Below are 72,089 nucleotides of genomic sequence, written 5' to 3' on the forward strand. Positions count from 1 at the left end.
TAGTTCAGTACTTGGGATTCCAAGGAAACTACTATCTCCCTGGTTATGGACAGAAATATTAATTTTTTACCAGTAGGGGTACACCTGAACTGTTTCAGCTCTAGTGGAAGGGAAGAAAGAAGAGGGTGTGCAGATTCCTAGGAAGACAGCGCTTCATAGGTCAGGGCTGGGCTTCAAGTCTTCATAACAAAGCTGACAGGAGTTTTCAGACCCAGAGTTCTGATTTGGGATCAGCACTTACAATGAGTTGAAGTCTCTCTTGCTACCCCATTTAATTCATATTCACTGCTGTATCTTGGTGCCTTAGAAGTTTACAAGGGAGCTGACATTTCTAGCAAATCACTTACCTAGTTCTGTGAAACTATGCTAATTGAAATAGGTTGATATGTAACTACAGAGATAGGAGTTGCTTTGAAAGTTCTCTAGGGCTTCAGCTTTTCCCCTTCTTATACATTTATTTGAATTATTATAGACAGACTGGCTGTTTGCCTTTTTTCCCAGGGAAGAAGTAATATACTTAAATAGTGAACAATGCAAGACAAGTAGTAGGTGTGCACTGAGGACGAAGATCCATCCTTGTATTTATTTGTCCAGAAGGTTTTACTCTCCCTCCATCCTAGCACCTGTTTTGGGGGGTTGATGGGATCACTCCACTGGCACCAGGTGAACTGAGATGTGTCTGATCTGGGGTCATGGGGAGGAAAAGGGTTCCTACTCCAGTGCGAACTGTGGATACATGTACTGCTTCTCCCATATGTCCATTCAGACTGGCAACACAGACTGTGCTAACACTTATTTTAGCTGCTCATTTAGACAATTAGTATCTCTTTAAAAAAGAAAAAAAGATTTGTTAATGGTTACTTTCTATTCACTCAAACTGTAGCAACTCCTGAGAGTTTTTGCTGCATTTTAACACAAATGTAGTGTCTCTCTTCCACTTCCATCACTGATAAATGAAGCAATGTCCAGCTTAATAACCTGAAAATCTGTGAAAACTAACAACTTTTATCAACTGAATTAAATCAATTGAAGTAATGAGGAGACTGTCGGGAACGTGATGAATTCAATGGAGTTAAAACAATAACCTATTCAAACTAACCTGTTTTATCTTGCACATGTAATTGATGGAATAAAAAAATTACGAACTAAATCTGGAAGAAAATTGTGATTCTCCCCAGTTTTAAAATAAAATTTACCTTTATAAACAGAACTCCATCTGTTTCTCACACACAGCTTCCCAGTTTTACCTCTACTTCTTTTCCTGGAACAGCTAAAGAGATATTCCTTAGAGAATCTAAAGGAGAGGATGTTTGAATTATTCATATGTTTGTTATGCTGAGAGAGAGAAAGAGAGATTGGTATGTATGTATGCACTCTGGAAGTATCATGGTACATGATGTACTGTCTCATCTGCTCATTTCTACCACTTACAGTCTTACCACCAGTAGAGACTGAAGGGTTGTGTTGGTTTTTCTTATTTTGCTCAGTGCTGTACCTGAATTTCTTGCATACTTAAACGTTAAAGTTTTTCTGAGTCTTATAAACAGAGCGCACAGACAGAACTGAGCAGTCAGCAAAACCGTGTACCCCGGGGAGCCAAAAACAACTACAAAGTACAGGTTTGATTACTGGCATAATAGCTGACAAATATGTTCAGAAAGAGTGTCTGAGAACACACATGCACTCACATAACTGAGAGATCTTTGCACTGAGATGAGCCTTAAAAATCTTTTGTTGTTGTTGTTGTTCTTTATTTATTTATTTTGACACCCTGACTTCTCTAACTCAGTAACATTTTAACTTCATTGTTTATTCAGCATAGGAGCCTTCTTATGAATACTATTTGAGAGTTCAAGCTTAAAACAAGCAGAGAAAACACTTATTCTGTTGTGCTCATATAGTCACTGGATGTCCCAGAGATCTAAGATACAAGCTGATGCAACATATGGTTCCTCTGTTTGATTCTGTGCAGGGAGGATGATGTATGTCACCAGTAGTTATTTTTTGGAGTAATTTGCTCATTTCACTGTGCTCCACTGTCAGTGTCCAAAGCAGTCAATTAAGTATGTTCAGTCATGGATACCTCATGCTGCCTTCCTACTGCTTTCTGATCAAAAGTGCATCTGCCCAAATCCTCAAATGGCAGTAATGGACGTCATTATGATATGGTTTTATGATATTTGGTTACTGGTATTCCACATCATAACATCATGTAGTGCACTGGGAGTTAAAGAGTTAATGCTCCAGTCCTGGGTACCTGTCCCAGAAGAGATGAACTGCATACCCCAGAGGACTTTGCATTCAGAGAGAAGACAAAATCCCTGGCAAAGTCATGGGATCTGGCTCTCCTCCCTTTTGATCACCTGGATCTCTCCTCCCTTCTGCTGATCCCAGCTGTGTCTCACCTCAGCATTAAAGTAAGGCCTTCAGTTTTTGGACCCTCCTTCTCATTTAGTTTGGCTTATTAGCTTCAATTCTAATTATATTATATTATATTGTATTATAATGTGTTATCTTGCATTCTGATATCTTACTTAGTAAATTAGTTTCTTTCTCTTCAGATCATTGCTGCTGCTTTAACTGTATGGATTTGCCAATGGCAAAATCTTTCCTGTAATTTCTCATCATTTAAAGTTCTCAGATTAATTATTGCTGCATAGATCAGTTCTTTGGGTACAAATGTGCACCCTAGGAGAAAATCAAAATTAGCTTTGAAACTGCTGGTACATAAACTTTGCAATTGCTCAAAGTTAGCAGAAAATAAAAAGGCTTCCAGTTTGAATTTTAATGTAAATGCATAGTCAGAGGGCTTGGTGTTGCTCATCCTTCTCTGTAAAACAAATTTATTTGACATTTCATCTTTACATTGCTATAACTAAGACCGATGCCACAGTAATAGGGACTGTCGAATATTTTACAAGATTTCATGTTTCTAGAAGTCACTATTGAAGGGTATGCACTGAAAACACTGTGACCTTCATTGACAACAAGAATATTACCTGTAATTCCTTGCAGTCTGGGCCCAGGAAGGGGGTTGAGCATACCAGAAAAGGAGGCAAACTCTGGAGCTCTCAAGGTATTGAGCCACGGGCTGGGGAAGCAATGCATGAAGGAGCAAAATGCCTAAGAGTGCCAGACCCAACTGTAAAGGTCCTATCATCAGTTATGAAAGGAGAAACAAAAACGTGTTCAAATAGTAACAATCTCCACCGTGTTACCTGGGTTGCGGGTTATCTATTGCATGTTCGTCCCTCTCAGAAACTTGTACTTCGCTATGATATGGCACAAGGTTTTATTTGTGTGCCAGCCCACATCAGCCCCTGCTGGGGCCTAACTGCTTATTATAGTATCATTGCTCTGCTTTTTCTCACCTCGGTCTTAAGGATCCCAAGGCACAGGTGTCCTTTTGCTTTGTTTTCTGCTTTACTGTGATCTTATTTGCCTCTCTTGGAGTTCTCTGCATAACATAAAATTAACTCATTACCTCCATGTCATGAGATGCAAAATAACAATTCAGTGCCATACTTAAAAATCACACCATGGAATTAAAAGACAGGCAGTCAGCTGCCAGCACCAAATTGCCCTGGACTGCAGTTTAAATTTAGTTTAAATATCAGAAAAGATGTTGTTAGCTATTTTCAAGACTATTGGTAAGCTACAGCTTGGCCATTTCTCTCAGTGTGAGAATTATTCCGGAACAAGCCAGAAAACAAGCAGTAATTGGAGCCACTGATCCTTCATTGATTACTCTCTCTAAGTGTGGTTGGCAGAGAGGAGGGGAAGGAGAACAAAGTCATTATGTTGTTTTTGTGCAGAACCCAGGCTGTGTTGGTCTGTGATGGATGAATTCCTCACAGCATGATAGGAACCCACTCCCCTCTGCCTGATCTTTCTTCTTCCTGTTGCTTCTTAGGAGTGGGGATGTTAGAAAAATGCTTTGTAAAGACAAGGGGAGGAGCCTGCTGCAACTACAGGGCTGATGTGTGTCTGAGGTTAGACTTCTGTATGATCCAACACAGACTTTGCAGCATTTCATCCCCTTTCAGCATCACTCCATGTGCCATAGCCTAAACAGTGGGGTCCATACCAGTAGACTCCTGTACCATCCTTATTTGTCTGCACACTACAGGATACATCTGATCTACGCATGTGCAAGGGGAAGAGAGGCTTTGGTCTGCTGTGCAGTTCAAGGATATGACAGCCTCACTTCAGGCTGATAAAGGAGATAAATAATCCATGGCAGGTGTGCAGCAGCCTGCCAACACTCCAACAGACTTCAACCTTGTATTCTGTGCGAGTGCCTTCCTTAAGGACTGACCTTCCCTGCCGGTTGGATGAACTGAACACCACAGGCTTTCCTTCTGCTGGCCTGTGATTGTACTGGGAGAAGGTCTGGAGGGAAATACAGAGCTGGGACCACAACAGAGGAGCGTGAATGTAGCAATGAGTACATGGGCTAAGAATTAGTCCCTCTGTGTTTGTGTTCACTAATAACCTGCAGGAAGCAGCCAGAGGAACACTTTTTACCTGATATAAATAAGCAACATTTACTGTCCTTATTAATGATAGTGTTTCCATTGTCTCTCTCTATCAAGAGTACATGGTGTTTACATTCTCTTTCCTGCCATTATGGTAGAAGAATTTTCTTTTTTAAAGCTATTTCCATGCCTCTCCCCCTTCCCCCCTATTTTCTCTTCATAAAAGAAGACAAAACTTGACTGGAACACATCAGCTCTGCTGTCCCACCAAGAGCAGCCAGCCAGCCTTGTTTGTTTTTCCAGTTAGTGATTTTCTGATGCTGACAGACATGGGAGAGAGAAGGAGAGATCAAATTAAACTCTCATTTGCAATATGGGCTGGCATTTGAACTAAGCTAAATTAAAATGTTCTTTCCTTGTTTAGTCTGCTCAAATAATTTAACCAAAAGTTCCCATCTCTCACCACTGGCTTTGCAGCTTGGATCTTTGGGTACACAGAGCAGAGAGACATTACTACTTATGGCAAACACATGTAAGGAAATTGGAAGCTCTTTTGTGTGCGGTTCCCTTCATTCTATTTTACAGCATCTTTGTAGCATTACAGGGTTTCAAATTTTGCCATAGCTATTAAAAGTGCTGCCAGTGTGTCTGCTAACGTGTGCCATTGCTCCGATCCTGCCCCATTTTGCTTTGTATTCATATACTGAACATCCTTTTGGCCCACACAGGGTAACATCAGCAGCACCATTAGTCATGCACAAGTCACACTCTACCCCTCTCCAGAGACAATTTTGCTCGGTCCTGTTATCTTCTTTCTTTCTGTGATTCACAAGCCTCACGGTGCTATTTGGATCAGTCCATCATAAATATTTTGTTAAAATGTCCATTTGTCTTTGTTTCTAGATCTGTCCATTCCAGAGCTGCTTTCATTTCTCTTGGTTCTTGTCCTTGTTATTTCATCATGAATTTATTTCCAAGCCCCTTTCCAAGGTATCTGGGGCCATCAGTAAATGCTGGGTTTGTTTTGCTCTTTTGTTCTGAGGAGCCTCTACAAATTCAATTTTAAACACTGAAAGCCTGAGACTGCTTTTCAGTGAAAAGAGTGATTTATTTATTTTTAACAGAAAGCAGACTATAGAGATTTTCCTTTCATCAAGATCTCATTTTTTTCACTGAAAATGTTATGATGCAAAACATTCAATAAGTCAGCTTGTGCAGACCGTGAGCAGTTATTCTTATGACAGCAGTAATTCACTATTGCTAGCCTCCTTCAGTTCCTTACACTTTAAGCTTACACAATATGAAACCATTGCCAATTATACTAATCTTTTAAAATACACATTCTTAATGTTGATAATGCTGTAATCTTGAAGACTTTTAATTGTTTTCACATTTATCTTCTTCCAGGCTTGATAGGTGATGAATCCCTTCCCACACATTCTTTACTTTTGGGCTTTACTTTGTAAGGCATTTGTTCTTAATGGAATTTGACCTAGTTCTGCATGTATTTTATAAATGCAGTTTTTCTATAGCTAGCTCTCCTTGTCCATTTGCTTCATCCTCATATGAGTCTAGAAAGAAATTGAGAGACCACAGATGCTTGCTTTTCAAGGAAGGGATAGGCATTCTTCCAAGTTATTTTATATTCCAGTATTTGCAAGTTCTTCTGTAGTTTATGTAGTGTTGAAATCATGTTAAGACTACCACTACAAGTTATCAGAACAATTAAAAAACAAAATTCTATGGAAAGTCAAATGAAAACTTAAAAGACGTCATTTTCAAAAGCTTTGCTGTTTGTTCTTGAGAAATTATGAAGCTTTCAGAAGTCTTTGTAAAGAAACAATTTTCGGTTCCCTTACAAGTGATCCTTGGCCAATGACACTTTCTGCTGTGGCATTGTGAGCCTCCTTGTTTGCCTGGTTATCTCCCCCTGCTCTGCAGAATACTGACTGCAGTGTGCACCTGTGTATGTGCCCAACACATAGGCTGTTCTTCTGAACATTTGCCTTAGCAGCAAGGCATTTATTTACTTTTAAATGTAAGCTGGTTACATTTATTTTTCGCTCATTTTTAGCTTTTGTCAGTCTTTGTAGAGAACATATCTAATTTCTGCTTCAACTGCAAAGGACTTCATACTTCATTATGAATATAATGTGCTGCTAATGTCATTCTTTGGCAGATTTGTGTACTGAATCTGTAGTGCCTTTTGAGGAAATTGTCTGTTTAGACACAGCGAATAACGAGTTTCAAGTGAAATTTAATTGAGATTCATTCCAGCTCTGATTTTTTCATCATCTAAATTGCTCGAGGGCTTCATTTTTTCCATTACATGTAGTCAGATAATTATTTACTCCCCTCAAAAACAAAAACAAAAACAAATCAAACCTTTAAAAATGAAAGAAAAGTCTCCATTTCATGTCAAATTGTGTTTATACACATACTGAACAACTTGATAATTAAAACAGATTAGAAGAGATCTTCATCATAGGATGTGACTGTACAGTTTAAGGACTCGTTTTAAGAAATTCTTGCTCTTTGTCTTCAGTTACTTCTGCTTACTGGTCACTTCAAGGGTTAAAACATGCCAAGAACAGGCAGTCCACAGGCAGCCCTACCCTGTTGTTTACTTGGAGTTCATTTTTCTTCTGCTTATGCCTTTAGAAAACTGAAGCTTCAGAAAGTGACTTTTCAATTTTATGCCAAGTAATTTTGCAGTGCATTGGAAGAGAAAAGTCTCTAATGTACTCTTTTCCCCTTACATGCTGGACTGAAAAGTGGGAGGGAGAGGACTGAATCACAAAGTGAAAAATGCTTTCATTGTCCTCCTGAAACAGTTTGGCTGTATTCTGCTCTTTAATCATAATGGACTGTTAACTGTCAACTCAGTCCTTCACAAATTAGCAAAGAGGTGCTACTTTCTAGAGGGAGTGACAGGCACACCTTATGCAGTACAAGTGCAGAGGTTACTGCTCATACTGCACCCTGCGCTCCTTGCTAGTATATTTATATTAAAAAACAGATTTCTAGAAATAGACAACCAGCTTTAGAAAAACTGATGACTGAGCAGTGAAAGCATTAGTTTTCTTATTAAATGCTAGTTACTGGCAACGCTAGACTGACCTATATAAGTCTTAAACAAGAACAAGGTATTTCTAGAATGCCTAGGGAAATTAGACATGGCAAAGTGCTCTCCAGATTTCAGAAATTATATCAATCATTTTCTGCATTCAAGTTCCATAATGTGATTCGATTTAAGGACGAGCTAGGTGGGTGTTATTTATGCTGTTGGTCTCATGCAATGCAGATGGCTTGTTGTCTGAATGAGTCCTTTAGGGCCAAGCAGTAGTATGGTGGTGTATTAGGCTGTGTGGTGCATATGAGAAGTGAATAAACCCCAGAGAAGATATGAAATACTTCGTGGGCAGAAGGAGAGCTCCTTCAATAGTGAGGAATAAGAGTTTTGTCACTCAACAACTGAGAATAGGGATGTATCTGAACTGTAGAGAAATCTGGAGTCAGCCCTTAGTGTGCACTTACCAGTCATGGCATGAATTCTTCTGTAAGTTATGGATGCATCTGTCTGCCAACCTCAAGCACTAGAATAATTTTGTTTGTGTGGTGTGATAATCCAAAATGTTTTTGAACAACTGACAGTGATTTGGGACAGGCAGGAACTTTGAAAACAGGCCTCGAACCACATTAAAAACAAAACAAAACAAAACTAAACTAAACTAAACTAAACTAATGATCAAAGATCCATAGAATCGTAGAATCGCATAACAGCTTGGGTTGGAATGTACATCAAGGATTATCCATAATTCAGAAACCCAGACATCCAGGTGAATAAACCTCCTAATGCTTCAACCACTTAATCACTTGCTTCAAACCTGCCATCCTACCACAAGAAGTAGACTTCCCACATTTGGGCAAGTATGCACACATCTTAAGCTTGGCACTTTTGCACACAGAAGTCCTAATAAAGGACACAGAGCAACCCAGGTAACAAGGAATGACATTTAATTGGCAGTATGCAGCAACAGGCTGATTGGCAAGTGTTATACTGCTGCTGCTCCTCCTGGTCCCAGGGTGCAGAAGGCAAGTTCTGCTTCTATTGATGCCAGTCCAACACCTTTCAAAAGTGGCATATTCATAGCATCAGTAATAACCACAGGCAACAGAGGGGAGATTTGGAAGCAGCAGTATCTTCCTGTTATACTCTCATGTCTCATATAATGAAATGCTTGATGCCTGCCTTTCACTGATAGCTGGCCTGATGATTGCTTTTGTAAGAAATGATTTGCTGACAAAGAAAAAAAAAAAAAAAAAAAACAACAAGCAGCAAAATCTGAATGTATTACTGTGTAATTTCATGTGAAAGGGGATAAAAGCAGACTGTTTTCTTGGATAATAACTAAATATTGATTTTCTAATAGCTGTTTTATCTTCACCCAAATCATCACTTACTGGATGGAGACAGTTCTGTCTCTGACTTAAATGTGATTTGCTATAATGTATGTAAACTGTACAAAATCTGTACATCTACCTGTAAAACTTTTATATCTGAGTTGCTGTACTGTTGCTTATGTGATTCCTGTTCCTTTTAACCATCCTTTTAATCTTTTAATAATCCTTTAATAATCCTTTTAATCTTTTAATCATTAGCTGCGAACACAGACATGCAGAATATGACAGGGAGAGGAGCTAAGGGAATGTGATTGAGCATGTGCTATTCATAAAGTCATTATAATGGTATGTAATATTAATACAATGATAATCCACAGACTAAATAAAGTTTCTGGGTGCCTCAAGAAAGGTGGGATGACTCTCTTGACAAAGGAGTCTGTATCTTTCCTTGTACATGTAGTTAAGCCTTGAAAACATTTGCCAGACATTTGAATGTGTTTGAAAAGCAAGACAGGTTTCCTTGGACAGCTTTCTGAAATTGAAATATATCGATTTTGTCATTTTCATGCATTTATTTAATACAGAGATATTCTGGCTCTGGAGGTCCAATAGGTGTAGTTCTACAGGGAATGGAACAGAGTTCAGTATATGCCTGTTCTGTCACTGTTTCCTCCTTTTACATTACTCACTCATCCCTCGTGACCTTTTGGGGTTAAACAGACCTTTGATCCATCCTTGTTCCATTGTTCTGATACTCTAAGAAAATGAACTTCTTCACACTGTAGGTAATTTTTGGTGTGACCTTTTATACACAAGCTGCAATCTCCAGCATAGGTGAGCCGATTCATAAAGGAAGAGTTTGCCTTGTATGCCAGTTTGAGCCTCAGCTTATGCATATAAATAAGTTATTTTGAGACCATGATCAGTACTGAGAAAATTCCAGCTTCTGAGTCAGATACAAGGCAAACAGGTAAAAAAAATGGGGGGAGTGGGACATCAAGAAATAAAGACTAAAGCGAAGAGTCTGTGTTCATCTTCTCCTAAAAATATAAAGAAATGAATCTCATTTTTAACTCTCTTAGCAATTTCAAATGAGATTACAGATTTCTGCAGGCCAAATTTCAAGGATAATTCACCTTTTTTTTATTATTGTTTTTTAGAACATGTGAAATTGCTTCCTTCCTCTGCCAGAGAGAAAATGGTGAAGGGAAAGTAAGTGCTCCTGTAAGGAGTTACTTTCAAAGTAAAATCCTCGAATGTTCATTATTAATGAAAACCATCAAGAAATGTCTCCCGGATTCTTAATAATGTGAAAATCCTATTGGAAATAGATGTTTCTCATGAGAACAGACAAGAGTTTTTGTTTTTCCTTGGCTATTTTATTACTTCTGTCAGTTGCTGTCTCAGCTCACTCATCTACTGCATTAGGAGTACATCAAAGCTGCTGAGGCTTGGAGACCACAAGAATACGTGTCTCCATTTAATAAGGTTCTAAATTATCATAAAAAAAATGTGCAAATGTTGTGAAATTATATCACAATACAGAAAATAGCTTCCAGAATAGTACTTTTATTTTTACAGTAACTTTTGGGATGGATATCTTCTCATTTTTTTAATAAATCAATCTGGAAGCTGGCTTTTATAGAATGTCCACCCAATAGTGTAATGTCTCAATAAGAATCAAGATGTGTCAGCCTTTGGAGCTGATGGATGCCAAGAAATGCACTCTTTGTGGAAAGGCAACCTGCACCACTAGTCTGAACCTTTCTGGAACAGTGTTATTCATATGCAATGTTTGTAAGCAAGATCAGTCATTGTAGTGCATAAAATTCACTGCCGTGGTCTAACCTAGCAGGGAGCTCAGCACCACATATAAAATATACAGCAGTGCTCAGCAACAACTAAACATCACTGTGTTATCAACATTGTTCTTCTCCTGAAGCCAAAACACAGAATCTTACTAGCCACTTCGGAGGAAAAATCAACAGTGTCCCAGCTGAAGCCAGGACAGCCAACAGTGTAAGGCAGAAGGGACCCCTTTCTGGAAAGGATGCTATTTTCCTCTCCTTTTTGGTATATTTAAATGCCAAGTAAAATTGTCTTCTTTTTGAAGGAATGTTAAAGCACACATACTCGTTGGGCCAACTTCTGCTTTTCTGAGCTGTTAAAATCCCAGAATAATTTCAGTAGGCATAAGTGAGAGCAACACATTGCTCAAAAGATGTGTGACTTCAAGCATTCACTAGACAAGAAAGCTGTAGCTTCTAGCAAGATGGTTCTTACAAAAGGAAGAATGTGATTTCAACAGCAAATATTTTGATCGTGTCTCTATATGGCATAACAAAAGAAACCAAAACAATATATTCTGCTCTTTCCCCGCTAGGACAAATGAGTATCATTAAATTAAAAAGAGAGAAAATTACACCTACAGGTGTTTTCTCATGCTTTTTATTTATTTATTTATTTATTTTCGTCTGGTAAACTTGCACAGATCTTTCACTGCTGTTGAGTCACTGTCTGAGGAAATATGTCAATATCACTTTTCCACTTGAGCCTGTACTATACGGTTGCCACGGGATCTGTTGATTCTTTGTCTGGTTGCTTGTATTCTGCCACTTTCAGCAAAAGAGAACCCCAGTCAAGCTCTTCATGAGCACTGTTGCCATTGTTATTTCTTTCAAAAAAGAAAGAAAAATGAACAAAAAAAAAGTCTTTGCCAAAGTTTCACTATTTCAGCCCAATTTCTATGGGAAAAAGAACAGATGAAGGAGCAGCTGCCAGCCAACAATTGCATTGCTGAAATCCTGGCCAAGGCAGTTGGCCACTACAAGGAGCTTCAGTCTCTATTTAGGCTGTCCACTGGGTTACTAAATGTGAATGTTTCATCTTGTGAGTAGGAGAAACAAAACTCTGTGTCAGGTTTAAAGAATTTGATAAAGTGAATATATTTTTCTGCAGGATCTCTTCAAATTTTGTGATTATCAGGGCAACCTAAGAATAAGAGGTACTCTTTACTGAAAATAAGAGCACAGTGACAAAAAAAAACCTTTCTGCTAAGGTGACTGCATGTCCTTGGACTTTCAGTTCTCATAGCACTCGCAAAGTATGGACGTTGGTGGGTATCACCATTAATGTAGGTATGTCAGTTCTAGCACTTAGCTGAGTGAAAAAGAAACCTAGTAGATATGGCATTAATGGATCTCAGCAAAGACACTTTTTATTATCTGCTTTGATCTTAACTCCAGTCCCTAACTCTTCCACAACTGCTCTGCTTGTAATCGTGGTCTGAGGCGTCTCCATTCCTTCTAAACTTGATGTTTCCACCACAGAGCCCCCAGCTACTCAACAGAGTTTTTCCCCACATGCCCTGGTTTGAATGGCTGCCCAACCTTGCAGAGCCCCTTTCCGCTCTGTTCTCTCTCCTATTTCAGGGTGGATTTCAAATTTGAGGATGCAAGCTGCTTTTACAAATAATCCAAACAAAGCTCCAAAGGCAGAAAAGTAGGACATGTGAAAAAGATCTATCATAGTGCATTTCTTTTTATAGATTCTACCTGAAATTGAGTGTGTGAAGAGAAGAGCTATTTGAGCAGGTGCCACAATGAGATATAAATTGGCTTAGTGTTATGAGGTGCAGTTGAACTACACTGACAGAATTTGTGGGAGCTGGGAACCTGGTCAGCAAGCTTGCAGTGCCTACTTTTGTGTGTGTTTGTGCTCTGCTTTGGAAAGCACTGAACAGGAGAGTTTAGCTATGTTTTGTGCCAGCAAAGGAGCACATATTATAAATCTCTACATGATAAACACTTTCCTTCTTTCCCCATCATTCATGTCTAGTTAGAATCATCTTCTGGTACCTTTGCCAATGCCTGATTTCTTTCCTTCCATTTTCTCATAGCATTTCCCTTAAGCATCTCTCAGAGAAAGAAAAAAGGAAGGAAAAAAAAGACAGTCAGGTCTCTGTCTTCGGTAACTAATGATTTTTTATTAAACCTAACATAGTTAGTGAGGGTAAAACAAAATGTCTTAAGGGCATGTCTTACATTCTGTCCACGTAAAAGAATAAGAATACTTTGATCTGGTATAATTTAAGAGAGGTGAGTAGAGCATGGATTTACAAACCAGTCATGACCTTAAATGGCACGCTGTTCATCTGAATAAAATATCTGCCAAAGTACATTAGGATTGGCGTACTTCAGAGTTGCTAGGTGCCACAGTGCTCAGATCTAGCAGGAATGGCATTAAGTGTTTCCAAGAGTATAAGCAATGGTAGCACATCTGTGCTTTAATAGCCAAATCTCCCTTTTACCTGTCCTTCAGTCACATTATAGAACTATAGTAGGAACACTACCTACAGTCATACTTTTAAAAAGAGCTGCTGTAAAACTCAATCTGTAATGTGTTAACAAAAAATAAACCAGTGAGTTTTTGAAGACTAACAGCCAGTTCACACTGTAGTAGATTTTGTCCTTCTTGTAGGTTGGATATTGAAACAACTGTTTGTGTTGGCTTTCAGCATTCTCTTCACAAATTATGTCCAGAGAAACTGAAATCTGCAGCAGCTTCTGCAGCAGTCTCTGCAAAGATTGTTCTCTAAATGCAGCTGTACATGAGTTTTGGACATTATACAAGTGAACTCATACACTTGTATAATGACATACAAATGTTATCTGTGCAATTACACAAGTCATTTCATGGCATTTTGAATAAACTGTTTCCCTGTTTCGTACCCATTTTGCTGAAGAGGATTGCTTGAAAATGAGAGACAGCACTGTGCTTCTAGGAAAGGAGTGGGGGCAGGGTGTGAGCTGTCTTGCCCACAGACTCAAATCACCAAAGCAGTTTCCAAAAGCTAAAGCCTGACCTTGGTGATAGCCGGGAGGAAAGCACCCAGGAGTGATCAGCAAGGTGTGTCAGGAAATGAGGCAAGTTAAAAGGCTGGCCGCCTGAAGTCTGCCTGCCATGTGTTACAGGATGGTTACAGTGGAGTGTTTCCTCAGAGTTGATACAGAAAAAAATATCTATATTCTGTAAAAAAAACAGTGAATACACCACTACCCACTTTTTCCAAGGATCACTGCTGAAAACCACTTGTCAGGTATTTCCCAGAGTGTTAGCTCTACCATGAGGAAAGAAGAGTGGCAAGCTATACAATCTGCATGCTACCCGTTGACTTTAATAATGTTGGCCTCCAGGAGATGGGCTGTTGGACTGAGATGCGCAGCCTTTCTGCATCCATGTGGCATGGACCAGAATTTCACCAAGGACAATGGAGTGTCTGCAAGCTTTTCATCCCCAGAGCGCTCGAGTTTGTTCCTGAGAGCACATATATATGTGCTTGGGGCTGCAAGGAGTGAGGTAATATAAAAGCCCGGTACTTATCCGCCTTCAGGAATGGCCTTGGAGTAGACCCTGTGAAACATTAGTTGATGCTGCTGGTTCTTCCATACTTTTAAGGAGTTAGGCTATGTTAGCTAAACATGCACGTAAATTGCTTATGCAGATTGTTTCAAAAGAGTGTAAGGAATTCGGAAGCCTGGATTCAGTATTGCTTTTCATTGAAATTTACTGCCTTCTATCTCTCAGGTGGTTTTGGCAGCAGAAACTGGTATTCATCCACCAAAGTCCAGCAGTAAGTGCTTTAGCTTGCAATATGGACACCAAACTCAACATGCTCACTGACACAGAGATCAGAAGTGCAATTCAGTCTGTCTGTGTTGGAAAAAACAAACAAACAAACAAACCAGTCCTGATAATTTGCCTCTTTGATCTGAATTTTCCCTAAGGAACTCAGATAAAAGAAAGGCAAAACTTCAGTAGAGAAACATGAATGAAGTATCTAACCTGAAATTATCAGCATAAGAATACGTCAGTGCTGAGAGACCATGTCATAGGCTTTGCAGAAGTCCAGAAAGATAACATTTGTCACCCTTTCCCCGTCCACTGATGCTGTCACTCCATCATAGAAAGTCACCAGATTGGTCAGGCAAGATCTGCCCATAATCTAGCCCTTGATGAAGCTAACACTGGCTGTCTTGAATCACCTCTTTGTCTCGTATGTGCCCTAAAACAGCTTCCAGAAGCTGCTTTAGCTCCATGATCTTCCCAGGCACAGAGGTGAGGCTCACCAGCCTGTAGTCCCCCAGTCCTCTATCTTTCTCTAATGGGAGTAATGCTTCCCTTTTTCCAGTCACTGGGGAATTCACCAGACAACCATGATTTTTCAAATATGATGGAGAATGGCTCACCAACCACATCACCCTTCTCTCTCCAAACCCTAGGATAGATATCATCCAGCCACACGGACTTGTATATATTCAATTCCTTGAGGAGGTCTCGGACTTGTTCCACTGTTACAGTGGGATGGAATCTGTTCCTCTCACCCACACCTAGTGCTTCTGGGTTCTGGCAGACATGGGAAGCCTAATCACCTGTGAAGGCTGAGGCAAATCACTCATTGAGTACCTCAGCTTTTTCTATGTCTGAGGAAGCCTGCTCTTCACTACCTGTTTTCGTTTAACAAGTCAGTGTTTCATTTGCTTTAAACAGGAAGCCCAGCTGCGATAGAGTTGTAGCTTTATTTGCACTGTTGGCTGTTCCCCGCTGTTTAAATGTCAGCTGTTTTGGATTTGTAAAGACACAGAGCTGGAAAATTTCCTGTGAAAGAATCACTTGTAGGTCCAAAGAGGAAAAATATCTTCCACAATAAACTGATAAACTTGATGAGGAATGGAGAAACAACAGGCTAAGGGTGGGGGTGGGAGGGCAGGGTTGCTATTTCAAGGCCACTATAGTACTGTCATCATCACAATTACGGTATATTTTGCCCACCTGGAATCTGTTTTTAGTAGTAGAGACCATGTGATGAGTTCCTGCGTGTGCCGAAAGTGACCAGTGTTCTGTGTAACAGGACAAATTAGAGGAGCAGCACACCTTGAGCCAAAGTTCAGCATCTCTGAAGATACGCTGCTGTAAGGAGGTCAGAGTCCAGATTGACTTATCCTGCTCTTCTGCCAAGCACGTACGTAGCTTTTTCTGCTGCTTTATTTGCGTCACATTATTGGGTTTTGATTAGTGATTTCAAGTAGCTGTTGAAGTTGTGGCTGTGGGGTTTTTACACAGAAATCAAGATCTAAGCCAAAGTTCTAGTCTCTTGTATAGTACCAAGCCAGTACACAATACACCCAAGTATATAAACTCAGAGAGATTTAGGGTTTCTGGTATCACCTTTATTATAACTCTGAGAAGTGGTAAACATAGCAATAAATATAAAGGATTGTATTTTGATTTATTTATTTTTTTTTTCCCTAATTGGAACAGCTGTATTCTGCTATGGAAAATCAGAGAAGCCAGAAATGAGCTGGATCATACATATTCAACACATGCATATGAGATTATGAAGTGTTCTTAGAGTTTGTCAGGAACAGCTAATAATAAAGACAAAGTAGGATTAGAGGAAGTTACTGCCAGATCTTACAGACTGAACTAGAAGAAGTGAGTATGAGAGATACTAGGCAGTAGTTTATCAATAATACGTGAGCATGCTGTTGGGGTTTCCAGCTAACTTAAGGGTGGGTAAGATAGATATTTCTGATGTCTAAAATCAGCATTCATAGCACAAGCTGAACAAGTGCTAAAAATGAAAGAATGATGAAAAGGACTGATGAACCGGCAAACGTCCTTTTAGGGTGTTTTTCAGGCTTAAGCTTTTGAATAGCAATTATGGAGAATGTTATTTTTCATTTCATTTCATATCCTGGTAATCAGTTATACACAGAGTTAGATAGCAGCCCTTTTGCTTCAACATTAGTAGTAAGAAAGCAAACAAAAATGAGATTACTGAATGTAGTGAGTTCTTCTCCTTTCCTTTCCCTGCAGTTGATTCCAGTTAGCTGAGTTAACCATGGATTTTCTGCTTTAAAGGAGGAGAACCGGCTGTATGCAGTGAGGCTCCCTCAGTTGTATTCTAACACTTTTGCCATTCTCAGTTCTGCTCATTATTGCAATTTATTATTATTATTATTTCTCAGGCTAAAATGGCTCACATAGGATCTCTACAGGAGACTATAAACTGTGTATCCCTATAGCTGAAGTTCTACCAGCCATCCCCCAAGGCAGGAACTGGTTAGTTGCCCAGGTGGGCTTTCCTGACCCCTTGAATATCATAAAAGCTAGTGCATGCTCCTTGACTTCTTGTGTTGCCATGTCTCTCTACTGCTAGTAACTGCTATCTCTAAGCCTACACAGAATAGTAGCTGTGCAAAGCAAATAAAAAGTGACAGCAGTAATGAATCAGGTTGGCCACACAGACAGCAGGAGATAGATATTTGGTGTTTTCATATTTTTGCTTCCAGAGAGATACAGCATCCTAGAAGTAGCTCTGCTATTTGCTCACAACAGCCGCTGCTATTTGCCAAGTTAGGTCAGAGCACAAGTGCAGTACTCAAGAAAATCCTTGTTGCCTACGAGTTTGCTTACTCCTTGGAGAAAGATGGAAAGTGTCCTTCTTCATGCGAGGAAACATATGTACACAGTGGTTATAAAACTTGGCCAGGTACTGTACTTTTGGCCCCATGGTGAGGTCATGTAGACTGGTAGCTTTCCCACAGAGTTTGTGGTATTTAAAGCCTTCAGAGTTTTGTGGATCCTTAGGTGGCACTGAAGGCATGTCAGAGTGTTTAGTGATGGGACAGGGGGAAACTGTCTGCAGAATCCACTGGGAACAGCCTGTTGCACATATCCACAATCTTTGTCTTGCAGTGTGCAGGTTGGTACAGCCCAAGCAGTGCCAGGGAGAGTGCTAACAAAGTGCTGTCAGCTACCAGAAGCATGTTGTTCAGCTTCTCACTCAGTTCTTGTTTTATTTAACAAAGTAATTGAAATGGAAGGGACTCCCAGCCTGTTCCCACAGATAGTGTGGAAGCCTTCAGCCATCTGGCACAGAGGCTGAGCCCACACAGACACTGCTGCAAACAGTGCACTTGGCCATATGATTTCAAGCACACTTTACTTGTCTGTACCCTCATTTTCCCTATCTCCAGAGGTGGCTGAATAGACATCAGTAAATTGATAAAGCCAAATTCAAGTTTCAATTAAAGGAATCTCTAGTCTCCAGCTTTTGCTATGAGGCGTCTTAATAATCTTAAGTATGAACTCCTGTTTTTCATTCTGTGTGATTATCTCTTGTAAGTAATTATGTAGTTTTCCTTAAATGTGTGGCTTGTAAAACTTGATATTTACAGACCTGTTTTAAAGCCTCATTTCAAAATAATCACCCTCCAATTGAACTGCTTTAGGCCTCAGGAATGCATGCAGCCTGTATGGCTCTGAAGGAGCAGAGATCCCCCTTTCTTGGGGACAGTCAAGGTCAGACTGGATGGGGCTCAGCATTCTGATCTTCAAGCCCTTCCAGCTTGAACAAATCTATCATTATATGTATGCACTCAGGTAACACTCCTCTATTTTTCTTGCTCTGTCAGTCTGTCACAGGTTCAAAGGAACCCCCATTAAGTGCAAGGAAATAATTAGGTCCACTTCTTGAGATAAAGAACTATAGACTGTAATGTGCAATTTTTAATTATAATATATATATATATATATATAGTATTGTAGGATATTCACGCAAAAACAAAACACTGAGATTTCTGCCAAACAAGTTAAGCAAAGGATATATAGAAACCTAGCAAGATGTTTTAGCAACTGTGGGAGTAGACTGAATCAACTATCCGTGTCCCATGAGATACATCTGACAATGGAATACCAGGTTTAAATGGAGGCGGCTTCTCCAGGGTATGAAGTTTATTCTATCCCCTCCCATTGGCAGTTCCTAGTGCAGTAAATGCTCCACGCTGCAGTAGCTGAGAAGGGATTATGGTGCTGCATACTCCTATTCCTGCTTGGCTGCTTCCTGATCTGCCTTAAAGTATTTGTATTTTGGCATCACCCTTGGTCAGGCGGTGCATTTTTCAGGATAAGAACATGATCACTTCTTACATGTAAAATATTCTTCCCGGTGGACCTTGCTGCCAGTTTCTGCTATGAGTAGGACTTCTGATGAGGGCATGAGGAAGGCCAGTGCTGCTGAAGGAGCTTTCACACTCTGATCATGTATCATGAAGCAGCCACTGCTTTCAGAGCCACAGGCACATCAGTGCTAGAGTCTGTGGGAGGTACTGGGGCTAGCCCTATGCCCTAAGCTAGTCAGCCCTGGGTCAGCTCTGCCATGGCTGCAGTGTCATCAGCCCACACAAACTGATCCCTGCTTCATCAGCTTGGTTACCTCAAGGAAATTCAAAAGTCTCAGTGCTGCTAATTGAGATGTGGGAGTGTAATAACAGCTCTAATGTTAGAGGACAGCAGTAAAAAGGAAATTGCTCTAACATTTTAGACCCCTTTTCTGGCCCCTTTAAGGGTCAGAAATAATTTGTCCCCAAGTATGTTTAAGTAAAGATTCTGCCATTGGAAAAGTCATGTAGTGCAGGTTTAGTAGAGTATTCTTTGAGAGCTGTGAAGCACACAAGTAAGTCTGTTTCATATAAATTCCAGTTGTGCAAACTCCTGGTCCAAGAGGCAAACCACAGACTGTTTCTCTTATGCAGTATCATCAATGTATATATATTAAGTCATTAGTTCATTTTTTCAACCTAAATTATGCCTACATCACCAGACATGTAATTCCGCAATCTTTAATTTTTATGACATGAAGCTCTCTTCCTTTCAGAAGAGCTCAACGAAGACTGGGAGAGCAAAGCACAAGCAATAATTTCCAGATATATCCCATCTGAAATGAGCCTTATAAGGGATATGTACACATTATTCATCCCATGTACTGGCATATTAACAGCACAGAGCTGTTGACCAGTTCTGCATCTAGGTAAAATAATGTGCAGGTACAGATTTTCTTGCCTGAGAACATGACACAAACTTAAAGGCTCAGATTATTGCAGGAATTTCCCCCTTGCAGTTCCTCAGTTTTCCTGGGCAACGCTTTGCTCTGTGCATGCAATTGATTGGTGTTTTCATTTGCCCTGGTCTCTTTGCAACATGTATCTCTTACTGCCCAGACAAAGGGGAGGAGGAAAGTCTATAAATTGGTGATGATCCTACTGACCCTGCTTGTGTCTCTTTTCTGCTCCTTAAGGCAACCGTTCGTTCTCAGACTTTTTAAGTTCAGATTCAGATTTCCTCACTGCTTTTGCATAATTTCCTTTTAAAATAATATCTATTTTAATATCCTCAAAACATGAAGATGAGTTATGAAAATCGCTACTGATTACACAAATAAGCATTTTTGATCCACTGTTAAAAACATCGCTCTTCTACACCCCTAACCTTGAATGGATTTACATACATTTCTGAGTTCCTTAGGGCAAAGAACCTTAAATATGCCACAAAGCAACTCCCCTATTGGGGAGTGGTATTCATAATAATAGTACCAGGTAATAACACATGGGTTCAAAGACAGAATTTATCCCTTAAAGTCAATCTCAATTTATATAAGAAAAGTCCTCGAGGGAATTTAGAAACTATGAAGCAAGGAAATTGATCATATTAATCTGTAAATTCCATGGGTTTTTTTGAGAACTGACAGATAAAATGCAGATAATAGTTTTTATTTGGTTATTCTTGTTAGGTTACTAATGTTTTGGCAATGGATGTCCATTACACATTATATCCAAGATACAATTATACCAACTGTGGGGCAGCTGCCTGTTATTCCCCACAAACATCTTTTGCACAGCTCTGTTGTACAGTTTATATACTAAAATGTATGTTTACTAATCCATTTGTTGTGCAACCCCAACCCTTCTTTTTCAGTTGCTTATACACCTAGACTTAATTCTTCTGAAATTCCTGTTGAGGTGCCTTCTCAATTCTGCTGTGGCTAAGCTATGCAGAGATGCTCATTCTCATGGATGCCCAAGCACAATGCTGAGTATATAGGAAATTGGTAATCACAGCCTGAACCTCTGATTAACCAGCTGAGGCAAGTGTCGGGTCAGCTGTGGGAACACAGGTGAAGGTGATTCAGCTGTACTCCTGGACGGGGTGAAGCTTGACTCCACTTCTCCTAGACTTCATTTAAGGGCTGACCACCACTAAGGCATCATCTCTTTTTGGAGATTGCTCCTTTGTGGAGTTTAGGTGACCAGTCTCAGAATTTTCCATCTAGATTGAAGGTCTCAGAATTGGTGAGTTTCTCCTATAGGTAACCTTTGGCTATCTATTATATCACCATTCTTGTATTATCTCCTACTGTACACCGCCATTCTTGTATTCTTACTCTACAATGAGTAACTAAGATCCCAGATAACACTGGATGAGAGCCATGTGGTTGGTACTTCTCCCTTCTATAAGCCCCAAAGGAGAGCCTACAGTAAGACCCACCCAGACGTTAGCATGGTGTTGCTTACCTTGCTGTTCTCCTGTCTGCAGTGCAGTGCCTTATGGTAGAAGTACTCATGAAGAACGGACTTGGGGTTTAATTTAAATACTGTATTTGTTTTCATATCCTTGGCTTGGAACCCAGGTACCATGCAAACCTTATAACCACTCACCTATAAAATCATATTAGATGTTGAATTGCTTTGTATACAAGACAGCTCTAAGAAGATATATACTGCTACCACAGGAGAGGCTGCAGTGTGGTGGCTATATCATTCTCCTGAGAACTGAGGCATGTCAGTTCAAATTCTTGCTCTGATCAGAGATGACATTTCATTTTAGGTGTCCCATCTCCTCCTTGCAGATTCTTAAATGAGTGCTGCTGCTGGCATTGCTTGGCTTTCTATAAAACTATAAAGCTATTCAATGGGAAAAGGAGATAGTGCTTTTTAAAAAATTAATTAAAGCATTATTGTGTGAATGGGGAGATCTGGATTTCTATTTTAAGCAAAGAAGAACCAGCTCAGGAAAAACAAGGGATCCTCTGGTGACTCCTCAATCTCATGCTTACAGCTTACTTGTAGATTCCTTTTCTCTTAGAAGGAAATGAGGACTAATGCTGGTTCTCCATATTCTTCTGACAGCTGAGATTTGGGGGAACTCTGAAGGATGTTGCTACCCAATTGCTTTTGGTGAGAAAATTTCTAATGTCCCTAAAACACAAAGGGATTCTACAGTGAATCCCACTGTGGCAGATGTGGAGTCCACACCACATGGTGGAATACCGTGTGGAGGTCTGTCACCCCACAGCAGGCATCAATGCAGTGCTTTCCTCCACGTGAAAATCACAGTGAGAAATTTGTGCACCAAGCGGAAAGCAGGATGAGAAATTAGTGCATCAACTTTGTCACAACACAAGGGCAGCAGGGGAAGCTCATAATGATTCCATAAAATAGATTGAAAGGTAATTACTAATTAATCACTTTCATCCAGGATGACGCAAAGCAGCCTTAAAATTTTTGAGAATTAGCCCAGCAATTATAGCTTCAGCAGACACTGTCATGGTTACTTCAGAACTCTTTATGTATCACACCAAAACAGACATAAAAGAGTTGAAACAACTTTTAACCAGAGGTGGAGGAAGAGTATTTGCTTTTTAAATACAGGATGTTATTTGTGGAAAGAATACATTTTTGACAAAGTGTTCAGAATCAACTGACACGTGATTGATGCCCATAATAATTGCTTACTTCTGTAATCCTTCCACACCAATAAATGTTTCAAGCTTACATTTCGGATATCGTTAATACTAAGAATAAAACAACTTGTGGATGATATCATGAAAGCACATGTTTGAGAATTAATCTATTTTTGTATAACTGCTTAATAATGATGGATACTTTTTCTTCCTGGTGTAAACACTAGCTAATTCTCTAAGCCTCCCTCCTCTCTTCATGAAAAAGCCAAGTACAAATGATTTCAGGGATTTTTAAAGAATGGTGGCAAGATATTGCATACGTAAAGCTGAATTTCTCCACTTGATAAATATCTGAAATTGCTACACTGCTAAAGCTTCAGTATTGGAGTTCTGATGTTTTTCAGTTTCTAAGAGAGAACACGGCAAATCTAGGAACACAGAAACACTGGGGGAGGAAAAATCAGGAAAAAAAAAGAGGCATCTGAAATGGAGCTGTGGAAAGAGACTCCAAGTGAAATTATCACGCTTATTTTTGTTCTTGATAAGCAGTGGGGCAGCTTGGAATAAATGCGGGTAGAAATTTTATTCGTCTATTTAATGAGTTCAAAGAGGCTAAACAAAGACACAGAAGAGTTGAACATTGCTGTGTACTGCACAGTAAACAGATTAAAATTTTATACCTGAGCAAAAAAGGAATTTAACTATTAACTACAGCATGCAGAATAACTGATAAGTTATCGCATAAATGTAGCATACTGTTATTAGGTTACACTAATTCAGTTTCTCTTATTTTTTACTAAAGCTAAAGATGGAAAAAGCTCCAAGATGAGATGAGTGTGTGACATAAAACCACAATAAGGAAAAGCACATTACCATCTAGCAGCCTTTCCAGAAGATCAAAATTATCTGCTGTTTTATTACGCAGGGGAAAAGCAGCAACAATTCAAAGCCTGTGGAGTTAATAACATGTCAGACATTTAACCAGGTCTTGAAAATTAAAATATTGGCAGTTTATGAAGTGCTCATAAAAGACCTGAGCCTGCATCTCCTCCCTCAAATGCCACTTTAAAGCTCTGTGTTTGTGAGCTCTTCCAAATATGGAATTAAAGGTAGGGATCTACAGAGAATTAGTGATGAGGTCCCAGGCTTGCAATTTTTCTCACCAACATAACCATAGCCAATTTATAAGGAATGACTTCTGGCCCCATTTGATTGACCCAAATCCACCTTTAGCTTTCTTCATACCAAATTTGGTATTTTTTCCTTTTCTCTTTTTCTTTCCCCTAATCCATTCAGCATATTCTAGTCTGAAGTGCTTCAGTGCAAGTCAAAAATGGTACCGTATCACTCTGTTTTTCTTATCTCCACAAAAGGTCCCTGTGGGAGAAAAAATGGCTGAAAAGCTTGAGCTTTAACCAACACAGCCTATTTTCCCCAGACAGGCTTCATTCTTCTAGGAGACTTCTATTCTCCCTGGTCTCTACATGCAATATACAAACTGCCTGCCACCGACAGCAGTATTCCTGTGCTGCAAAATACCCATTTACTTTCCTATAGCCAAAGCAGCAAACTCTGACTTTGTCATTTAGACTTGTCAAGTAGGAATGGGAGGGATGGTGTTGTCTCTTACCATGTTACAGACAGCCACAAACAAAATCTCTCTCATTTCCTTGGAGTTGTGCAGTCACATTCTCATGGTGCCAACCTACTCCCCCCAAATCACATCACCTGCCTTGACTTGCCTGCTACTTTTCTTTCACCTTTCATGAGTAAAACTATGCATTAAAAATGCATGTGTCAGAATGGATTTATTCCTTTGTCCACAACATGTGCATTTCTTCTTTAAAGTCAGAAATCTTAGACATTGGTAGGTTGTGTGAAAGAGTCTCCAGGGAACTGATTCTTCTTTGCTTCCAGTTTCTTCCTGGCTTTGAAAGCTGCTGATGCTTCAGGGTGGATGGAGTCTAGCCGCTGTTCGCACTGAAAAGCTGTGAGGAAGGCCGTCCTGTAGTTGTTATTCATCCAGCCATAGAGAAGGGGGTTAGCAAATGTTGAGCACATGGCAATGACATGAAACACCGTGTAGATCAGTTTATACTCTTTCAGGTCCAATACCTGACTGTCAATATCACTGACTAGCTGGAAGGCATGGAATGGCAGCCAACTGACAGCGAACACAACAACCACGCAAACCAGCATCTTGGTGGTTTTCTGACGCCGGTGGTGGTAGTGGTCATTCCCTGCCCCAGGACTAACATGGTTCTTGAGCTTGGTCCAAATGCGGATGTAGGCGTAGGAGATGATGGCCAGAGGCAGCACGTACTGGATCAGGAGCATGGAGACACTGTAGATGGTGCCATAGTTAAGCTGCCCGTCCCCTGGCCACTTCTCAGAGCAGACCACAATCTTGAAGTCAGGAATGATCTCAATCAGTGAGTACTCGCGGAAGATGGCCAGAGGGCTTGCCAACAGGGCACTGACTGCCCATGCAACTCCTATAATCAGGAAGCTGATACGCTTAGAGATTTTGCTTTCCAAGTGATAGACAATACAGCGATGTCGATCCAAGGCAATCACAGTCAATGTAACAGTAGACACATGCACAGCAAGAGCTTGGGCATAAGGCACCAAGTGACATAAGACTGGGCCCAGTTTCCACTCACCCAATAGCGTGTAAACTAGAGTGAAAGGCAAGCACAATGTATTCACCAGCAGATCAGCCACAGCCAGGTTGGCAATGAAGAAGTTGGTCACCGTGCGCATGCTTTTGAACTTGATGATCACGTGGATCACAAGAGAGTTCCCAATCACCCCCAACAGAATGATGGAACAGTAAGCAAAGATGAGGATTATCTGCACCTCAACTAGCGTTGTGCTATCCTTCAATTCTGGTTTGGGGTCAAGAGCCAGTTCACTGAGTGGTGTGGTGTATCTTGGCAAGTACGGCTTGGTGAACAACTCCATCTTCAATTCATCTGTCTGGTTTTCTTCACCCAGTGCTTCCAGGGGCCCCATCCTTTCAGTAGCAATGGCACTGTCCCTGAAAAACAGAACAACAAAAGAACACAGAGAAATCAGTCTGCAGTGACTATGACAAGAAGTAATGAGCTAAAGGCAGCGCACTTTCCTCCTCTTACCTAGGTTCTACATCCCATGATAAAGAAAAGATCTGTCTTAATATATTTAAATTCTGTTGGCCTTACATTTTAAGCTCGATCCTGTAATATTATTCAGGCATGACTCCTGATGAAAATTGGGACAGATTTCAAAAGCATTTCAAAGACAAAGTTTGCCTAAGTAAATGCAGCAGGATTAAGATCCAGCTGGGCTGTATATCCTTTCTTCTGAAACCACTACCTAAGAGGAGTTTATATAGCACAAAACTTTCAGTAATACTTATGGTATTCTACATAGAATGGCACCATCCAGACTGTTATTAGCATATTAATATTCCAATTTTTCTTTAATTAAAAAGCATTTTTTTACCAAATTCCTATAGGTTAGTTTTAGAGAACTAAATATTGATGTCTTTCTTTAATAAACTTTCTTCTAAGAAAGTTAGTGCCACAAGGCAAACAAAAGCACCACTCTAGCATAACTGAAATATAAGCATTTCTCTGAACTGACTGTGTAACCTACTCATGATGAAATTAACACAAGAAACAATTAAAACTCAGATATAAATAATATTTCCTTTTTGACTAATGCTTGAGAAAACGCAATTTCTTGGAGGATGCCAATCAGTTCTTGTCTGCAGTCACAGAGAACTGCAAATCATTCCCCTACTAATGTCAGTGAGAATTTCACCACTGGCATCAAAATCACATTTTCTTGGCTTCCCCACACAGGCTGAGCCAAATCCTGCTCAGCTAACCTAACACTGCCCTAATAATACAGTAGGTATGGATGGATAAATTGATGTTTAATAGTCAATTTCTGACTTGGACTTCAACCCTATGTGAAATGTTCCTTTTCTCATGCAGACTGCCCAAACCTTGGATGACATGGTAAGAGAGCACCATGCACCTGCAGGCTCCATGGCTTGACATCTGAAAATACTAAGGAAATGTCAGCATACAGTGGGCTTACAGAAGAAACACCATTGGTTGCCACTGAGGATAAAGCCAAAGCTGAGTGACTGTTCTACATTCCCATTTATACATGCCCCATGGAAAGCAAGAGGAGAGAAGTAATGTCACTTTCTTGCCACCGGGTGTTACACGGTTCCACCTTGATTTCAGGTCTGCCTAAAAGAGATATTCTTGCTGTTAAAACCTGTGGTTTCATGTAGCCCTTTGGTATTTGTGATGACCATGATTTAAATCACATCTACTTCACTGCAGATCTCCATTCCTACCTGTTTCCCCACTAATATGTATCAGTGACATCCCTAGGTGTGACTTCCTAACCAAGTTGCTGTATGTGTACATCTGCATGCTGTGATTGGCTACTACAGCCAGAAACAAGTAACAAGTCTGCCAAGAGGTGAACAAGCCTTTCATGTTTTGCTTTCATACCACACAACATCCCAAAGAATTTCTCAGTGCAAGCATTCTATTTATCTTTTTTTTCTTTCCAAAAAGTTCAGATCAACCACATACTGGAAGCTGTTTTCCCCCAGAAAATAGCTGGTCTTAATTATGCTATACCATTTCTTTGCAATTAATTAACAGTGTAGCCTGAGATGTGCAGCATGCTGAGGTACGCAGCTGAGACGTGTTGCTGTTTGTAGAGGCTTACTCCACAGTTTTGAGCAATGTAATCACTTACTGACTACTTGTGTAAGCAAGGGTAGCAGAACTGGATTCCTTATCAATACACCTTTAGTCCACCAGGTAGGAAAAGTAAGAGATCCCTGAAAATTTGCACAGCCAAAGCAGTGCAGATGTTCAGAGGTCATCTGAGCTTTTCCCTTCAACCTGTGTACCTGCACCCAAGAATTATGCCTACATACATACATTAGCGCAGCACAGATAAAGCAGTGAGGTCTCAGAACTGTCAGGTGCTCCAAGATCTCATCATATTTTTCCTTGCAAAAACAAAAGGCATATTTACACACTGTAGTAGTAGGGTGAGAGGGAAGGCAAATTTCAGTTTCCCCTTGTTTTCTACAGATCCAGGGAGGATGATGGAACTCGGCCAAAAAAAAGATAGCATCCCTTTCTTCCACAAAATATTTTTGCTATTTTCTCTTGTCTCTGAACGATTCCTACTTCAAACCTGCTATTTAGCAAAGCCTTCTTTTGTTCCCACACTTTTATTCTGTTTGTTACTGCCTTCTTTGGGCTGATGAAAGGCATTTTGGTCTCGTGTGACCAAAGTGGAGGATGGGACCACTGGGGTCTCCAGCTGAGACGAGCTGTGGACTCAGGAAGGGATGAAATAAAATGGGAAAGTGTGGTATAACCACTGGGACAGTTCAGTAAGCAAAGGATCAGCTGATGTCCTAGAACGGAGAAGCCTGAGGAAGATCAGACAGCAATTGACAAGACCCTTTCCGTTCTTTCTCAGCATAAACTCTCCATCCGATGGCATTTATTTGCACACCCACCGCACCGAGCTATTTTTCCCCAGTTTCTCACGGACCCTCCCTCGGGAGTGGGCATCAAATCGCATCGAAAGTTCCTCGGAAGAGGAAGGTTTTGTAACGGTTCCGACAGCAAGCGAGCAGAAAGGGCAACCACCTACGTGATGGCACAGGCAAGCGGCGCTCCGGGCACGGCGGCAGCGTGGCACCGGGACAACCCTGGAGTTGCTGCGGGGGGACAGGTAAGGCACCCGCTGTCCTCCGGCTCCCACCGCAACCAGCCCGGGCGCGCTCTCGGAGCCCCATTTTCACCTCCCCTGGCCCGGCCCGACCCCCCTTCCCTGGCACACTCACCGCGGTGGCTCTCTCCTCCCCGGCGATGGGGCTGCATCGAAAGTTTGGAGGTGAGGGCAGCAGCGGGCCCCGCATGCCGAGGGGCGGGACGGGGCGGGACGTTGGGACAGGATGGACCGGGGAGGGCTGCCGCCGCCTGCCTCCTGCCTCCCGCAGAGCGCTCGGCGGGCGGAGCGCCGTGCACAGCCCCGGGATGCGGCTCCGCCCCTGTCGGCGCCGACCGGCTGCGGGGAGGGGGATGCACGGCGGGGCAGTGGGGTGCGGGCTTGGCAAGGGGCTGTACGAGCGAGAGAACAGGGATTTAGCGGGGGAAAGGCTCGGCTGTCCGTGCTCGCTCTTCTTTGCTGCTTCTTAGTGTTCCCACATTCTAAATGTAAAGGGGACGCTTTTGCTCCAAATTGCCTCTGGAATCCTTAGCTGTGTGAGTCCCAGCTTGCAGATTTGTGGCATCTTATAAGAAACTTGGGAGTGCCCATTACCAGGGCAGGTGTGAGGAGGAATGAAACATTGATGTATTCCATCTAGAGCAAAAGAAACAGTTGGTATTTCTTTAAAAGGCTACAAAAGTAAAGACAACAGCTGCTGCATTTACTGGAGCTCTGTGCTCAGCAGAAAAATACAAAAGCCTCTTTTTTGTCAGGGTGCTTAATTGTGGATTAATCCACTGCCATCCTTCTTGTAGGGGTCTGCCGTCATGACATCCCATCAGTAGGATCTCCTTAGCATTTTGTTGTGTTCGTACGTAACTTATACCATGAGAACCAGAGACACAGCTCCTCCATGTGTGCCTGATTCAACAAGCAGTGCCCCAGTCCTAATTGTAGCTGCCAAAAACAAGGACCAAAAGATCACACTCACTCAGTGGCTACTGAGCTGGTGCTGGGACAGATCTCCAAACTTCCTACAGAAGCTGCAGTTTGGAACAGGAATTTACTTGACACCTCCTATTTGCATTAATATTTCAGGTAACTTCGAAGATCAGCAACATAAGCTTCCCTCTTCTGACCTCCTTTTCATCCTGAAAACACTCTGAATGAGAGCTCTTCTTCGGCCAAAGGTAATGATCCCTGCTTTGGTTTTAGCTCAGTGTTACACTCTTATTAGAGCACAGAATGTAAGTAGAGTATCAAGGACTAACTTCAGTAATTTATGGTTATTTTTGAAATTCAAAACACGTCTAGAGAACTCCCTAAGATCTTTACTAATTCAGGCTGTCTCTGATGAAGGGCTTTGCTCTTAGTCCTTCAGCCCTTCTGAGACTGTTAATGGAAAGCTCCTAGCTTATTGCCAAATAGATTTCTTTGATGGCTAAATAAAGATCCAAGAATTTCAGTTCTCTTACCCCTGTTTATTTCGTTTCTCAAATCAGTTTAATTGTGGGATTTGCTTTTTGATCTGTCAGCACACATGGATGTGTGCCGTGAGTTTTAGCACAGCACATGTATAATATATGGCTGGAAAGGCTGTGCTTGCCTTTCCTTCTCTAGCAAACAGCATACGGTGGTGTTAATCCATCTCAGGAGTGCTGCTCTTCTGCTCCACACACCTGTTCTAGCTTAGCGTGCAGTCCTGCTTCTCACATCTTGGGCAGTGCAGTGTAATGCTATGATTCTTTACAATCTGCCTAGCTCAAATCCCTGGGATCCCACAGCAAAGGAAAAGCTGTTCCTTTGCTTAACTTCCAGACTCCCAGAGGAAATCAAGATGTGCAAGTTCCCAAAGCTGTCAGGTCAGTAAAAGTTAAACAAGGGAGAGGAGGTGTTATTTCCCATGATGAGAAGATTCTATGTTCAGGCACAACTGAAATACTTTACAGATCTGCATTTCCAATAAAAAAACAGTGATTTCTATTGCTTGTAAAAGAGTGGTAGTAAAGGGCCCTGTAAACACCACCTTGAACCAAATGTCCTTGAAGACATCAAGGGCAGAAAAAAGTCAAGTAGCACAAGGACTGCTTGATGTGAAAAAGCCACTGGGTGACCATCTCCAAGGTATCTGCAGATACTTTTCTCCATGTGCATTTTAAATGAATACCTGATAAACCAGAGCCATTTAATCATGAACCAGATAGATCAGATGGGATTGTCAGAGGTTTCTTACAGTACTTCCAACAGGTTGCCTTGGGCCAGGTGGGTTCTGAATATGCCTACAGTGAGGGGTCCCACAGGCCTTCCCAGGCAGCATATCCCAGCACTTGATGACCCAGAACTATGTTTTGGAGTAGATCGTAAAATAGAGTTAAGATGGTTTATATTACATAAATTAGTTACCTGAACCTTAAATCTTATATTCCTATTTAAGGTGAGCCTACAAAACAAGCTCTTACTGTGAATACATGTATGTACCAAGGTGAAACACAGATTGTATAGCTGAAGAGCTTGAAAACAGAATCTGCTGGACATGTGTTGTTTCTATGGGAAATCACACTTGAACCCTACAGGGAAGCAGTAGGGTGTAAGACATTTGATGTGCAAAGCTTTCCTCTGGCAGCATCTATTTAACCATCTTTACTGTCAGAAAGTTGTCCTGAAGAATTGTCCTGAAGAATTCCATCCAACATGGGTTTTTCAGAGGGAATAATGAGCAGTTCTGCAGCATCTCAGGAATGAACTAGTTCTCATAGCAAAAGAAAGTTCTGTACACACTACCCAGACTCCAAGCAGTAATGACTTCATTAGTAATGACCAGCAATGACTAATGACACAGAAACATGGTTGCAGTCACAGGATGAGGAAAGAGTTGCCAGTCTTTGTCCATAAATTGTCCAACATCAGATTTGTCAGATGTTCGATGGACATCAGCAAGGCAGAAGAAGTTCATCAGACACTGCTCTCTTTACTTCACATATGAAGAAACCATTTCCCCTTGAGCAGTACCTTTGACTGCAGTGTTGTGCTGTGTGCCACTCACTTGAGACAAGCTCTGCCAAACCTTAATCACACAGATGTTCCTGGAGTGAGTCAGGTTTTGTGGCATGGAGCGTTCTACCCAATGCTGACAGCTGTTTAAAAATAAAATGAAAATAAAAGCAATAACACCTGAAGACGTGACCTCAAGAAAGAAAATCTGTCTTGAATTTCTTTGTAGTGCCAACACCAAGGTTATGGAGTGAAAAATTGTTCAGGACTGAGATATTTTTTTCTTGCTAAAAAGGCCCGTACAGAAGTGTTGAAGTAGTGTTTAGAATGAAACTTCTGCTTCCACAGATCTGTGAGCATTTTGGAATACATCTTTTGTTCTTGCTCCCTTTTAGTTTAGATTTAATCTCCCAGGTTCAGCTCAGCCTGTTGCTCTCCCTTAAACGCAGATCAAAGAAATAGCTGTATGCATGAACAAGTGTAATCAACCTTAGACAACTAAGGTGATAAATTCAAGGCAGTGGGGAGCAGAAGAAATTGGCAGATTTGTGAAGTATCGGCTTCAAGGTGCTAACAACAGTACTTCACAGCCAGTGATGGTTAAACAAGCAGTTCAGTGCATCTCATTCAAAGACCAACACCACTAAAGGCTCAACTCAATTGCCTGTATGACTGATTGAATTCTGCACTGTTTCAGAATAAGACAGAACTGCAGAGCTTAGTGCTTCTTTTAAAGTGTGGTCTGCTCAAAGCACCTCATGGTGCATCACCGCCTCAGCTGGTCCATTCCAAGACAGGTAAACACATAATGTCCAGTAGGTCAGCCAAGAAATGACAAGTTACACACTTAATATCAACACAACTATTTTTGTTCATCTTAAAGTCTTTCAGTAGCTGATCACATGTTTTGCCACTTCTTTAATCAGTGCCCCATACTGGTCATGCTTATGCAATATGTAAATTCTTAGTTTTCCTCTTCTTTCCTCCGTATGTACTTTGCAGTTTCATTCATTCTCTTTCCCAGCATGCTCTCTTTTCTCTGCAGAGAATATAGAAATTGCCATTTATTGACAGAGTTTTTCATGATACTTTCATCGCTAGACCTTGACAAGAGCTATTTAACTTTTATGAAGATCTACTTTCTGTCACCTGGCATTCACAGAGGCTGGCCAAACAACAAATTATCTTGAAAAACACACGAGGAAGAAACAATTTACTCTATTTTTGTAGTTGCTGCTTGCATTATTTTTTTTTAATTTATTTTTCTCTTCAAGCTCAAAAAATGCTATTTTTCTTTAATTCCATTTCTTTTTATACTGACAGATATCTGCATACTCCACATTGTAGAATGGAAGGTGACACTTGCCTAAGCTATTAAAAGTTGGGTATAGAGCCAATTGTTGCAAATACTAAAGAGTTTTTACATGTTCCTGAGGCAAGCATGCTCTGCTTATTTTTAGAGAGTTCATCACAGAAAGCAGATTCTCACATATAGCTTAGAGCTTGAACATCATACACACTTCAGTCCTCAGTTTCCAGTAGCTGGGAAAGACATCTCTCTCTAAATGATTTCCAAAAGTGAGTTAACTACTTCTACTTACTCTGTGCTTGCTTGAACGTCATTCATTTCTAATCTCGTTGCTGTTACAAGCAGCAGTGCCGCTCACTCTTTGCTTTGCCTAAAAATGATGCTTGTAATGATTTCAGAAAATCATGTGCGTTCATAAAGTTCAACCAGATGATCTTCAAGCTCCATTTTCAAAATCCTGATGAAATCTGTTGGTGTGCTGAATAAATTATCTTTGGGACAAAAAAAAAAAAAAAAAAAAAAAAAAAAGCTGAAAAATGAAAACCTTTGTCTTGTACATGTCCCTTCCCTCTCTGCATTGCATTTCTTAGAATGTAGAAACTCGATCATAAAGTTTAAATGTGTTCTCTTGTGTTTGTAGACAGTGCATAGAGCATACAGTTAACTATAGCCTAACCAGAAATATCACATTTTAGTTACTTGTCAAATATATATATATATTTTTCTGTTACAGTTTGATATTCTTTGCTCAGGTTGCCCTTAAACTCAAAAAGTGTCATCTTTTGACCCTTGCTCAGCCATCTGACATTAAGAGGCAGCTCATTGTTGGCAGGGTTGGCATATACAGATGCTTGAAAGAATCAACATGAATAGAGAAACCTATTGTGGATTAAATTGTTTTGTTGAATACTGATATCTGTGAATGAAGACAGGCATTCTGATAGTGTATCATAGAATCATAGTCTGGCCTGGGTTGAAAAGGACCACAGTGATCACCTAGATTCAACCCCCCTGCTATATGCAGGTTTGCCAACCACCAGACCAGGCTGCCCAGAGCCACATCCAGCCTGGCCTTGAATGCCTCCAGGGACGGGGCATCCACAACCTCCTTGGGCAACCTGTTCCAGTGCGTCACCACTCTCTGTGTGAAAAACCTCCTCCTAATTTCTAAACTGATTCTCCTCTGTCTTAGTTTAAAACCGTTCCCCCTTGTCTTATCACTATCCACCCTTGTAAAAAGACATTGCCCCTCCTGTTTATATGCTCCCTTCAGATACTGGAAGGCCACAATGTGGAACCTAGAGTGTGTAACACAATGCTTCTTGATATGTAATGCCATGTAAAGCACATCACATTCATCGTGAGGTTAAGTGTAAGATGCAGTTCCAAACAATTTATGGAACTTCGTCATGTGACACAAAGAAACAATTTTTCACTTAGTGTTCATGGGATAGTGTTGCAGTTGTTGAGAGCCAAGTTAATGTTTTTCCCACAAGTTGTTGAAAGTGAATTAATTCTCATGAGTGTTTAGCAAATTATTTGAGCTTTTCATATTTGCCTAGAAATTTCAAGCTCTGCTAATCCAAATTGCTGTCTAAATCCTGAATCATTCTGTACCTCTCTCTGGCTTTTTATGGAATAATTCAATTTAGTAGCAATATATGGCTTTAAATTCACGGATTTCATTTGTAAGTGTATTTGTTCTTGAAAAATTACTTTGATTGCTAAAGAAATGAAAAGGAAAAAAAAAAAAAAAAAAAAAAGAACACTCTCCACACCTACTGTTAGTTCATTTCCTTTTGCAATAAAATATTCACTACTTCTTTTGTGCACTCTGTCACAGTTTGAGTACTTCTGAAGGACATCTGTCAGAGGATGAATGTAGCAAACCTTCACAGTCCTCCAGCTGTAGACATACAGCTTGGACATGAAATGTTTGAAAGTTTCAGCTGCTCCATCTTCCTCCTTGCTGGTACACTGGCAGGATGCTTTCCATTGCAGTCACCTCATGCACTAGCAGAGTGAAACCTTGCCATCCTGTTTTAAACCAACACTCGTGTATGAGAGTCAGTTAACTGTGCTGACCTAGCTTCTTCCGAAGTCTAGAGAGAACTCTTAACACTTTCAGAGAGAGGCTCCTCTCCCACTCAGATCTAAACTGGCTGGTTTTGACCCTTTTTTCTTTGTTAATTGTCCATCATTCACACCCATGCTTTGCAGAGACTGATGGCATTTTAATTCCTAAGGGTATTTTAGGATGGAGGAGAGGAGATGGGAAGAGGCTTGGTGAAAAGCATGTAGGAGTTGGTGGTTTTGGAAGGCTAATTGTTCTGCTTGCACACAGAGAAGGGATCAGCAGCCAGAGCACCATCTGTGCACACAGTTTATCCCTGCAGCCTGGCTTCCTCACAGAGGAATGTGTCAGCTTCTGCTTTGCTGGATCAGCTGAAATCCTCCTTCTTGCTCAGCGCTCCAGTGAAATTCTGGAGCTTTTTACTGAAGTCAGATCTCATATCTCTGCCCAGCACTTCTGAAGGGTACAGGTTTTCACTCAGAGGCAGGAAGCTTCTCTTCAGCTGCTTTTCATTGTCACCTCAAAATGATCATCTCAGTGTCCTGAAGAATGGTAAGAGTTACGTACGATACACAGAGGTGTAGGAGCATCTCAAGGGGCTCTGAATGATTGTCCATGGCTGAATAGTTCACATTTGAGATGGTTGAACTGGACTTCCTTTTCAGTATGGAGAGAACTGGTTAATCTGGTCAGTGGGGTTTAAAACATGGTTCATCTCCTCCTAAAACAGATATCTCTGCTTGTCTCCTTGTGCACAAAGACTATGGGACTCATTCTCATGAAGAAGTTGGCCAAAGTAGCTGTCCCAGAAAGCTTCCTGCTGTACAGATCCACTTCTCCTAAATATCATTTACCGCGTTTCACAACGAATTGTCCTGAACAAAATTGTCAAACACAGGAAAAAAAAAAAAAAGTAGTTATTTTCATATATAGTTCCATACTGACTTCCATATCAGTTATTGTCATGTTGACAACCTTCCACTTTCAGCACAGTTCTCTAATTCTATAGTTAATTGTGTAGACGATGGCAGGTTTAGATGGATCTGTCATTACACAAAATTAACACCACACTTTCTTATCAACAGATATAAGTGTGGGTACACAGCAAAAGCAGATTTCAGTGCAGTTTATATAGCTTTTTAATGACCACTCTGCTTCTATAGAGCTCCACACACCTCACCCTAGCCATTATGAACAAAAATTCTTACTTGTGGCCCCTTTATTCCAAAGCTTCCCCATGACTCCAGCATTGATTCCTACCACTTCCATTCCCTTCTATTTTCTTTCATTTATATCATCTTCTTCCCAATTTAATCTTAGGCACAACTTCTGCTATTTCTGCTATTGATCTTCCCTGCTAGGGATATCAGATGCCCTCTTTTTGCTTATAATAGCACAGTTTGTTCACCATCAGAAAACAAGAAAATTGTGCTAGTGTTTGTATGTGAGGAAAAGAGGGAGCTCTTCAGTTTTACCTTTGCCTAAATACAAAATTTGAGAGGAAAATTTGGCATTGTAAATTTTTTTCCATTATTTTTGCATGTTTTTAGCGTTATGTTCCATTTCTTTCCAGTGCAAATGTGTCTGGGCTATTTAGTGTAAAAGTAATGGATACCATTAACGGGAACTAAGATAAATTCTTGGGTAATTCCTGTTAGATTTTCTACCACCTTATGACATTCCAAAGAAAACAGCTTTATGAAAAAGTCAATTGTTTAACTAATTTGACTTGTCAGATTCAAAAGGCAGAGGTGATGAACAAAACAACTTTATTTTTCCCCCAGATGATTCCAGGACATTTTATCTTACACTGTCTGTACATGAAATGTCAGTATGACCACTACAGCCTAACCTAGAGTTTTCCAAAGCAGCCTGAGGAACTTAGCTTTCCCCTAAACCTAATGGGAATTGGGTAGCTGTCTTCTCAGCCACCACTAAAAATCCCAACCTCAAAGTTTTAAATTATTTGTACTCTGGAAGAAGTTTGCACCTCTTGGTAAGTGTTATTTCTGAGCGCACAGCAACAAAGCAGAACAGACATTCCCATGTCAAGGAAGGAGTCCATAAAAAAGAAAACAAAATAAAGTTGTATATATCAAGGAGTTGCTTCTTCCCAGGATGGATTTGCTCCAATAGCATATATCATTCCCTCATATCTTACAAGTCTAACTGTGAAATGTGCAGAGCATAGTAAAGAAAAAGATCTGCTTAGTTAAAAATAAGTATGAATCTGCCAAACCTCTGCATATCTATGAGCATTAAGTGGGATCTGCAAGTGGGAATTTCAGTAGCATACTTTTGGTCTAGCTTGTGGTTGAGTGGTCTAAAATTACAGAAAAAAATAACAGTGTAAAGAGTCTCCTTTGAAAACCATTTACTCATTCTTTTGGAGACATTTGGCATTTTGAATATCTTATGCCTGGAAGCATGTGGCCTACAGCTTGTTCCCTGACACCTCAGGACTGCTAAGCAAGCAGCTCCCAGGAATGTAGGGACAAAAGATCAATGAGATTTGAGGTATTTGCATCTTGCAGAAAAGAAGTGAGACCTTGTAGAAAAGCTGTCCTTTCCATGTGTTAGGTTAAACCGACAGTGGGCTTGTTTTCTTGGAGTAACCTGCTGATGAAATGGTCACACAGTATGATTCTGGAAAGAGGGAGAATTAAGATCTGCACAACACTAATTCCATCTTAAAGAAATCTTTGCTCCGGAATGGGTGCCTCCGGGAGTTACTACCCTGAAAACTGTTCCTATTAGAAACTCTCCTAGCATAAACCAACTCTTTTGCACCTTCCCTTCAGCGCCCCCTCTGCCAAGAAGGAACAACATTCACATCACTGCAGCTGGAGGTAAAATAAATGATGAGTGGACCCAGAAGGCAACTTTCTGTGTTGTCATAAAAATAAGACCCTGCACTCCTTTGGTGGAGCTTAAGGCTGACACTTCAGAGTTATTTCCACCCATTTAATTTTGATTGCATCTCAGTAGGCAGTAAATGGTGCGGGATACTTTTCAACTGAGGGAACTGGGGGGTAATTATCAATGGCAGGATTTTCTGTGTGTGTTATTTTGACTAAGTCATTTTTCCAGTGGAGCTGGGGTAAATACGTATCTCTGCAAAAAGGAAAAGAGTTGAAGAAACAACTTTAAATAGATTTGGATCTTCCTTATATATCCTTAAGAGCAACATAAATCCAGTCAAGTAAGAAATACGTCAAGAGAATGAGTTAAAAGGAGGCAGGCACAAGATACAACATTTATTTACACTGAGAGAATTTCTTAGGACTATGTTTTGCTGTTCTTGTTAAAAATTCTAGATCAGAATGCAATTTATACAGCTACATTTTGTTCCCAGATGTTCTGGCTGCATGACTGTTGTACTTTGCACAATAAATGAGACACTGTTTTCAAGAGCAAGGAGTTGCTCTAACACAGGTATCAGAATAGGGCCTAATAAGTTCTACAAAATGGACCAGAAGGCCCCGAGGCTGTGGCCATGTGGTGCTGTGTGGGGCTGCCAGGAGCACCTCTGAAACAGAAGGTGTTTTTCTGGTGCAGAAAATACCAACAAAATATTTGTTTCATGTATTGCAAGATATTTTTTCAAAAAAGTGGTCCAGTGCATGCTTGTGGCTACTTATATTCACCAGCTATCACAACAGCTCAAGGCAGTTATCAGATACCCATTTGCTGTGTCACAATGCAGAGAGAAGACAGTCAAATCATGTTGCCTGGAAGCATGTTTTATTTGAGCAGAAGGTTGAAACAGTGTCTGTTTCTTTCCTTCTTTCCTTCTTTCCTTCTTTCCTTCTTTCCTTCTTTCTTTCTTTCTTTCTTTCTTTCTTTCTTTCTTTCTTTCTTTCTTTCTTTCTTTCTTTCTTTCTTTCTTTCTTTCTTTCTTTCTTTCTTCCTTCCTTCCTTCCTTCCTTCCTTCCTTCCTTCCTTCCTTCCTTCCTTCCTTCCTTCCTTCCTTCCTTCCTTCCTTCCTTCCTTCCTTCCTTCCTTCCTTCCTTCCTTCCTTCCTTCCTTCCTTCCTTCCTTCCTTCCTTCCTTCCTTCCTTCCTTCCTTCCTTCCTTCCTTCCTTCCTTCCTTCCTTCCTTCCTTCCTTCCTTCCTTCCTTCCTTCCTTCCTTCCTTCCTCTCTTCCTCTCTTCCTCTCTTCCTCTCTTCCTCTCTTCCTCTCTTCCTCTCTTCCTCTCTTCCTCTCTTCCTCTCTTCCTCTCTTTCTCTCTTTCTCTCTTTCTCTCTCTCTTTCTCTCTTTCTCTCTCTTTCTCTCTTTCTTTCTCTTTCTCTCTTTCTTTCTCTCTTTCTCTCTTTTTCTCTTTTTCTCTTTTTCTCCTGGAGATTAAGAGAGCAAACAGCTAATCGAGGGAGAAAAGGTCTCGTAGACTAGTTATGCATGAAAGGCTGGTGTCTGAATTAATGGGTTACAATATGCTCTGTATAGAAATTACCCCATATATAATAGCAAGAATAAAAACCAAAGTCATTTGTTCTCTCACTGCTTTTGAATTTACTTTGATGTCAGTAGAATCAGCCTTAACTTTGGTTGGTCCACTGCTGCCACACACAGGGAGAAGCTTTGCTGTAATTAAGGATGGGAATTTTTTTTCTTTTTTAAGGTGCTATAAAATCTATTGCTTATTTCAAATACAGTGACATTTTTTGGGTGCCCGGGGGGTGTATTAGGACCTGTTTGTGTTGAAATCCAGCATCATATGAGCTAGACATTGTGCCTCAGGGCAGAAACCTTTTCTTTTCATGTGTGACAGGTTCTTATAATATATTGCTTATGTTGTCCCTAGACAATCCAATCATCGTTCTGATAATGACTGATTGATCTCAGTGGTTTGGCATTTCCCACTGACGGCACATGTGGCTCATGATCCAGCACTGAGTCAGGAAAGCAGATTTGGAAACCAGTGCTCTCTAACCCCTCTCTTCAGTATGGCTGCACCTTCTGCACCCTCACAGTGAGCTCAGCCGAGCAGTGCAATGATCCCCTTCCAGAGGGGCTGGGTGATGGCTGCTGGGTGCACAGCTCAGACCTTAGTTCTGACCGTAGCGCTTTCTCTGCAGTAGATGTTCTGAAGTGTAATCACAAATCTTCCTCTGTCACCAGCCCACATAATGAAGGGCTAAATCATGGCACTGCCATGAAATACGAGACAAAATAATGGTATGCCACCTGGGAGCAAATCCAGAGGCAGCCACATCTAGTATTGTAGAGGCCAGAACATTTATTACTCCTTACATTCTTTGCTCACAATTGCCCTCAGGACCAGTTCTGACAAATAACATTTCTGATATTCCCCGAGGGAAACTTCAGCAGTATCTAGCATTTGTATTGCTTCAGATTCTCACTAACCTCCAGGCTTTCCTGCATGGCTGACAGTAACCGCAGAATCCCACAAACCATCATTGAAGAGACATGAATCAGCTTCCTAAGGCAGTGAATATCTCCTCTCACATTCCCCTTCACCCCCCCAGCAGAGCTGCCACAGCATATTAGGATCCTGCAAAGAGCACACATGCATTTACATCCTTGCCTGCATGAGGCATGGCGTTGGGCAGCATCTCCTCTCAGCCTCAGGAGGCCATGCAGGGTATCTGTATTTTGCTGGCATCTCTGTTCCCTATCTAATCTCGATTCAGTGTGCAGTGTCAGTCCCAGCTTGAAACCTAGGGAAAGATTGGTAACGCTGCATTGCTCTTACAGTCAGTTTGAAACTTCATTCTCACTTCTCTCTGCATGAGCACTGAGCCCCAATTTTTTCAATCTGCCAATACACATTAACTGTACAATCACCCTCATATTTCTTCCTCTGATTTCCTTTTCTTCCCTCCTTTCCTATATGTATTTTCCCATTCTTGCTTTATCTTTAATGGCTGAAGAAATACACAGGCTTTTTCAAACAACAGGTTTCAACACGAGCCACAACATGGTGTTCTTCTTTACAGCTGGTCTAATTCCCTTATGAGGGAAGATACTCTATGCATCTTGTAAAAAAGGAAAGAAAAGGTGCATCTGGAATAGTTCTTGTGGATACAAGAGAGGAAACAGACAGCTCTGTTATAAAACCCCTTTAGCAAAGCCAGTTGTGATTGCTGGGCTTGTTCAGAAGCGAACACAGCAAAATGAGATATACAAGTTTCATATGTATATACTTATGAAATGCTTGGGGTTTTTTTGTTGTTTTGTTGTTGTTGTTATTGTTGTTTGTTTTGTTTTGTTTTTTCCCCAGTTCTTTTTGCTTCTAGGTTGAAGGTAAAAGATAAAATCTGAAAAGCCGGTGGTGTGTATTAACCTGGCAGGTGGCTGAGCACTACAGTCGTTTGCTCACTCCCAACCTCCCAACCATAATTATGACAAATATATATATATATATATACATGTACCGAACAAGTGATGTACAAGTAATTTCTCATCACCCATGCCCAGCTAGCTCTTTGAACAGCAGAAGAGAGCCCAATGAATCCCACCCACTTCAAAACTCCTACATGACATCATATGGTATGGAATATCCTCTTGGGCAGTTTAGATCAGCTCTCCTAATTTGGTTCCCTTCCTGCAACTTGAGCCTTTTGCTGAGAATGGCCTTGGCTCTGTACAACAGTGTTTCATAGCAAATATACACATCAGTGAATTATCAACATCATTTTTCTTCTAGAACCGAAACTTAGAACATACAAGTCAGTCTGAAGAAAACAATTCCCACTCAGTGAAAACTTGGACAGCTAGAAATTTCCTAGCTTCAGACACAGGTAGAGCCAGCTTTGCTGATTATTCTAATGTTAGTCCAAGCATCACAACTGGTAATGCTTTCTCTTCCAGCCCCAACTGCTAACATCAGGAAATTGCAGAGGATCACCAGTGTTCATTTCTGAGTACATTTTGATCTCTTCTGATCTCCTGGAATAGTATGAAGCTGCCTCAGAAATGTCACCCAAAGAAAAAATAAACAAAACAAAACAAAAAGCAAGGTTTAAAATCCATTGACTTTTAAACAAGTCTGATGTTCCTCCAACTGTGAGAATTCTGAAGATGGGCTCGGCAGCACTGCGCATCACAGCTCTACACCAGCTGAAGAAAATAGCCTTGTAGGGTATACTAATAAAACTGCAGCACAGTACTGTCCTGAATAAGATTTATCTTATTCTTTTGGGTTCAGATACTGTCCTGATTCAAGTCCTTTCTATCTTTATAATCTAAGCAAGACCCAGAAAGAAATATACTTTGCAAAAATATATTGTTGCACAGAATTTACACCAGTGCTGACATTTTAACTACTAACTTTGAACCAAAAACAATTCTTTGCTTCCAAATTATGAATTTTTGAATATTCAGCTAATTGTGATAAAGTTGAAGCAAGGTCTTCCCCTAAATAATCTTTCATTGCTTTCTAACAACTTTACTGTGATATTAATACCTTTGACCTTAGAAGAAAATAACTTATTATCAATAATTTATGTCGCAGTTACGGCATGTTTCTTACAGTGCAGTAGGCAGACCTGAAAGATGTTTGTGAGCTTATTTTGCAAGTCATCTATAAATGCTTCACTGGCAGAAAAAGGCACAATTTAAAACCTTCTTCCTAAAAGAGTGTAAAATGCAGCTTTCATGTTGAAATAATGAGCATATTCTTAGACTCTGTAGGCCAGAAAAATGAAAGAACTGTTTGATATATGTTGTCAGAGGAGTTCGGTGGTTCTGTGCAGGTTGAGGGCTGCTGAGGACTTCCATGCAGCACACAACCTCTGCATGTGGAATGGCCATTGTTCAGTGCTCCAGGAAATGAAAGCTGCCAGCCAACCACCTCTGTGCACATGCACGGTGCTCCTCCCTCCTCCTACACAGTTCAGGAGGTGTTACGTATTCAGATGGGCCATTTCCCAGGTTCATCTTTCAGGGTGCCTTCAGCATTATCTATGAAAAGGTGTTCTGCAAACTGCCCTGCATTGCACTAGTCCTCCTCTACAAGAACTCAAGGCAGCTCCTTGAGATCCCAGTGGAGGCAATGTCTATTTCATTCTCAGACCCTGCGCACTTGCAAGCCATTGTTTAGGAGCTACACATTACCCCCTTTCCAAACTACCTTCTCTTCCCTTACGCAGGTCACATTCCGGACTGTAATGTTTCCCTTTGTAGAAAGTAATATTTGTCATTTGCTCCAGCAATTATAGGGGAAACTACAATATATATACAGTGAGATAAATTTGATAGTAACGTTCTCTAAGTTTACAGGAACAGACCTGTTCCAGACTTGCACCTGATCACCACCAACACCCCCCAAGTGAGTGTCCGTGCACATGGATGTTTGGAATGGGCTCAAAATGACACTTGCATCTGCCAGCAGTGGGGATAGATGAATGTGTATTTCTTTTATATTTGTGCTTGTCCCTTCAGTCTTTGGGAGATGTAATGTCTGTTGGAGTATAGGATTGCCCTCCTGGGCTCAACAAGGCCATTTTTATCCCTTTGAGAATCAGGGATGTTTGGCTGTATCTTTCTGTTATATGGAGATGATCAAAATCGATAAAAAGGGAGACAAAGCCAATTCCTCCAGTCTGGGCAACATATCAGAACTGTTCATTGCACTTTATTGTGTCTGAGTGGAGTGCTTCAAATCATAACCAAAATTACTCTCAGAGGAATGAGAATCTCCTAATTCATCTTTGCACAGGAAAAAGTAAAACAAATAAATAGTATTTGTGAAGCATAACATTGTAATTGCATATCTAGTAGCCTGCATTCAGCCTGAACTCCCATTGCCTTGGCTTTATTTGTCATGCGATTCATTGAGCAGGTCAGTGTTTGGAAACAAGGATAGACAAGCCAGGAAGTAGTGGTGGCCTTTTAAAAAATGATTATACAAAAACATGGTAAAACCCCCAAAGAAATGAGTAATTTCTGACACCAACATTTATTATAAGTGAAATGGAATGCAAACAACATAAATGAACCCAAAGTTCCTCAGTACAAAACTCGAAGAGTTCATTAAATACAAAATCATACTGTATCTTTATGCTGTGTGTACTTAGACATATAACTATGAAAAGTATGCTGTAGCTGAAAATTAATAGAACAGCTGCTTGAATGGCAATACCTTTATTAGTCTTTTTATAACGGGTGTGTGTTTTTCAAGTTACTCTTCAAGTCCATGCTAATTTAACACTTCACAACCACAGAGCAAGCCTTGAGACACTGATATTGCTGATTTGTTGGACTGGTCCTAGAGTAGACCTCTGATATTATGTCAGGTGGTGTAGAACAGTTTAAAAACCAGTCTCTTGAGGCTATGTCCCAAAGGAAATGGAAATTACTGGAGATCTTTACATTGATTTACAGGGAGAATAATTCAGAGTATTAGTACTACTGGTATTGAGAAGTAATAGAGAGAAATAAGCAGTAATACTTCTACAAGATTACTTAGTATAATTTAGTAACATAAAGTCTGGATTATGGAGGAAATTTCAGTTGTTTCAATGCAACACAGAGAATATGAGAAAAGGCAGAGCTACGGGCCAGTTGTCTTGGAAAAAAATATGTGCCCAGCCAGTGACATGACACTGAAAAGCTGCCTGTGGAGAACATTATGACCTATAAATTGTCATCTCATTCAGTCATCCTAAAGATGACCACAGTCAGTTTCTATTTAGGTGCACTTCATTGAGCCTGGAGTCTAAAGGTATGACTCTGCAAAGAGTAAGTGATCCATCTGCCTTTAGCAGTCTGCAATACAGGAAAAACTCTATTATGCAGCTGCAGTTCCTCTTCATGGCAGAGAATCTGTATTTAGGGATTTGGATTTATAGTCCTTCCAAATGCATGCTAAAGCAATTTGAGAGGTTATCATCTCCAGCTGCCTGTCCTTTTTCTTTGCCAGAGGTTATTGCTCTTCCAGCACAGACAATTGAAAGGCAACCATATTACATGCACTGCTCATGACCTGACACATTGATTTCAGCTTACTTTATTAACAGGCTGAGCTATGAGCGTAGGTGGCAGTGCACTCTGAATTACCATCCCTAGTTGGCCTAGCAGTGATAGCTAACTTGCTTGCCAGTTCCGATGGGTGATTTCACAGGTATTGAGAGCAAAGCCCTAAAGGTCCCCATGCAGGGTATTGAGACAATGGGCACGTTCTAAGTAATTAACCTCCCAGAACAGCCACTTTCCAGTTTTACCTGATGGCATCCCTGTCTGGCACACAGCATTCGTGGATTCACTTCAGTGGTGAGCAGTGCAACTGCAAAGCCCTGTTCCAGTTCTGCGAGGGAAGGCGCTGAACTGTTACTTCCTAGAGAAACTCATTTTCATCAGCTGTGTGCTATTATAGAAATTACATATTGTTTTGCTTTTGTCTGAATGATATGTGGTCTGAGAATGACTAATCCAAAAGACTTTTGGGGGATCTAGTGTGTGAATGCACCCGGAGCTGCTCAGCATGTGCAAAGTCTGCTGAATGCCAAACAGCAAGAGATAGCAAGGGACAACTTATGGACGCAAGCCAGCAGAATTTCAGCAGCTCGGAGGTGAGGAAACAGTCAGCTGATGTCTGAAATGTCTAATAGCTATTTAATTCTGAAGGTAGACATCTCAACTCACAAGTGGGGCAGGTCTCTTCTCACTACTGACTTGTGACAGGACGAGGGGAAATGGCCTCAAGTTGCGCCAGGGCAAGTTTAGGTTGGATATTAGAAAGAACTTCTTTACAGAAAGGGTGGTTAGGTACTGGAATGGGCTCCCCAGGGAGGTGGTTGAATCGCCATCCCTGGATGTGTTTAAGAGCCGCTTGGATGTGGTACTCAGGGATATGATTTAGCAGAGGGTTGTTGTTGTGGTATTGTTTAGTGGTTGTTTTTTAAGAGATAGGCTACTGGTTAGGCTGCGGTTGGACTTGATGATCTTCAAGGTCTTTTCCAACCTGAGTAATTCTATGATTCTATGATTCTAAGTGCAATTTGGGTTCCTTGGTGGATTCGTTTTTTTTTATCTACAGGTACACCAAAATACACCAGTGAATCAATGGGAGTTAAGGGACTTAATGTCTATTGTGACAGTTTCCATCTGCAAGCATCTAAATACCTTTCATTCTCTCGATCATGAGGAATTATCTGCAGCACACCGAAATGTGAGGCATTTGCTCAGGCAGAAGTGACCTTGCTTGAGTAGAGGGTTTTCAGCATGGAGCAAAATAAAATTCAAACAGTGATTGGTAAGATTAGAAAGACCCTCCGATCCAGGTATTCCTGAAAAGAAATACTGTAGAAGATATCCAGGCATTGTTAATTATATTCAACCCATTAAGCACAAGCATCATACAGAGAAAAATCATTTGAAACTGTCAGGTTTTTGTATTGCCACCCTGAGGCTTACCCCACATTTAGAATAACTTGCATTGATTTCTGCTGACATTAATGACCCATTAACAGCAATAGAAGGCTGTTCTTAGCCTCTGTCCTTCCCCACTTCCCGCTCACTAAGCTTTCTGGGCATTGCTGCTATAAACTTCACACAGGCAGTGTTTCTTCTATATCTTGCCTTTCTGATAGCCTTCTATCTGATACCAATCATTGTATATCCTAGCTTTATTGGTCTCTCAGTTATTCACGTTCAGGCTTCCAAGTGTCTGTTTCATTCCAGCCCTACCTTCCCTTTTGCTCTTCTGAAGTTGCTCAGAAGTTACTCTGGAAATCAGTGCTAGAGTCTTTGTGACTATACGTAAATCAAAACAAGTAGGAAAAATGCTTTAAGCCTCTGGGGAAACTGTTGGGCTCTTTATAGTATTTGCTTGATGATCCAGAGGATAAGAGGAGCTATTTCTAAGGCTATCAATTAAGTGGTGATGAGTAAATGAGGTCATTAACATTAGAGCTATTTGCTTCAGAACTGCTTCCAGTTCTCATTTCCACAGGTAGACCCTGAAGTCTGTTAGCCTCACAGTGAAGCTCGCCTGGTCTCAGCTCTGTTTCTATAGCAAATCAGGGCTCTCATGAGCTGTCATTCTTCTCAAAGAGACTTCTTGTGAGGATGCAAGACCTTGATATCTCTAGATGCCACTAAAATAGCTCCAAAAGGGATCCTCAGGCTTCACAAGCTGTTTTTAAGTGAGCATTAGCAAGGACTCTAAACTAAGGAGTTTCTTCTTTAACCTACAGATTTCCTAGATGCTGAGATTAATTTGCTCTGTTTTGCTAGGAAAGTAACAGTGGCATAACTTTTTGGGGGAAATAATGAAGTGAAAAATAAAAATCAACAACAATTACACTAATGAACAGTTATATAAAGCCCATTCATTAAGAGGCAGGAAATGAAAGGGATTATAAACTTGCAAGAATTTTAAATGTGGGAAAGGTAACACAGCAGATCATTAAATCCATCATTAGCTCACAAACAATGCCCTATATGAGAGGAAAGTCAGAGTAACACATTTTTCTTCCTAAACCACAGCTACTGATTGACTTGGGGCTGCATAAAAGAAGTTTTACTAGTATCCTTAATATTCATTTTCTAAAGAATTACAAAAAAAAAAATAAAACTAAAAATTAAAAAAAAATAAAAATAGGAGTGAACAAGTTTCTCATCCAGCCACTAATCTGAGAATCTGCTATCTGCTCTGCATACGTTGCCAGAAGTAAAGAGTAGGACCATTCAAAGATATCAAGTCATTGCAGCCACAGACCAATATGTAGTTATGCAAAGTCAGAAAAAAAATAGCTTACTAAAAGCACATGGAGGTGAGGTGAAAATTGAAAGTACCTTCATTTGCAGTTGTCTTATTTTTATCCTACATCCCTTTCTCCATCTTCTGTAGAAAAAGAAGAAAAATATCGAGAGTAAACTAGACCCAGAACTGGAAGCAAAACAGAGTTATTCAAATTGATGTGAGATAAAAGCCTGATTGAATTTTGGAAGGACGAAATTAAAAACCTGAATCTATTAAGATGCGTTATTTGACTGGCAGTCTCTGTCAGGTACTAATTAACCTCAGCAGCATCTAAGCACAATGCAGATGAAGTACTAGTTTACTGCAGCCACAAGAACAAGAAATGAAAGTAGGGAACGGCATCAAATTAAAACCAAGTACATGTTTGCCTGCATTTTTCTGGTTTAGCAACATAGTTATCTATTAGCAATGGTCAACCTGTCTTTCCTGTGATCACAGATTTACTATTATTTCCTTGGGTTTAAAATGAGTAATTATAAAAAAAATCCCCATATGTCTTCCAGTCATGATTACTACGTTCCTGAAAAGTATCTGAAAGTAGTAATACGACAGCAGGGTCTTTGTGCGGAGATTACACTTCTTACCAGCTTTGAAGCTGGTTTCCATCTGAAGCCCTATGACCATTTGTGTTAAATCACTAAAAAGCAAATTATCTTGACATTTTATTTTAATAGCCTGCCTTTGCTTTGGCAAAACATAAAACGTTGAACTTCCAGGGTATGAACTTCCCCCAGCAGTGTATGTTTTGGGAACACTGGGCTGCAGAGTGAAAGAGAAGGAGAAAACAACAGAATCAGTACCAGGCTAATAGCTCCTAACTAAAGGAATCATTTTCCAAAATGGAGGGAGGGGGGAGGGAGCGGGAGAGTGTGAAGAAAAATCTTGCTTTAATCCGTATTCTGATATTTTTAAACATATAAATTATTCACAGCATAACAGGCCTTTTCCACTAAAGCAATAAACTTAAAGATTCCTATCTGCAGGACAGTCACCCTCTATTAACCCACCAATTCACTACCCTGAGCAATGTAAGTGTAGAAAACGCATTTATCTTAATAGAAGAACACACTGCACATGTGATTTTAGTCAACTCCTAAATATACTTGCACACCAATTCCTTATAGCTCAGAAACCATATTACTCTGTCTACTCCTGTGGGACAAAGTGGAAATGAGGCAGAGAAGGGAGATGAGAGTAAGAAATTGTGCTTCAAAGACATATTGCTGAAACTATTATCTTGTCTGGAGGAAAAAGAACATGGGCAGTTATCCAGGTAAAATCACTACTACGTGAGTATATTGTAACCTGAGTTGCTCAAGACTATCCATTATGTGTTATTTGTCACAGGAGAGGGCTGTGTGTTACTGTTCCTCCTATTCATCCAGTGGTGACCACCAAAGACAAGTCATTGGACTCAATGGACCAATGCAAAGAGGCTCCTCCCTTCTTAGGGGAGATACAGAAGAATTTACCCTTGCACATTGCGCTTGTATATTTATAATATTCTTTCCAACCTACATCGTAGGAAGGAATTATTTTCCAAATAGCTGACTACTGAAAGAAGGAATGGTGTAGAAGGAAGGCTAAGAGAACTGAGAGGGAATTCTTACCAGCACTGGTGCCAATAGAAGGAAAACAAGATTACAGACCAAAGGTGGCAAATGTACGTACCCCTGTGGCAGGATCTGAAAGGTACACTGCCTGCTTTCCCACATAAATGTAAACTGGTCCAACAATTCTTCAGCAATTGGAATACTGAAGAATGCATTTGCCAAATACAGGACACAATGGTACGTTTTTATTTCGCTACTTCATGTGTTCGTTAGAAGGGCAATATTGGGTATGGCTGCATAAACAGGCAGCGTGACCTTATTTAGTTCTCTATAATCTACTGTCATTCTCCGTGTGCCAGCTGACTTTCACACTGGCCATATGGGAGAATGATACGGGCAATGGGCGTGTCTTATAATGCCAACTTTTTCTAACTCCTACACCAAAGATGTCTATTGCCCCAGTTCCAGAGTACACTTTACACTCCCAGGGCAGGAAACACCCAATCCCCTATTCAAACTTATCTGGGTAACAAGAATGGTCTGTCCACCAAAGTCACTGTATTTCCACTAAATTTAGTTGGATCCCCATAAATTATTGATGTTTCTGTGCCTGTGCCAAGCAACACCATAATCCTTGGTATTTACTTTTGGTACCAAAAGATTGTTAGTTCAACACAGAGCCTCTGGTTCCGTCCAGAGGCCCTAGTTACAGGGGATGCTGTTTGTAAACAGTGCATTAGCAATCAGTCCTATCATCTTCTCATCTAAAGTGAATCCTGAAGAAACTTTAAATTGTACCTTAAAACCAGTAAATTGTACCATTCCAATGAATAAAAATTAACTGCAGAACTGCTAGCTTTAGTATAGGTGCGTAATTATACTATCATATATAATGTAATCACTGTATTGTATATATTATAAAAGCAAGAAACAGTTATATAACGTATTTCTTCAGCAAGATAAGCCATGTTCTCAGAGAAGAGGCAACAGTTGTGTTTTGTGATTTCAGCAGGCTGCTCTGTGGGAAATGTAAAAAGTATGCTTTAAAAGTATGAAATAACGGCCAGGGAATTATATCCCCTCAGCCAGGCTGCCAAAAATATTTATGGAACTAAAAATCTCAGGAGCATAAAGCAATTCATACTATGTCAGTGCCCGTACTAAGAACTTTCCATTGGTAAGTATATGAGAGGGAATAATATCCATCCATCTGCTTTGTGACTGTTCAACCACAAAAGCTGCTACATGTCGATCATTAATCCTCCTTAGAAAACCTTATTTATTTATTTTTTAAATCCCCTGGAAGGCAAGCTTTCTGTTTACTTGTTCTTATTTCTTTTCTGTGATTTAAAAACAATCTTTATTCTTTATTCTTACAGGTTTCTTACTGATACTGACAGATACGTTTTCTTCTCAGTAGCATATTCATTTTTCATACAGCTCTACTATCAACCAAGGTGCTTTTCTTCTCTAATAGAATGACCAGGTTACGTGAACCAGATATTTTTCAGCTTATTCAAGTTCTTTAGAGACTGAGCTCAATGCCTTTGCTGTAATGATGTTTGTTCTACCAGCAGTCATTCAGACATCTCAGTGGCCATGCTGCTTCTATTTTTCTTGATCAGATAGAAGTCCTTCCAGCTTCAGGCAGAACAGGAATGCAAGAAAAATATTTATAAGAATCAGAAGTGTCTTAATTTAGGTACAACAACAAAAAAACACCAACCACGGCTTCCAGTACTGCCCCTTAAAAGCTAATCAAGTAAGTATTTTGTAGCAATGAGAGAAATAAACTTCAGTGAAGGAGGATTACTGGAAGCTGCTAGCCACACTGGGAAATCATTTATATCAGCTGGGATTGAGAAAGGTTGCTTAACTTTTTGTTGTTGCATGCTGCTGCTTTTTTACAAGTTGGGTTCTGCTGGGACAGTCTGCATTGTTAATATTGCTGTCATAGAGTAAGTATGTAACATCAAAGGTAATCTCTGCTGTAAGCACAGGTACTGTTTCAACTTCTCAGAACTGTCACAGAGCAAAAGTTAATTTAATTGCACTAGTCACTGAAAATGACTCACCACAAGCAACTAGCTTTTGCAAATCAATGAATAAACAGGCAAAAACCAAGCTTTGTCTGTTACAGTTAGAAAACCATTTGCTTAAGTTATTTTAGAAGCATGAGGAAAATATTAAGATAACACATTTCAAATTTACTTTAGCTATCAAGCCTTTTAGAAAGAATAGATAAATAGCACTGAGTATGTAGCTTGTCCAAAAGGTTTGCCTACGCAATCTATCAGTGTTACACTTTGCTTTATTACATTAACTATTATCTGCTAATACCCAGAAAGCCAAGAGAATTATAGCCCCCCCATGCTAGGCAATGTCAAGCAAATGTATACTGTAGGAGACAGCCCGTGTTTCAGAGACACTGTGCTCTGTACAGACACTGTGCTGGAGGAACAAAACAAAGTCCTTCCATCCTGCTCGCAGTCTAAGTGACACAGCTCAGGGACAGGAAGCACCCATGGCTGTACAGCTGTGATCCTGCTCAAAGTATTGGTTCACATCAAGTGCTTTAGGTAGTATAAATGCAGTTGGTGGCTCTGCCTGTGGCAGAGGGGTTAGAATGTGATGGTCCTTGGCATTTCTTCCAACCCAAGTCATTCTATGTCCAGCATTGTTTTCCTAATCAAGGGTAATCAGCATGCTTTATTTAAATAGATAGAATAAATACATTTTATGGACTTATTTCTGTCAGCAGTATGTGACATTTTTAATGCTCTTAACTAATGTTCTTTTCTCCTTTCCAAGGGGAAAATGTCAGATACAAGATTTCTGCGGGAGCAAGGTAAAACTACATACACAGATTACTCACTACAAAATATTATTATTCCAAATATGTTTTCTTTTAAATAAATACCTTACTTTAAGGAAATTATTAATTCACAGTGCCAGAAAGCTCTCACAAATGTATTGTGTTACATTTTGCGATGTATCCTATTTCATTTCCAATGGGATAAAAGCCACGTTTGTTCACACAAAAGCTTATGCAACCACAGCGTAGCACTCCCAAACCCACAGACCCTATGAATGATATTCAAGTAGAAGCACTAGGTTTCACATGCTTCCATGTCAAAAGCAAAGAAATAAAATGCAAAGGTATGGCACTTTCAAAGCACAGTCGCAGATCAATCCTACTCGTCAATTTCAGCTACAAAATTGGCCGAGAACTGAGAATCTTTTCAGTTATGATCTGCATGTAGAATACCAAAAACCTGACAGATTTTTCCATAATGTTTCCACAATGGACTGATAATGTTTACATTGCTCTGGTGGATGTACAGCTTGGATCTGAAAGCTGCTAAAATTCAAGGAAACTATGCCTTCTTGCCCTGCTCCTCCATTCTCTCTGTATGGAGGGAAAGTATTTTGTTTTCTTCCTCTGCATTTATATGGGCACCAGCTGTAAAATGGGAATCCAAATCCTGATTCAGGCTCCACCCAAATTTAGAAATTTGGGATCTACAGCTTTATTTTGGGCATATTTGTCCTTCCAAATGCTGTGACACATCAGCTAAGTATTTTCTCAAGAGTAAATGCCCAGGAACACAACGCATACTGACAGCTCATCCTGAGAGCAGCTTTTGCACACGACTTCTGCAGCCCCTCTGTTCTGATGAGGAAAAAAACCCATAGTAATGATACTTGCATACCTGTTCAATACCTTTATACTTATTATACTGAATGTGTTTATTAAAATGTAATTTTAGTACCCAGTACACACCTGATGCAATTTGTTACTTGTCACTTCAGTTAGATTGCAGTTCTCAATTTGAAAGATTTACCAAGCAGAAATAACAGGGTAAGTCTTATGCTGAATGGAGTGATGTAGTATATGTGTCTGGAAAGTTTTATATTTGCCATTTTTTTCACACTAAAAAGCTTTCTTAAGTCTTTATCATTTTTCAAGGGACTGTCCTGTCTACTTAATAGAGAACTGAAGAAGGATGCCTTAATGAAATAATGTTTTAGTCAGAAGTAACTTGACTTTCTGCATCTCTTGTGCTGTTCCTATCTGGCAGTTGCTCAAAGATGTATTTGATAGGGTCCGTTAGATGCTGCATGTCTCATCTCACCTCATCCATGACCCCAGTATGTTTCAGTTCCATTTCTACTAATTAAATAAGCAGAATTCTATCCTATCCTGATAGGACTGTGCCATTTATTTGCCATTCCTCAGTCATAATGGCAACTCTGAAGGAACTGAGTAAGAATAAGAAAAAGTTGTGAAATATGGACATTGCATAACACACTCTATACCCAGATGGTGAAACTAAGTTGTCTATAAACACTTTCCAGGATTGCTGGGAGTGGGGACGTGGTGAAGAAAAGTAAGGGCTGTTGGAATTTAAACCCTTCCTTACCATTAACTTAGCAATGGGAATCTTCACCTTGCTTTTCTTTCTTCCTAGTTCCCAGGTCCATTACTTATGATGTATCATATGAAGTAGGTTATAAAATTGCAAGCATTAAGCTCTAGACAGAATTAGCTTTTTCACATGCTATCTCTTGTGACTGTGGCATTTGCAGGATCGTATCTTGTGCTGCAGAACAGATCAAAGTATTTCAGTATGCAATAAGATAAAGCAGGTCAAGAACTGTCTCCAGAGGAACTGACAGATCCATATTTCTGCATCTGAAAAGTTACGGTATATAGTAAAAAGTCACCTGTCAGGGCAGGGTTGTTTGTTTGTTTTTTACTTGATTTTGTGGCTTTTTAACATTTATGGAATAAATTTTGAATTCTTATTTTGAGCCCAGAAAGGTTGCAAATACACTTCACAGTTCTGAACAAGGTATACATTAAAATAAAAGATTTTGTTTTCAATGTAAGCTAACGTCACTCTAGGCTATGGCATCATTCTTTTTTTCACCACAGCTTCCCAGTGTTGACCGTTTTAGACTGCCAGCTCAGCCTAACAGTAGGTATTCACTAATGACAGCAGAGTAATCAACATCATGTTTCTTCTGTTACTGGCCTTAGACCCCTCTCCTCAGAGCTCCTGAACTGCTGCTGCTTTGTGAGGTATCCCAACAAATCGTTTCAGTTAGTCATTTCTCCAGCGTGATCATCATGCTGTCAAGAGCTGAATCAGCCTGATTATAATCTGTGATAGATTAGCCTTGCTGAGTAGGGGGAGAAAATGTTAGCACAGTACTACCCCCTTGGTCTTGGTGGAAGTGAGGTTTCCACTTCTGCAGCTTTTTGTATTGGAAAAGTGAGAAGAAAGCTCAGAGCAGGAATAATCCAAAACCTGCTTCCCACCCTTTAGTAGAATCACAGAATTGTTTGAGCTGGGAGGATTCATATCATAGAATCATAGATTTGTAGAATGGCCTGGGTTGAAAAGGACCATAATGGTCATCTAGTTTCAACTCCCCCACCATATGCAGGGCCACCAGCCACCAGACCAGGAAGCCCAGAGCCACATCCAGCCCGGCCTTGAATGCCTCCAGGGATGGGGCATCCACGACCTTTCTGGGCAACCTGTTCCAGTGTACCACCATCCTCTGTGTGAAAAACTTTCTCCTAATCTCTAACCTAAACCTCCCCTGTCTCAGTTTTAAACCATTCCCACTTGTCCTATCACTATGTACCCTTGTAAACAGTCCTTCCTGCTCCTGTTTAAAAATTCTTTTCAAGTACTGGAAGACCTTCTTCACTTGAATGCTGTTTGTAGAGCAGCTGGCAGTGAAGACTGTGGCAAAAAAAGTTGTTCAGTGCCTCTTGTCCATTGTTACCAATCTGACAGTGTTGCACACAAGGGAGGGTACGCCCTTATGGACTTTCCTTTTCCAACTGATGTACCTAGAGAAGCCCTTCTTATCCTCCTTTGTAACCCTAGTCAAGCCTAGTTCCAGCTTGGCCTTGGCCTTACTGACACCATCCCTACACAGCCTAGCAGCATCCTTATATTCCTCCTATTCCTATTCCTGCTTCTGCTGCATGTGCATTCCCTTTTTGCTCTCTAGTTTGATCAGCAGGTCATGGGTCAGCCATATTAGTCTCTTTCCTTCCTTTCCTGACTTCCTACACCTGAGGATGGAGAACTCTTCTGATCTAAAGAAAGCTTCTTTAAAGATCTGCCAGCTCTGCTCCACTCCCTTGCCCTTGAGGGCAGGTTCCCAGGGTTTGTTTTTTTTACTGACTCTCTGAAGAGCTGATGAGAAAACATATTCAGTACGGATTCATGCTAGTGCATCATCTATTAATCTATTATAACTACCGATTTATCATTTCACATTTTCTGTTAAATAGAGATCCTGCCCCAAGAAATGATGCAGGGAGAAGGGAGAAATACGCAGTGCCTCTCCAATTAGTAAAACATATGAGGCCAGACCCATGCTTGCCCTGATAAGGGTTGCATTTCAGTAACCCTTGTTATGAGTGGCAGCTCCTCAGCTCTGTGTCTGCTGCTGTGACTGCACTCTGCTTTAGCTGTGGAAAACTGTAGGCATTACCTGACCTGACTTTCAATGCCCTCCAAGTGGCTGCTGTGCATTAAATCCATCAGAATTCTTACATCAAATAAGCTTTAACATTATCTCGCTTCACTGTTGTTGTATGGCAATATAATCTAAGCGTAGGTAATGAAAAACAAACTCTAATTTAAAAGGAACAGTACTGGGAGCCTTGTTTAGCTACTGCTTATATTTCTAATACTTACATTTGCATAAGGCAGTGAGAAGAATAAAAGATCAGGGACTGAGTCAACTCAGGTTTGCTAGGCTTCTCAAAAGCTCCTTGTCCAAATTTCTTCCTTCTAAAAAGCAATTACTGGGCTGCCAGGCTTCTTCCACCCACTGCAGCTGCCATCAGCACGATGTGCTCAGTAACACTGCAGCTTTCCCTACCAACACCTCCTCAAGGAGGGTTGTGGCCCCGAGAGTTTGATGTAAACAGTGAGTTAAATGCTAACAGTAAATGTGTGAGGGCGGCTCCGAAAGTAATGCCTTCTATATACATATATATTTTAGCGTTGGCCCACAGTGTCAGAAGCAGATGTTGACGGTATGGCAGTAGAGGTTGAGCCTTCCCATCAATACTCTGCTGCATTTTGTTGCTGTGTGACAGATGGCAGCAGAGGGAAAGTCAAACAAAATGGCATTTGATGTAGAAGTGCATAGCAAGCAAGCGGGTGGCACTGAAGATCCACCTGGACATGCCCATTGTAAAAATGGTACTGACTTTCCTGTAAGGTTAGAGCTCAGGCAGTGTTTGCAGATCGATCTCCAGTGAATTGTGCTTTATCCCTGCTTTGAGAAGTTTAAATTGCTCTGTGATAGTCTCAACACACCCTGCTACTCCTCCCCTTTCTCTGCCACACTTTTTTAGTGCCAAAGCACTAAGCCTGCCATGTAATCTGGAGAAAGAGAAGAACACAGCCTTATTGTATGGAACAAATATGAGGGAAATTCAGGGAAGTGAAACTGTTAAGCATACCTCTGACTTGGAAGGAAGCAAATTAGAAGCGAGGGAAAGTTAGAAAAGGGAAATGTTACTTATATATAATTAAACAGCAAAATAAGGTGAGATAGAATATCCTATTTAGATGTCTAGACTGTAGAAAAAAAGTTAAAGATGCTAGCAATAAAAATAAATACCACAATGATTATAGTGAGAGGTGTATTTGCTTGAAATAAAAGGAAAAAATATCAAGATACGGAAGATCATCTCGTCTCTGATGTCTTTAAAATGTGATACTGGTAACAACAAAAGAGAGACTTAACAAGGTTTTTTACAGATGCACTGAACTGCAGAAAGTAATATTTGTGGAGAGTCTCAAGTATTGTTTCATATTTACTGGTGTTTACTCTGGGATTTCCTTCTAACAGCCCAATTTCTTTATTGGCTGCAGTTCACTTTGAATACTATGATTATTATGCCATGCCCACCCAAATCCATTCTGCTCTTTTGCCTCTCTTTGGGTATTTTCTGCCATGTATAACCCTGAAGCTAGGTCTGTGAAAGAGAAGAAGGAGGATGCAAAGATCTTTTCTTTCTTTCTCTGCTCACTTTCTTGGATTCACTGGGCATCTGTGTAGACCTAGGCATGGCCTGCCTTGACATTCATTTAACCTGCCAATAGCTGGCACATATACACCCATATTAGTTATATTTTCTTAATTATGATATGTTGCATAAGGGCTGGGCTTTCTTAGAAAAACACCAGTTGTATGGTTTTTATAGTCACTGCCAAGGAGCAGTGTCTTTCCAATAGAATATGCTGTGGAAAAATGAATTGGCTGTATATGATACTGCTGATGATCTACACAATATCACCGACCCTTCTGAAAAGAAAGGCTCTTTCAAATATGCATGAAAATGTGAGTAATCTGATGATGCATTTAATCTTGGAGTCACTATATTCCTTTTGGGGAAACTAATAGAACTTCTCTGTCCAATTCTATCGCTACAGCTTAGACTGGAGATAAGAAATGCATCAATGAGTCACATGTTCCTGTTCATTGTACACAAGGTTGAAATGCTTAGCCTTTAGATTGACCTTGTGGCTTGCCATACTGAAGATTTCTTTTACTAACTTAGCAAAAGACATTTCTAAAAGAAGTTTTCTCTGTAGCAAGAAATACTCATTAAATTTACTCCAAATTCTCTGGTTCCTTGAAATACCTTTTTTCCTCTAAATATCCTAATCACTATTTACTCCAGATCTTCCACACTTTCTGTGTTTGTGGATTTGCTTTTTCATTACAATGTATGCTGTAACGAGTAAAACAATTTGGTACTTATCTTTGTAATGCATAAGATGCCATAGATTTTTTTTTGCTATCATACAATTACCACATTTCAACTACCTATAGTAATGAGAAGTAGGAATCTGCTTGCAGCAGCACCCTCAACATAGGCAAAGTACAGTTCAAAGGGATTCACAAGTGGTACTGAAGTGCATGTGAAAAAGAAATAGGTATTTAAGTTCAGCTCAGCTCACATCAACCCTCACTGCAGCTATTTTGACAGCATTTGCTGAAGTCATTTGCTGTTTGAATCCCTCTGAAAACAATCAGTATTTCTCCCTTGACTTTATTAGATTTGTGTTTTTCCCCACTATGAGGTGAAATCACTCTGTAGCACACCAGAGATTTCACTTGCTATGCTTTCACCTAAAATGCCACGGATTTCACCTGCAGTGGAAAAATTGGGTCATCCAATAGTAAATGTTGATATCATACAAGGAATGGTGACATTCCTGTCAGCAAATGCAAGTGGAAGGAATATTAATGGCTCGGAAACATGAAAGGTCAAAAATATTTATTCAAATATCCCAACAGTTACTCTTTATTTATTTATATTTATATTTGCTTGGTATGCTTTCCTCTTGGATTTGGTAAACATAATGCTGTATTAGTATTCCTGCAACGACTTATGCATGTGCATATAGTTGAAATAATTCACCAAATAAATGCTCAAAATAGCTTTGCAATACTTCATGACTTATTCATGAGGCATGCTGTTTGCAAATGAGATGACAAATAACACACACCAAAGGAACTTTCTTCTGAATCACTTCTAGTAGTGCCCGATAACTTATACACAAAGCTGCGTGCAAACACATGTTTTGTATTATAATTGGTTTGTAGCAAACTATTTCTAGGTAAGTCAAATAACCAGCAGTGGCAGAAAACTTAAGCCTGGCTTCATATTTTGCTACTGTGTGATCCTCAAGATATAATGACTATGTGTTTATTCCAGTGATCCCTTCCCTTCTCCAGAATGTAACTGTGATACTTATATGATATTCTACAGGTTTCCAGCCTTCTTCCAAGTTCCCATCTAAACTGTTTACAGAATAGATTTACAGAGCACTTGTGCTGATTTTGTGTATGAAACACATATATGTTCTACACATAACTGCTAAATATAGGATTATAAATTCAGAGCTGTTAAAAAGATTTGTTGCCCAGTGCTTCTCTGTAAATCAAGGCATTTTTATTATCGTAACAACTGGGGATTTCTTGTGACAGTAACCTTCCAGTAAGTCATATTTCTTTAGGCGTAGGATCATATTTACTGAATTTCAAAGGCAGGAAGCATTAGTGTTCCCATCTGTATATACGGTGAGCCTGATAAGGAAAAAACAGATTTGCTAAGGGTTGTTTAAGAGCTAGTAATTTCCTATGTGTGTATCTTTTAAATCTATTTCTTACTTTACTTCTCAAGGTTGCAAAAAATAATGAATGTTAATAACCTGGATTCTTTGAAAAAAACAACACGGTGTGATGTAATAATTGTAATTATTACATGACTTCCTACTTTGTAATAATCACTATTACTGTGTGTTTTTCTACCATATCTTAATGTTATAAAGTATTTTCTAAGGTATTCTTCCTTGGAGAGGGAACATCTAAATTCAAAGAGATGCTGACATTGCATTACATGACTTACATGTTCACCTTCCACAGAAACAGTGCTGCATAAGGTAGCCCAGCTCCCTGGTAGTCCAGAATCATGTTGGAGGTTTAGGCTGCCAAGAACTGGAGTCACAGAAGCCATCAGACTGGTTTGAGTGGGCCTCAAAAGCATCTAGATATGGCAATATAAGGAGATAGAACAAACCAGTAAAGATTCTTGACCATGAACTGTGGTATGAGAGGAGATGTCAAGCATTTTCATTAAGGAATTAGAAGCATTGATTAAGGTATTCTTTTTGGAGGCTGAAGACCCCCTTCCACCTCATCATTTTGCTTTAGTTATCCACAAGATTACCCAGAGATCTTCAGTGTGCCCAACAGGATGTCTTTAGTCACATGGTTTTGGGGCAGTAAGAGTTAATGCTTTCTCAGTTGTTTTTGTTGGAGTTGTTTACTTGCACAGACACTTGAAAATTCATTTAGTCAGCAGCTTGAACATAACTTTGTGGTCTATGATCTCAAGCCCCTTCTTGCAGATGGTCTCTTTCTTTTTCCTTCTTTTTATTTTTATTTTTTTCTAAAATAGATTTCAATGCGTATACTTTTGGAAAGTCAACCTCCTCCAACAGGAAGGTTTGTGATCGCTGCCTCTTAGCACAAGGGTTCCTGGTGATTGCAGAATTTTGCTGGTTGCTAGGAAACTTCCATCTAATTCCTTACATTGTATAAGACAAAATGGAGCTATAAAGCAAGACTTTCCACACTGAGCCCCCTAACCAACAAGTGTTAGCAAAACCATGTGAAGGTCTTGCACCTGTTTTCTTACTGGTGAAACGCAACTAACTAATGTAACTAACTTGACCACCGGCAGGGGAGAGCCTGGACTGAAAATTTTTGCCTGGACTACAACATGGTGCTATTTGTTGACATAAGGACATCGCTGTTTTGTACATGGCTACTGAGAGAAAAGTAGCTACATGTGCCTATGGGATAGGTGACAGATCAGTGGACTTATTTTAAGTATTTTAGTAGTACAAAAGGGCTTGACATAGTCACTGTTATGCATCTCTTTCTTTGAGATAATAGATTTCTCTCAAGCATGGCCAGTCTAGACTAGCAAAATAGTAGGCAGAGATGGTGGAAAGACTATGTTTGTTAATGCATCATCAGTTGTTAGTCCATTACATTTACAGAAGTTGTATTACTACTTCTTTTGAGATAACAAAATCATACAGTCACCAAGGTTGGAAAGACCTCTAAAGTCATCCAGTACAACTGTCCACCTATCAATAGAATCATTGAAAATGTTTAGACAAGCAGGAAATTTTTTAGTGAAAACACACCTGATTCAATGAGATTCTCTGATACTGTATGATTACTATATGTCTGCCTCTGACTTAACAACTTTGAGCTCCTATTTTCTACTGTTTGTTTAGTATTTACTAAAAAGTTCTCATCTGGATGTCTGGGAATAATCAATTCTCAGTTTTCCCAACAGTCACCACACAGTGACCGATATAGAGTAGAAACACACTTGTAAATGAAACAGCAGCATCCTCATCCAATCCTAGAATGGAATATGAATCTGTGCAGCCTCACAAGAATTTATTTAAACTGAGGGAATTCATCTGGGCTTTGTGAAAGATATTTTTCTCTTTAAACACTGGGTCTGCTTTAGCGCTCAGATCAACATGGGATAAATTTTACCTTCCGAATGAACCTCCAACAGTAACAGCAGGATGACTCAAGTTATACATACAACTAAGGTACATTTGTTACAGAACATAGAGGTTTCTTGGTTGTATCTCTGTATGTGCTCAGCTAGAGATTCATTGTAGATTAAGTTCTTAAAGCAAAGACCAGATTCTGTTCTCAGAGAACTTAGCACAGTTACTTGTTCCAGTTCATTGACTGATTCTTCTGCACAAAATTAGATGCATCTTTTAGCAGAAGTTCAGTTAAGACAACATGACAGAAACAAAAGGCAAATGGTCAACTTGGGCAGTTAAATAAACAAAAGAAAGTATTCAGAATATAAATATTCAGAATGTAGATACTGTGAATGACATTTGAAAATAGGAGGTAATGGATTGTGGTATGAACTCTGGGCTAACTTTGGAAAAAGAAGCAGGTCAGAGCTTCACAGAGCTGCCCTAGCAACACAACACATTGCTTGTCAGTGAGAAGGTTAGTCAGGGAAGTAGGAAATGAAGAGGAACGTGATTGAAAGGAATACCAGATACAAAATTTTGCGTTAATTCCAACATTCTTTAACGAGTGAAGAAGAATGTACAGCAGCAAATGGTAACCAAAAGTGCAGGAAAGTGATAAATTTCCTAGTTTCTTCTTAGACTTTTTCCTCAGTAAGTCATTAAAGCCACGTTCCCTATGGCACTACCTGCCAGAATAAGACAATACCAAAAAATTTTTGAGGAAACAATATATCATATCTGATGGTACAGAATTGCAAGAGAATGCCATGCATACAAAATAGATGGCTTCTCTTCCGTACTGTAGAGGCTAATGTTTTTGTGGGTTTTTTTTCCATCATATCTGCTTTTCTCCTTAGAACTGTGAAAGTGTCTATGATTGAAATGCCTCAAACACCAAATAGAAACTACAGCAAATCTTAGAGGCAAGACTTCCACAACTGGACTAGATATGAAACTATAATCATTGTTCCCATATTGTTCCCAGTCTTTCTATTAAATGGAAAAGTCTCTTAATTTCTTTGGAATAAATAAATAGCGGGAGATAATTTAAAAAATCTATTAAAATAGAGCCATATGAATCAAGACTTTGTAAAAACTATTTACAAGCATAGGTGAAAGACTGTCAAAAAACTGAAACTCATGAGAGAAGTTATCCTTTGAAAACTGTACAAGAAAAAGTCACACAAATTGGTAGGAAACAGACCATTCTTCCTCTTATCCGCAGACAAAATACATTTTCTTTCAACTTTGCCTTGTTCCAGGGTATATGAGTGAAGATCAGGTAGAGGTCATTATTCTGAGAGAATCTGGATGGCAGAAAACTGCTTTTGCAAATCTAGGATTTACATGACAGGATCTGTCCAAAATTTTTCTTCAAGCACTGTGCGTTGATTATGTCTACAAGAGTATGCCAATATTGTATACAGAAGATGTACTAACACTGGATGAAGGTACATCTAGGCAAGTTTAATTCAAGTGCTCTGGTTAATGCTGCCACCAATACAACAGTTTTCAGCAGACCTTAGCTTCAGCTAGCAAGCACAGTACTGCAGTGGCTGAGGGAGAAACAGGAAACCTGCTTGTGCCTTTGTAGGTCAGCTGTGGTCAAGGGCAGGACTTGGCTTAACACAGGAGCTACATTGGGACAGTTCTAATTTAGTTTGGAATTCAGACCATATTAGCTTTAAAATGTAAATGTAATTTTCTTTCAAAAGACGCGTCTTGTAATTCATAGCCTGGCTCTTTCCTGTATATTAAGCCAAAGAAGATCTTTGTTCAGTACAGGAAGTACGTAGCAGATGGTGGCTCCATGAGCAATCACATTATTATTGAATAATTTTATTAAGGGCCAAAACCAGAAGCATTAGCCCATGCGATGAGTAGGGATTGGTCACATCTAATTCATCAACTCAAACAAAACCAAGGAAATTATGTTAGCTATTAAAAATTAATGCAGTCCACAGTTAAAATTAAAAAGCAAAATTAATGAGTGAGGACCGGATCCTCTTGTGTTTTCCTCCCCTAGACTCTCCCTGCAGGAAGTAGGACTTCTCTAGTGCACCTCAGCTGAGGATAAAGCCTCCAAACACATCGCTTTTGGCCATAATATGTAGATAAGATATCATTTATTCCTGCTTACACGTATAATTTTGATAACCCAGGTTATTGAGGGCTGACAGAGTATAATGACTTGTCAATCAGCAGACACTTACTGTCTGTCATAGCCACTGATTTGCCCACTGGCCACAGGCAGAGTAACCTTATCTCTCCCATCTGGATTTTATCAGCTGCCTTGTGAGGTTAATAAAATAGTTGGGAGCTGTAAACAAATTGTTATTATATGTGTTATATTACCTACTATAAATAGCAGGTTTATCACAAACTACAAAGCGTTTAAATGCAAAAGATTCTCTATTGTTTTGCAGGCTCCTCTGAAGAAAGGAGGAATCTCAAAAATTGCTCATTTGGGGCCGTGGGTGTTTTCCCTTGCTTTCCTGCAGCCCATCAGCACTCTTGCATCAAGCCACTTTTTCTATTCCAGGGTGCTGGAAACAGGCACATCTTTATTTGCATGCTTAGGTGCCTACTGCATTCATGGAGCAATTTAATGTTAGGCCCAAACTGCAACTCTACTGACTCTGCCCTCAACCTGAGGTTCAGGTTTGGCTTGCACATCGCCAGTATTAGTGACACATCTGCCTCAAAGCCTGAGGCTTCCAGCAGTTCAGTTTCAGACACTGTCTTTTGTCCAACCATCATCAGACAACAACTCAATGAGGGATATCTGTAGCTGAAAGTACAGGGAACATTGCCAACACTTGCAAAATTTTCCAGAGGGAGAGGATGTCAGCTGGAGCTGTGGATGTGGTGAGGAGACTTGGAGAGCTGAGACCACACAAGGATTCTCAGGGCTGCCTGGCTGACCACATCTCCCAGGGCTGCAGGCTCTCAGCTGCAGCTGCTCTGGAAAAGCTCTTTTCATCAACCCAATTAGTCTTACCCTGACAGAAGAGAAGGGGAAAAGCAGACTACTTTTGCTATGCCTAATTCCAAAGCATAAAGCTGTGGTATTTTTGCTCTTCCTTTCTTGCCCTTTGCTTCTGCTGTGACATAAAACCCAAAGCCCTTTTCTCAGTGAGTACAGGATCCTCTGTGACACTGGCCTCCCTTCATGGTATGACTGGGCTAAAGGTTATTTCAAAACCTGCTAGACAGACCAAGGAATACTGGTGGTCTGAAGGGGTGTTTTCTCAGTGTTGAGTGGAAACCTGCAGCATGTACTCATTCTTGAAGTTTGTGATTCTGCAGATGAAACCTTAGTGTAGGGCATCAAACTGGCAGCAGAGGAGGATAAGTCCTCTCAGATCTACATGGTACCCACATCAGATGGTCCCAGCAAGCTGCAGGAGTACCAGGGTGCTGCAGGCGGTGGTTTACAGAGCCTGCTGGAATGCATATAAAAAAGACAACAGTTACCAGCAGCTGGGGTTGGATGTGGATGTGAAACTGCTTACGATTAAGCTTCCTTGGCAAACTTACAGCATCAAATGCTTGTGAGTTATTCAGAGCCTGTAGAGAACTCAAGGCTTAATAAGAATTGGGTATCACCCTCAGGTCTCCTCTCTTTGTTACCACTGAAGGCAAAGCAGGGACTCAATGAATCTAGCAAAAACGAACTTTCCTCTCACATTTCCCCCTCTGAAATACATTGGAAGAATGGAGAGGAAAAAGTCTCTTCCTTGTGAATGGTGTCTTTAGTTTTCTTTTGGGGCAGACAAGAGTACTATCTCACAAGTGACTTGAGGAAACTCAGTAGCACCCAAAACACACAGGGAATAATGCTACTAGACAAAATTTAAGAGTATAAAATGTTTGTCTTTTTATTTTCATATGTATGTTTCATATATATTTGGTGTTCCACTATATAACTTAGAAGCAGAAAGAGCTGTTCTCCTTTTTGTTGACTGAACAGCGTTAAGATAAATTATCATGGGGAAGCAAAGGAAAGAAGCTGTATGTCTCAGATTTATTCTATGCTAACAAATTAACTAAAAGAACACATAAACATGTTACTGACAACAGCCTGTAGAAACCATTAAGCAAAGAGTCTTCCAATTGAAATGGGAAACAAGAAAAATTATTTCTGGTAAATATTCCCTTTCCTTTTATTGATGAATTGAACTTTTCCTTGTGAAAATGGTATCAATTAGTTTTTTTTGTTTGTTCGTTTGTTTGTTCGTTTTTTTAAGGTTTCAAAGACAGGAGTGAAAATTGAATTTTGGCTGCAAAGCTGCTATATTAGCAGAGCTTGAATAAGACTTTGCTGCATTCAGCATAAAATGGCATGTTCTGAGCTATCATGCAATGCCAAAAATTTGCCCAAACTGACTCCCATTGTAGACAACCATCATTGAAGATATATAAAACAGAAGCTCACAGTGATTAATTTAAAGGTCAGTTTCTGCTTCTGACAGGGAGCCGGCAAGCTCACAGAGTCAAAGCTGTTTGTTGGTACAAGTGCCACGGACTGAATTCAATAGAACTGAGTACAGTAAGAATAGTAGAATAACTTGATTCACAAATGCACATAAATTTGTATGAGAAATGTAAATAAGTAATTTTGGATGGACGTTGACACTGCTCTGCTTTAAATTCTTTGAATGATGAGTTCCTACAAAGAAGAAGAAACAGTGTATTTTAATGTCATTAACTTCCACATGAACCTACGTCTTTCTTCTCTTTTTGGTTTGAAGCGTGGACCAAGTGCCACACTGTCAGAGAAGAATGACTGTCCTCAGTATTACAGCTTTCTGGTGAGGATCTTCATGTTATTTTAGTATCAGTGTCTTCTGAATTTGAAAGCTTATTTCAGTATCAGTGTCTTCTGAATTTTGTAAACTTATTGCTAGAAGCTTTTGATATATAATTGATGTTTACTGAGCGAGACTTAATCAGAGGGTTGGACATCATTTGTCTAGTGAAGTGGAAAAAATCTGTGCATGTGAACTAAATTATATTCTTGCTCCTATTTACAGAAAAACAAACAAACAAACAAACAAAAACCCCAAAACAACAGAATATTTAAATTAAAAACAACAACAAAGAAAAACAGATATGATGTGGAAAGAAAACGTTAAACTTACAGGGAGTCTTACAGGAGTTATAAGCGTAAGGAAGAAGGAATCATAGAATCATAGATTTATTCAGGTTGGAAAAGACCTCAAAGTTCATCAAGTCCAACCACAGCCTAACTATAGTACCCTAATTCTAACAACCCTCTGCTACATCATATTTCTGAGCACCACATCCAAACAGCTCTTAAACACATCCAGGGACGGTGATTCAACCACCTCCCTGGGGAGCCTATTCCACTACTTAACTACCCTTTCTGTAAAGAAGTGTTTCCTAACATCCAACCTAAACTTACCTTGGTGCAACTTGAGGGCATTTCCTCTCGTTCTGTCACCTGACACCAGTGAGAAGAGACTTGCCCCGCTCTCACTGTAAGCACCCTTCAGATACTAGAAGAGAGCAATAAGGTCTCCCCTCAGCCTTCTTTTCCCTGGACTAAATAGCCCCAGCTCCTTCAGCTTCTCCTCATAGGGCTGCTTTTCCAAGCCCTTCACAAGCCTTATTTCCCTTCTCTGGACCTGAAAATCACTTTCTCTGGCTGTAATGGAAATGTATGCTACCATTAAAGAAAATAAGGAAGAGAAAAAAAAGCATATCCAAATCCATTCTGTTTACCCATGTTATATAACTGAAAGAAAAGCTGAGTTCTTTGATATTCAGTCCACATTGTACTCCACAGTGACTTGAAGATAAACAGAAGTACAAAAATAGTGTATTTTTGCTTGTGAGACCTTTGTTTTGTGACCCAGCCCCATGGGATATTCCAGAGGCAAGACCAACAGACAGGGAAGGATACCCAAAAAGTCCCTGTGAGTGATAATTTCCAAAAGGTCCAATACTACTGCTTAGAACATTCCAGATACCTGCTGGATTCATTTGTATGAATTTAACCAGAAACCCTTAATCCATGTAATCTCCTTGCAAGTTTTGCTGTATTTGGTATTTTAGAAAAGAATCACTGCATTTCAGGTTGGACTTGTGGAGCACACCTTTTTGTGTGAAAAAAAAAAAGGAGAAAGGGGAAATAAAGGTATCTTTATTTTAATAAAGGTGACTCTTTGGTATGCTTACAATGGACAAGACGATTCTAGCTGTTCTTTTTCTAAGGCAGACCAATATGGCTTTACAAGAACTGTGAGGGAGTGTATGGGAACTGTTGAATCGTGGCCTGAACCTCTGATTGATCACCTGAGGCAAGCACTGAGTCAGCTGCGGGACCACAGGTGAAGGCAATTTAGCTGTGTGACCAGAAGAGGTGGACCCTGGCTGCGCCTCTCCTAGACCTAGACCCTGACTACTACTGGGGAAGTATGTCTTTCTGGAGATTGCTTTCTTTGGAGATTTTCTGCATGCTAAGGACCCAGGTGAGCATTTTTGTTTGTTTTTTATTATCTCTTTCCACTGTGATGATCTTTCTAGCAATATGATCTGTAGACACTAGCCTAATCATGCCACTCTATGTATCTGTCGATTATACAGAGAAATATACCATTTCTTGCTTGACAGGCCTGTAAACAAGTAAGATCTTAAGGCTGTTTTGCCACAGGGGCATTTTGATAAACCTTCAAGATTAGGCTCTACCAACAGAACCACATTCATGATCTTAATGCAGAAGTTACACTAATGAATAGTTGCTTAGTTGACAAAAATGTCACTGGGCTGCATAATTAATGAAATGCTTGCATTGGAAATGAAGGGGGAGTACAAAGCAACAAGCTTAAGGGATAATTCTTTGGAGTGACTTTCCCTGAACAATATCTTCAGTAGCTATTGGTTAGAAAGGAATGACTATCTGGCTAATGTTTTTGCTTGTTAGCGTTCATTTGACAGTATTCATCATTAATTTCATGCCTTATTTGTTTTTCCAATATTTTCTATCCCTACTGTACAAAAAAGACAGTAATAGCTTTTACGTAGGTGTCCAGATACGGACAAGGAATAGCTGAACAGTTCCCTGGCTCTACACCTAATAATTGCTCCTTGAAAAGGAACTTCAATTCAGTAAAATAGAATGCTGATTTAAGAATCAGTCAGTTTTCAAATGTAAGAGAGGATATATTTCTCCATTTTAAGCTTGCAATCTCTTCCTCTTAGTAATAGTTTCTAGTCTTTACCCAAGTATATTTGCTACTCTGCTATTTAGATAACTATTAGACGGTTAAACGAGGCTGTGACCTAGAGGCTGTGAAAGTCAGTGGAGTCTCTCACATTAATTCAGTGAGCATTATCTCATACTGTGATGTACTTAGCGCCAAGGAGGTTTATTATCCATTATCTGTTATCTGGTCTATGGGGTACGATAGGACTTTGAAAGTGACTATGTGTGGGAATGTGTGTTTTCCTTTTATCTCTGTGATGACTCTCCATCAGTTACCAGGGTTTAAATACTGTCTGCGTAAAATGAGCTTTAGCGTTTGGCATAGGTATATAGGTGCTTTCCACTGTAATCATAAAGACCACTGCTATTAAGAGGTTTTTAAATACAAATTGCCAGATACTGTCTGGTTGTCTTAAACATGATAAGCTGCCACAGTCCAGGATATTGACTGTAAAGAAAACTTCTTTGGGAAGTCTTAACAACTTCTTCCAGGATTCACAAAGTATTTTTCAAATAGTGCTGCAAAAATCCACCCCAGGATTCTGGGGAGTCACTGTATGTTTCATTTTGAATGAAAACCAGCTTTTTATATAATTTTTCTGTGCTATTTATCAAAATTCATACCAGAGTAAAATTCAGACCTTCTTCTATCACAATTTCATTTATCCTTGCGAACTCCCAATCTCCTTCTGCAATTTGAAATGAAGCATAGGGGTTGCAAGAGCTATCACATTCACTTCTCTGAAATAGCTACTGTTAGAACAGGTTGTTGCTCTTTGTTTTATCGGTAGCAATAATAGTGCTAGGTGCAAGTGCATGGGCCACAAGGCAATACCTTCCATGATTTCCAGGGAGCAATTAGATGGTAATGATACAAAGATTAAGGGAATTACCAAAGTGAGCAGGTAGCTTCAGGATTGTTGCAGTTCCATCGGGGTGGGGGCTCTGTCAGTTTAGGTTGAATGGGTCTCAACTTGATTATTTTTTTTCAAGCACCATGTGAATTGAGTCTGCCACTGCTGAGAACAGAACCAGACAATGTGTTTTACAGAACAGCTGACAGCTTCCAGCCTAAGCGATAGAATTGTGTTTCAGGGTTGTGCAGGTCTTCTATAAAATGGCTGGCCATCTACTCTAGATTATAGATTTTAAAATGGCTTCTGCAGACAACTTTGAAAATGACGTCATTTAGAACTCTAAGTGCGTTCTTCATGAAAGTCATATATAGGACAGGATACACAGAATAGGATAAGAAATAATAGGTGGTAGAGGATGTGGGAGGTATCGATCCCTAGTGATAATGAAAGCATTTCTGAATTATTTCATGTTTTCAAGTCATTACTTTCAGCTCTGTGTTTAACCATTATCAGTTTGTGCCACTATTTAACATTCTGTGTTTCCCAGAGGTTTAAAATGTCTGAGTTAGTAAGGCTCCTTGATGTGCACGCTTTATACAGTGCTCCTTCTGGACCCTGGCTGCTCATGGAATATTAAGTGTATTCTCATCTATTTCACAGGCAGAAATTGAACCAAGTACACTAGACAGAATAAAAAGTGGCTTTTGTGTGTATTTAAGCAATTATAAGACATCTCTCTGCAACCTTTTTGGAAGGGCTGTTCAGTGACGTGAATGGAAGGCTCAGGTCTCTTTCCATGAAAGCGTTTATCTACAGCTTGTATTATGTTTGGGTTGGTTTCTTTCATTTAGTTCCCAACAAATGGGCAAGGTCAGCTTCCTGATTCCAGAAGGTAATTTGGACCCAATTTTTGAAACTTTAAGCTCTTCTAATTCTTTTTAATGGTGGTTTTGTCTCACTGTAATTTGTGGAGGAAGCAATGAATCTTATCTGTTAAATAATGAATGTCCTGTAATGGAACATAGTCCAGAAGTTTCAACAGTTCATTTGCTGCTAGTGACAAAGAAAGGGTAAGGACAGAGTGCATCTATCATGATGAAACGTTGAAAGAGTATGATTATAGATCACAATCCCTATTCATTGCAGGGGAATTAGTCTAGATGGTCATCATGGGTCCCTTCCAACTCTAAAGGATTTTATGGTGTTATAACTGCAGCTGAGTCTGTAACAACCCCAGCCACAACAGAGGACTAGTTACCTGCTGTTTGTGGAGATGAAGCATAGGTTCATCAGCAAGCAATGATGACAAATTGGATTGCTATCTTTTGTTATAGGTCATGTCTACCCTGAAGGACTCAGGGTACCATTTCTGGGTCTAGGTGCTTATTCTAATTGCATTGTGACCACCGTGCCCCATGTTCTGTTCCAAAATTAACTGAACAGGACAGGTTTGTCCCAGCCAAGGTCTTGCATTGTACAGCTGCATGAACCAGACCCTTGCCAATGTGGGGAGCCCTGGCAACCTTTTAAGCCTATCCCTTTGAGCCACTTCATGCAGAGAACTTCATAGAATAATGAGGTTGGAAAGGACTTACAAGGTTATCTAGCCCAATCATCTTCCCATTACCATTGCTACCACAAGGTACTAAACCATGTCTTGTAGTTCCTCCTCCAGATGCCTCTTGAACACTGCCAGGGACCCAGCTCTTGGCCTTGTTGAACCTCAGCCCAGCAATCCAGCTTATCCAGATCCCTCTGAAGGGCCTCCCTGGCAGATTGATACCACCTCCCAGCTTGGTGTCATCTGCAAACTTACTGAGGGTACACTCAGTCCCCTCATCTAGGTCATCAGTAAAGATATTAAACAAGATAGGCCTGAGCGGTGACCCCTGGGGGACACAATTTGTAACAGGTCACCAGCTGGACTTAACTCCATTAACCACTACCCCTTGGGCATGGCCCTCTAGCCAGTTCCTTACCCAAAGGAGGGTATACCTGTCCAGACCATGGGCAGCCAGTTTCCCCAGGAGAATACTGTGGGAGGCTGTGTCAAAGGCTTTGCTGGAGTCTAGGTAGACTACATCAACAGCCATCAAGTTTAGCTTGTATAGAAGGCTCTGCAAGCAGGATATTTCAGCTTAAGTACATATTGTAGTTTTTTACTGGCAAATATGAACAAAAGGCAGCTGAGTAAGTAGGCTATGTGTTAGTATGCTCACCACATCTAATAGGACTCCCAGAGGCTTTCCACTTAGGTGAAAAGGTCAGGAGAATGGCCAGGCTCTGCTTCTTGCTGAAGCAAATCCTTGATGTTGCTGAGTTAGCGTCTTCAGCCAAGCCTTTTGTGTTGTTTAGGATTTTATAATTCTTTATTCTAGTGGAGGGTTTTTGTTGTTGTTTTCTTTATCTTGAATTATTTACCTCTCATATTCACCTTACTAATCTTACCTGTTTGCAGTTTTACCTATCTTATGACGCTGCAGGGTTCCACACAACTGCCTTGCACCTAATTTCCTTTGAGATTGGAGTCAGGTTTACGCAACTGGGTCCCATTAGAGCAGGGCCTTGGAGCACAGATGAAACCTGCAGCATAGATACAGCCACTAAATCAAGGTGGGAGTTTACCTTAATTTTTAAAAAGAATCAGAATTTCACCTGTGGAACAGAGGAATGTATTGCCGGATCTGGACCAAAGATTCATCAATGAGAACTGACAGAGAAGATGAAAGGCAAAATGTGGGAGTAACTCTACTTCTTTTAGAAGCATGATTTATATTTCTAATTCTTAATAGCAATATATTCTGAGACATTTTGATTAGTAAATGTGTTGTTTCAAAATGTTTTCAGCTGCACGTTTAAGAAATCTTGTTTCCTTTAACTATTATGCTGCAGCTAGTGAAAACTGTTTTCTGAAAAGATTAGCAAACAGTTACTGTAATCTTTATGCCTCACTACGTGGAACAAAAGAAAGAACATGCAAATTTAGG

The 72,089-nt window shown here is 40.1% G+C and overlaps 1 protein-coding gene across 1 annotated transcript; it reads right to left on the reverse strand.

Moving 5' to 3' along the window:
- Positions 1–19,511: 19,511 nt before the first annotated feature.
- Positions 19,512–28,497, reverse strand: NPY2R (neuropeptide Y receptor Y2). Its single transcript, XM_072335692.1, has 2 exons — positions 28,346–28,497; positions 19,512–25,504 (listed from the first exon to the last, which is right to left on the reverse strand). Exon 2 carries the CDS (start codon positions 25,477–25,479, stop codon positions 24,322–24,324), a length of 1,158 nt encoding a protein of 385 aa, XP_072191793.1. The 5' UTR covers positions 25,480–25,504; positions 28,346–28,497; the 3' UTR covers positions 19,512–24,321.
- Positions 28,498–72,089: the final 43,592 nt, after the last annotated feature.

The sequence above is a fragment of the Excalfactoria chinensis genome, chromosome 4 (genome assembly GCF_039878825.1).
Source record: "Excalfactoria chinensis isolate bCotChi1 chromosome 4, bCotChi1.hap2, whole genome shotgun sequence".
NCBI classification, from domain to species: Eukaryota; Metazoa; Chordata; class Aves; order Galliformes; family Phasianidae; genus Excalfactoria; species Excalfactoria chinensis.

Bases quoted from the DNA above. Each gene is read 5' to 3' on its own strand.
- NPY2R (XM_072335692.1), bottom strand. From the start codon at position 25,479: ATGGGGCCCCTGGAAGCACTGGGTGAAGAAAACCAGACAGATGAATTG.